Source organism: Ostrinia furnacalis, unplaced genomic scaffold, assembly GCF_004193835.3.
Source record: "Ostrinia furnacalis isolate ACB-3 unplaced genomic scaffold, ASM419383v2 OfSCF2887, whole genome shotgun sequence".
NCBI classification, from domain to species: Eukaryota; Metazoa; Arthropoda; class Insecta; order Lepidoptera; family Crambidae; genus Ostrinia; species Ostrinia furnacalis.
In genome coordinates, this window is record NW_021133126.1 from 1 (window position 1) to 72089 (window position 72089).

At 37.8% G+C, this 72089-nt stretch overlaps 2 protein-coding genes and 1 long non-coding RNA gene across 3 annotated transcripts; 1 reads left to right on the plus strand and 2 right to left on the minus strand.

Moving 5' to 3' along the window:
• Window positions 1-5436: 5436 nt before the first annotated feature.
• On the plus strand, window positions 5437-6893 carry LOC114356749 (uncharacterized). Its single transcript, XR_003656246.1, has 2 exons — window positions 5437-5512; window positions 6793-6893. It is a non-coding gene; the product is annotated as an uncharacterized LOC114356749 (long non-coding RNA).
• Window positions 6894-9507: 2614 nt separating this feature from the next.
• LOC114356743 (uncharacterized) lies at window positions 9508-16615 on the minus strand. Its single transcript, XM_028310086.1, has 2 exons — window positions 16516-16615; window positions 9508-11859 (listed from the first exon to the last, which is right to left on the minus strand). The coding sequence occupies exon 2, from the start codon at window positions 11839-11841 to the stop codon at window positions 9508-9510; it is 2334 nt and encodes a 777-aa protein (XP_028165887.1). The 5' UTR covers window positions 11842-11859; window positions 16516-16615.
• Window positions 11852-15053, minus strand: LOC114356748 (uncharacterized). Its single transcript, XM_028310097.1, has 3 exons — window positions 13598-15053; window positions 12203-13339; window positions 11852-11859 (listed from the first exon to the last, which is right to left on the minus strand). Exons 1-3 carry the CDS (start codon window positions 15051-15053, stop codon window positions 11852-11854), a joined length of 2601 nt encoding a protein of 866 aa, XP_028165898.1.
• Window positions 16616-72089: the final 55474 nt, after the last annotated feature.

Genomic DNA, 72089 nt, shown 5'->3' on the forward strand with positions numbered 1-72089 from the left:
ACTTGACCACAAACGGTGTTAATAGGACCATAGGCATCGAATTTAGACATTAAAATGCTACACAATAAAGTTAAACGTAGAAGCCTCTGTCTAAGCCTAGGCGCGGACCACCGACTTTTAGTTGGCCAATAGTAGGGTCGGGCTGTTAATCAGTATGGTGATGTTTGAAAGTGCGCACATTACACCGATTTGGTATCGGCTGATTCTTCATACAAATTAGAATCGGAAATGATTAAAAAATTGATGGAGAAGTTGGTGAACATGCAGAATAGAAATTTGATTTGAAAGCAATTTCTACCTTTTAAGAGTAGGCGCACACCTTTGATTTTTAGTTGGCCGATAGTTGTGCCCGATTTTAATTTGTATGAAGAATCGGCCAAATCGAATCGGCGTAGTGTGCGCACTCCCATACATGCCCATACTGATCAGCTGCCCGACTAAACTATCGGCCGATAAAAAATCAACGGTGTGCGCCTACTCTCTTAAACTAACTACTGAGAACCTCTGTCCTGAGGTGACAGCTTTGATAGGAAATTGTAGAGAGCCTACTGTCTGATTCTATATTATTCCACCTATAGGATTATTAATTCTAAATATTGAGACTATTTAGATATTATAATAAGAGAAAAGATTTGACTGTTTGTTTATAATGGTTCTGGAACTACTGGAACGATTGATCCTACAATATACAGTACGACGAAGTTTGCCTTGTGTTTTACAAATAAATAATCCAGCGTTCAGAAAATAACCTTTTAAAACAGTTCGCTGCTTTAAAAGCATGAACCCACCGCGAAAGCATTTTAATCTTTTATTTATTAAGTACTTTTTAGCCGTCGCCTTATCTCCTGTCAGTGACAACGTAGCGCTGAAAGAAAGCGCCGAATGCAATCTCCACATTTCAAGCATTAGCTTTGAAAGCGTCCATTAGGTGTTTTCATAGACAAACTAGAGCCATAGAGTTAGCAAGCTGAAGGGGCAACCCACCACCACCCATGGCCATACCAACCTTGCGGTTATACTGGCCGAATCGCGGGAGGTGTGCGCGGAATTGCGGCTGCCTAGGGCAGATTGCACTCCACCGCAGAGCAATGCACAAACTGAAGGGGCAATGGGCATATATGTGTACGGGCATAAAATGGCACATAGTACGCAGAACTGACGGCCGATGGGGCAGCAAGGTTCTGGAGTGGACGCCACGTACTGGAAAGCGCAGTATAGGACGTCCACCCACAAGGTGGACAACCTCGTAAAGGTAGCAGGAAGGCGCTGGATGCAGGCCGCTACCAAACGGCCATTGTGGAAATCATTGGGGGAGGCCTGTGTTCAGCTGTGGACGTCCTAGGGCTGAAATGGTGATGATGATGAAGATGAGATAGAGTATGACAGTCTTCCAACAGGGAGAGATAGCGGGAGATCGTGTGGAGAACTGTATCCGCCTCTACAACCGACGTGAACGCTACGCGTAACCCAGGACCGCTCTGCTAATAGTGAAGCGACTAAGAAGAAGTAGGTACTAGCCAAAGTTTAAAGACAGCAAATAAAATTAGGACTTGGCGAAGTTCTCAGGATGTTTGCCATTAGTGGAAAGTGTGGAAACACATATGAAATCTTTATGAGAAAATAAACCTATCCTATTTCATATAAATGAAGACTGGGAATACGAGAAAAAAGTTTAAGTCTGAAGTGTTGTTGGTCTCGGTTTAGAAAAGTAGCTCTAGGGCAGACTTCGCTATAGATCCATCCCTAAAATACGCGATTTTGTCCATTAGAGTATATTTTAAGGGCGTAGCACATTTATCAACCCGGAAAGGGATCGTAACGTAACCGTATCAACTCGAAGCAGTCAGTATTCTTTGTATGAAACTCTACACGCACATTTATCCACACCGTAACGTAAACGCCTCGCCTCGCGGTTGACAGCGTGTGAAAGGCGTTGACAGCTCGCGAAAAGCGATAAGGTGTTGGTCCCTTTCCGAGTTGATAAGTCTTTAGATGTTTTTTGATACTGTCTTGTAAAAATTTACCACACGGAGTCTATACCTTAGTGGTCTGTATTCGATTCCATCGAATGTTTTCGCGGGAAACCTTAAAAACACATCAATTCTGGCGCAAAGACCCAGTTTAGATTCGATTCTGATAAAATTAGTTTCGCTAGAGTTGCTAGTTTGACAGTTATAAAATGTTTGTGGCTTTCCAGAAAGTTTCCAAATGAATTTTAATTTTGGAGAGAATATTTCCGAGAACGTAAAAAAACAAACCTCAATTTACTTCGGAGCCAATATTGGCTTTACTATTATTGGTTCGAGCCAATAACATAGAAGTAATATAATCCGTGTAGTTTTTGGCAATTTTGTTACATTACGTATTATGTATCTCAAGTATGTATCTTTGTTGGCCGATAGTTGGGTACCTAGGGCTGTTAATCAGTAAATGGAGATGTATGAAAGTGCGCACATTACACCAATTTGGTATCGGCCGATTCTTCATACAATTTAAAATCGGGCCCAACTATCGGCCAACTAAAAGTCAGTGGTCTGCCCGTAGGCAAATCAATCCTTTTTGTTTGATCATCTATGGAAAACACCCTGTATATTGCACCCTCTTCATTAATTTCCATTGTAAACGTAACCTAACATGATAGCGTCACCTTTATTCCAAATATTTGGAGCTGACCAGCAACACCGTGTCTCTCTAAAATATCTTCTAATCCCTATAAATAAAGTCTAAAGTCCGATATCAATATGACAATGACAGTTCTCGTGATATGTCACATAATTGAAATGGGTTCGGTAGGTTCATTTTCTCTAGAATAGTTTTCTAATGAGTTGCCCTAATAATATGATATGGTCTTAATAAATACCTTGCTTAAAGAAATAGAGTCTATTTTTCAACAAAAATGTGCTGACGTCACTGGACTGCCTAGATCAGTGGTTCTTAACCGGTGGTTCGCGGACCATTTGTGGTCCCTGGAGGAATTACAAGTGATCCACGAAGTGCACTTGCACACCTTGGTCAAAATCACATTTATCTTTCAAAGTGAGGTTACTGCTTTTATTTCTACTATGTATCAAAGGACGATTTTGCGCGCGTTTTGAATGTCAATTCAAAGTTCTATTGTCTATAAAAGCGATGCGCGTGAGCAATACAACAAGCGAAAGTGACCGAAAATGAAGGTGATTACACGTTTGTGATTTGTGGCTGTGTGAATTTAAAGTTATTTTTGGATGTGCTAGTTTTGGGACTACTGAGTTTGATTGGAATTGTGGCAATTTTGGGAAAATTTTTCATTTGTGTTTTTTTGCTTTGGAATTGGGGCTAAAATTGTGTTTTATTAATTTTAAGGGTTTCATCTACTTATTATTCACGATTTGGAAACTACGCATCTTTTAAAATATTCAGCTACCCATATTAAAATTTGGACTCTACATGTCTGAATTCGTGTGGGCTTAAAGTCGGATGAACTTTTATAATTCCAATTCAAATTGTTTATTTGCATACTTAAATAATTTATTCACATAATTTCAAATGAATGCCAAAACAAATTAACAATTTTCTATGCCCTTTTGGATCAAAATAATAATGTAGTTTCAACACAAATAACTTTGTAATGTAAGCCAGTGGACCTTTATTTATACTTTAACCAGGGTCAATTTACTAATGCCCAATGAAAATATCATTGGTTTTCAAACGTATGTACCGATGTGGGATACATAATATTATTATTTCCGCGGCTTGTCATAGCTTAAGGCCATCAAGGCAGTCTTTGTTAGACAATTAGGTAAATTTTGATGTCTGATAATACAATTGTTGACCCTGGTCTCTCCCCAGGAACTGTTGGCTGTGATACCTCTCCTGCTGAGCGCAGTGTGGGCGGAGGCGCCTGCTCCCTACCCTCCCAGCGGGTTCAGACCTGCTGGTCCGGCTTTTGAGCTCCCTCAAAAGGTTAGTATTATGGACATTGTCTCCCTTTCTGTTATCTAATCATCATCCATTTTGTGTAAGAAGTCACTGTGCTAATCAAAGTGTGCCAATCAAAGTGAGCCAGTCAAAGTGCGCCAGTCAAAAAGAGCCAGTCAAAGGGCGCCAGTCAAAGGGCGCCAGTCAAAGGGCGCCAGTCAAAGGGCGCCAGTCAAAGTGCACTCTAGTCAAAGTACGCCAGTCACACTCTATAGAAAAACACTGACTGAGCAAATAATTACCAAGTTTTATATCCACGTTAAAGAACTATCAAGATGTAATTCATTTTCTTTTAATTGAGTAAACCAATCAATTCACAGGCAGAATTTGATGTAGTTTTATAAACTGCGAAATAAGATTTCTATCTTCGAAATCATTAAATGCCAATGATTTATCGAAAAACCGACACCACATTTCATATTTACCAGACACAATTGAAAGATCTTGTCTTCCAGAACATCCAGAAACAACAGCAAGAGTACCTACCACCAGTGGAACCCCGAAGGCCCCAACCTCCCAGCACATCCTACGGCATCCCCGAAGAAGATGTCTCAGTCCAGGGTCTGCCTACCTTGGAACAGCAGCCAATCTTCCAGGTATCCCCGATCAATGGTCAGGAGTACGTTGGACAGAACTTCAACACCGATATTAGGAACTTAGACGACAGTTACAAGCAAGCGCAGGTCGGTTTCATGATTAAAACAACAACATTTTCTTTCCCTTGGCATTTACACTACCTAAATAAGTAAATGATAGTATTGAGCAGAAACTAGATGCAACAAGCCGAAGTTAGGGCAAAATGGCGTGTAGATGAGGCCTATGTCCAAAATGGGCTGGTATAAGTTGATAATGATGAAATAGATTATACAGCANGCCATAACAACAATGTTCACAGCATTATTGTGTTCCGGCAGTAAGAGGTAAGATAGCCAGTTCCTCCGTGGTTGAGGATTCCGGGTGAAGCTCGCTTCCACCTTCGGCCTGATCGTCACTTACCATCAGGTGAGATACAGGCCAAGAGCTTCCTCGTTGTGGATAAAAAAAAAAAAAAAAAAAAATGTACGGGACTATTCCCAACTCTCGTTCCCACCGCTGCAACCCCTGTGTAGCCAGGATCTACAGCTTGACCGCCAATAAAAACCCAACTCATGATTGAAACCGTTTGATTTGTCTTGACTTGCAATTTTCATACAATTTAAACTAAGCCTTCGTGTTCTACGTTTTAGAAGTCATATTTCATTCAAAGATTAAGATTGGGCACCTGCTTTAAAGTTTTGGCATGCAAGATAGTCTAGCATCAAACTGTGATATCTTCCCAATAGCAAAGCCGTTGGAAATTCCCACTAAGCACACGTCTTAAGTTGTATGGTCAGTTTGGTTACACAATAAATAAAGTTTTCCACTTGTTACCATTATATGAAAAACTGAAGATATTATCTTTGATGTAGGAACCTAATTAAAATAAATATTTATCTTTTTAGCAATCCGAAGATAATGGTTCCGTCGCAGTGGCTAACGCGTTTGCATCTGGCAGAAGAAAAAGTGCTAAATTGAGGTAAGAAAAAAATATTATGACCTAATTAAAAAAATATAACTTTGTGTGGGGTACTTATAGATACTGTAGTTAGTGTAATCTACCTAAAATCATAAGATTGTATTTACATACAGGCTGACTATTAATATTATTAAGATCGTCCTTAAATAGAATTTATTAGTCAATCAATTTATCAATTTTATTCAAAAGAACATGCAAAATAGGTCAAATTCATTTTTTTTTAATTCAAATTCATAACGTGTATTTGCTAAAAACACAGTAATACAGGGTGACAATATTAAAGTAGGATCATGCGTTTAATCTGCTCGCAGACGTGCAAAAGTTCAATATACCTATATAAATGTCAAATAATAATAATTAAGAAAATGTCAATGTATTCTTTATTATTATTTAGCACGTAAGATGCCGTAGTGTTTAGCTTTATTTTTTGTTTGTTCAATTAAAAAAGCCGGTCTTGAAAAATAATTTTTCCTCTCCAAACCAAGCTTTGAAAAACCGCAGTGCAAGCGAATAACGAATTTATTTTCGTTGCGGGAAAAAGCTAATATTTTACATCCGGAAAATTCCTTTGGGCGATTTAAATATTGAAGTAAGCTTCCAAGTTAGTGGGCAGAAGCTCGAAGCTCACACGCGGCCAAAAAGCTCTCTTCGATCGTTAACTTCTGTCTGTGTATACTGGTTGTGGAAGTAATTTTATAAACTTACTAGCTTTCCGTCCGTGGCTTCGCCCTGCGTTTTCCCGGAAATCATTCGATTATTTCTCGCCGTAAAAACCATCCTTGGATTTCAACGAGCATTTAAAAAAGAATTGGCAAAATTTTGGTCCCTGATAGACTCAATATTACTTACCTAACACCCTGTATATAAATGGAGGTTAGCAATCTAAAATTGCAGAATATTTTTCCGAAATATTTTTATCGATGTAATAGTGCAGCGGTTCCCGAATGGTGGTCCGCGGAACTCTGGGGTTCCGTGGAAAGGCCGCAAGGGTTCCGTAAAAAATATTATCCCACGTTTCGTGACCGACGTTGTTCGCTCGCACCGACTTGTTTACGCACAAGGGAGGGGCAGGGCGTTCGGGCGGATTAGTACGGGGGTTCCGCTAGGAAAAGTATAATAAATTAGGGTTCCTTGGCAAAAAAAAATTACCCTGTCATAGTGATGCAAGACTCATCGCAATTTCATCTAATTTCACAGAATAACAAGGAAATTGAATATTTTGATAATTTAGGTAGTCTGTTTATCAGTTTTTAACTAACAGTATAATATTTTCGTTTCAGGAGCCGTAGAGTTCGGCCTCTCTTTACATTGGACCGCTCTGGACACCTTGTACTAGCTCAAGAACAAAACTAAACTACACCTCGTTCTAGCCTAAGAACAATGGTAAAAGTCACAAATAATAATGAAATGAACTGAGTCTGATACTCTCTCTGCTATTATTATGTATTTAAAATAACGTATTTATTTATCTTATTAATGAGTGTTTTAAACTTCATTAAACTTCAGTTGCCTTATTTAACTTTTTTGTTTCGTTTCGGACCCAATTTCTTTACTTGCTTGCTTTCAATAACGTATTTATTAATTTATTGTTAAAGTCTGAAATATTATCTCAAAACGATGAAAATAAATATTACTTAAGAAAAACTGTGGTATGTCATTTCGTAATTCCTTAAAATTATCTTCTTCTATATACAATGTTACGGTCAAAGTGATAAATGTGAAAATTATGAATAATCGCCGGTTATTATGAATAATTACCGCATGATTTGGTAAATGTGATTAATATGAGGTCATTTATGTGTGTATAAAACTAAATAGGCGGCTTAGGGGTGGCCCTTGGGCGACCCCGCCGCACCTTAACCTATTTTTCACTTTAAATCCAAACATTAGCAAGAAACATTCCAAACTTATTATGCCAAATTATAAATATATGATATCAAAACGTTCAAAAGTTTGGCTGTACACGAGCACGTACATAAGATGTTGTTCTCTTTTATGAAATTTGTTAGTACTGTTTTAAATGTGATTAATTTATCACTTTTACCGCGACTGTCGGTAATTATTCATAATAACCGGTTATTATTAATAATTTTCAATTTATCACATTAACCGTATAACATTATATAAAAGAAAGTCGTGTTAGTTACACCACTTATAACTCAAGAACGGCTGAACCGATTTAGCTGAAAATTGTCAGGGAGGTAGTTTAGAGCCAGGAGAAGGACATAGGATACTTTTTATCCCGTTCGAAATAAAAAAAAAGTCTGCTTATTTATTGCCATTAAGGCGGAACAAAGTTCGCCGGGTCAGCTAGTTTATGATAAAATGAAATCCTTCATGGCGTAGGTCACATAAAGGACAATGACCAAAAATGTATGGAGTGTGGTCCAAATGTCCACCACTAACGAGACCTATGTAGTAAAATAGTCTGCTAAATACTGATTCATTATAACCAAACTGCAATCAAAAATATGCTGTCAGTAAAAAGTTATGAAGCAGCAAGGTTCTGGAATGGAGGCCACGTACCGGAAAACGCAGCGTGGGACGTCCACCCACAAGGTGGACCGATGACCTGATAAAGGTAGCGGGAAGGCGCTGGATGCAGGCCGCTACCAACCGTGCGATGTGGAAGTCATTGGGGGAGGCCTATGTTCAGCAGTGGACGTCCTGTGGCTGAAATGATGATGATGATGAAAAAGTTATGATTGAATGAAAAGTCTGTTTTTTACCTTTTCATCCGAAAAATGTTCTTGATATCATTCTATCCATTGCACATTTTGGACTAATCTACGCATATTATGTCATGTCGCATGTGGCGCGTGGTTATAGATGAATTTTATTAAATATTATACTAGCTGTGCCTACGACTTTGTACGCGTGAAAATAGTTTGAATAATATTTCCCATTTTTACAACATTTGTCTTTACTGCTCCGCCCCTATTGGTTGTAGGGTGATGTTATTTATCCTAAAACCATCCTTGATAAATGGGCTATCCATAACAAATATAATTTTTCAAATCGGACCAGTAGTTCCTGTGATTAGCGCGTAAACTACTACAATTTTTCAAACAGTCGTAACTTTTTACTGACAGTTTATTTTTTTTTCGTCCCATACTGAAAGTTAATCTCTATTTAATGGACTAAAAGCCCATATAGGTGAATTATGAGAGCAGCGCGGGAGGGGTGATTTTGATATTATCAGAGTAAATACAAATGAGGACTTCTTGGCGGGAATCTGAAGCGTCATGTTAGCGGTTTTGTTTTATTTCCTCAAATTCGTGTTTGGGCGACTATTAATGTGTAATAATGGTGGATTATTAACCATTAAGTGTTCGTGAACGTGCATGAGTGTGGGCAAGTAAAGCAAAACAGTGCATCGTGATTCTTCTGGTTCTGTCAAGTTGTCCATAGGAGGTCTCAGTAAAGCACCACAACTTTACTGAGACTCATGGGGTGGGAAGGGGTATCATCTATCATCCTTCATTAAATCATTACTTGATCTCATTTTGCAACTCGTAATCACATAAATACTTGAAAATGGCACAAATCAAGTCGACCTCGACGTGTATTGCCAACATCATCAAAAAGAAATACAAATGAGTAGGTCATCTTCATAGAAACGTATTTGTATTTCCTCTGATATTATCATCAGTTGACAGAGCCTAGAAATCTGATGTCTCACTGACATTTGACGTAAACAACACCCTCCTGCCCCCCTAGACAAAACGCACTTTTTGATCGAATCGAAAATCGAATCCGTCAAAACTCCATACAAAAAAGGGGCTTTTCGACCACTTTTCGACTGGTTTGCGATTAAAATTTGCACTTTGTCTAGACCCACTGTGCCGCTCCCATACCTCATGCACTAATTGAGTTACGTGCTAGACCTATAGTTTAATTTGTATCTAGCTCTACGAAACCTGTAGCTATTACACTACTAGTAGGGAACGAACAAGATAGGAATAAAAATAAAACAAATTACTTACAGTAAAAGTTCACCAAGGCTTCATTACCAAAAAAATAAGACCATAAAAACATAACAGAACGACAAAGAACGCGGGCACACTGGTTATCACCAACATGTTCTCTCTAACGAACGTCAGGGGACCAGAAAGAAACGACTTCACTCGATTAAAAGACTGCACTTCTTCTATCTCACTGGGGGTAGTTGTAGAAACGGTGACCGTATCACCTTTCATTCCTTCTACGACAGCGCTCTCAACGACAGGGGGTTTCAAAACTTCGAAATAGTCTCTAAAAATCTTAGGCCTTTTAATTTTTATAAACGACTTACTTGTAGTCCCAGGAATAGTCGTTTTCGGCCCTTCGACGCTTAGTTTCATCATGATATTATCTATGACTTGATTGCCAACCAAATCACATTGAAGGATTTCGTCCATTTCAGTTTTATTTTCTTCTTTACCAGATACTTCTACGTTCAATACCGTATCCCCTTTTTCTTTATCAACCTCGATTACATGAATTTCCTCTTTAGGTACTCGATTTGTATGCTCGAATGTCGTAAAAGACTTTCGCATTTCATTTATTATTTTTTCGGTCAGTGAGTTCTCCAGTCTTTTAACAGCAGAGTCTACAACCATGACTAGTCGATCCCAAAGCTCTGACATGTTTGATGGATAATTTCCAATTTCCCCGGAACAGTACTTATTGTCTACTTTATCATTGTCATTAATGATTGCTTTTATAGCAGACTCATTAGGTAGATCCAGGTTTTTTATTGCATTTAATTCAGGATCAGCATCAAAAGATTTCTTCAAAACATGTTTCGATGTTTCTTTTACGTTTTCTAAAGGTTGATCTCCCTTGAATTTAGGGTTCAGATATTTCCCAGTGTCTCCAGTTACAAATACGTTGTTTAAGTGATTAGTAAAATTAACAGCTGAGCTCGTTGATGCATTGATTTCGGGAAAAATTCCCATATTGATAACAGTATCCAGTAGACCCGGTCTGTTGATTAATTTTTCTTTATCAGATTTTTCAAAGAGTGGAAAATTAGGTCTTAAACTTTCAGCAAACATGAACGTCTCCGAATTCGGCGCTAAAGTTTCTTCAGAGCGCATACTTGAATCATCAGAGGAACCAACCACGTAAGTGTTTTCACTAGTTGCTATCGGTTTTAAGGTTCTATCGCTGTTTTGATTATTACCGTCTGAGTAAATATTCTCTGAAGTATCACTGGAAGCCGATTCTGATGTCAGCAAATGTGTCGCTTGTACCAATGTTTCCGTGCTCATCAAATCTTCGTTATACATTGAGCGATACGGTTCTGTTCTAGACGTTTTTATGACTAGATCTTTGCTCTTGGTTGGGTAAGAGGCAACTGCTACAGAAACATTGATGACTTCTGTTTTGTAAGGCAGTTTATTCTCAGAAGGTAATTTGATCACGGAGTTCACAGTATTGATGCTACCCATACCTTCGTTTCTTGAAGAAGACGTGCTTCCTTGTTGCCTCAAAGTGTCTTGGCTCGAGTAACTTATGAACGATTTCTTTGTGGTGGAAGGTGATGATTGTAGAGAACCGTTATTATTGTTTTCGTCATCAGACATGAGAATAGAGTCAGAAGTGTCAATAATATTCACCTTCGCAGGAACACTCTTCAAGAGTGAAGCTCGTGAAACTACTTTAGATACTGAATTCGAATAGAAAGTTTCCTTAATTTTAGCCGATCTTTTACAGACTTTCTCAGCTCTCTTCAGAGATTTCTTATACTTGAAATCTACATTTCTAATCCTGTATTGATTCTGGCGCTTTCTTTTCGATAATTTGCTGACGCATGTCTTTGGCTTTTTGATTGCCTCAAACTCATCATCATTTTCGGATTTATTAGAATCTGTTTTGTGTACAGGTTTAACCAAATCAATTTTATTGTTAGGTTCAACTAAGTTCACTATACTATCTTTGTTATTGATGTCATTCTCCTCTTCGTTATCAACTATCAAATAGTCTTTTATTTCAGGGAGTTCATTTTGGACATCATCTTCATTTTTGTCGTTCGTATCTTCATCGATAATGATTTTAGTTTCGTTTTTGTGTTCTGAATAGACAGCGTCAACTAACTTTTGTGTCGAATTCTGATCTATGGTTATAGTTTTTGAAGACAAAGCCGGGGAAACAGAACCTGCACTACTTTGGAGGCTTCGTTTGTTACAAATCATTTGTTGGGCTGTAGCAATGTCATCATAGGTCTCATGGACAGCAAAAGCTACGATATACGAAGGCATTTGTTTGGGAAAACGTGTGGAAGATTTTGGCCTTTTGTTAGTCTTTTTTTGGTTTTCATCGAATGTATCTTTCATAGCATGCATTTTGGTTGCTTTACTTTCCTGAAATAGATAATTGTCTTGAATGACTGTTCTTTATTCAATAACTATGAGTAATTTGTGTATTAATACTAGGTCCTTATTAATATAAAATAAAATTTTGGTGCTGTGTGTGTAATATGCATATCCTAACGTTTGATTAAAACAAAATAATATAAATAAAAAGCAGAGAATTGAATTTAAACTTTTATTTCACAATAAATTAACAATTACAAACTACAAAACAATCAAAAACCAAAATCAGACAGTTTCAATAAGAAACGTGAAGTTGTTTGATTCTGAACAAGCGGAATCGGGTTCGGATCCACAGCAAATGATTTACCTTTACCTGTACCAGTACCTGTACCTGTACCCTTTGCTGCAGCATTAGATGCTGGTTTGAACACGTCTTTAAGTACATAATCATAAAACAAGTAAATAATAACAACTAATGGAATCCATAGAAGTATACAGTAAAGGCATCCCTCCCAAAAAGGCAAGCCACTTCGTTTCTTTACTGTGATAGTAGGTCTGTCGATATCTACGTATGCTGATGAACAATATTGATGGTTACATCCAGGATAGCTGTCCTGCGACAATTTCACAGGGATAAATATTTTATTCTCACTTTCTGACTGCTTGCAATATTTCAGTTTACATGGTGAACCTTTTGGGGAAACTGAATTCCTAGATGTTCTGCTAAGATTGTAAATAATTTTGTCATTTCTTCGACATTCATCACAGAAGAATGCCAATAATCTTTGCTTATTCGCTTCTGTTGTTAGTTGTAGGAGAGATTTTGACTTCTTTAGCTTTGGCTGATTCGCTACTTTCGGGTTCATTTGACCTGACGTCATGTCTGTTACTTTGAGGACCGATTCACTGTCTATAACATGATAAGACGAACTCTTCTTCTTTAGCCTATTTGCAAATTCTTCCAATCTCTTTGGTTCTTTGGATAATTTTATACCAGAAACTAGCTGACCTTTTGCTACTGTATTTGAAAATTGTATGCCTTTTGATACATTAGAAAGTTTTATTTCATTTGCGTTATCGAGAAACTTTTTAGAATCAGTATGGGTTGAATTATTAGTATGTTCTTTCGGAGGTTTCTCTTCATTCTTTCTTTTTAGATGTTCGCTCACTATCATTTCGGCCGTCGCTGATAAATCTCTAATAGCAACTTTTAGTTCATTGAGTTCTTTAGATACCTCCAAACCAGTCATTGTTGTACCATGATCAACACTCTCAGCGTATTTTATTGTATCTTCAGATTTACTAGTAGAATTGTCACTTTTGAAGATATATTTTTCTTGACTAGCAGCGCCATCAAGTAAAGGTATAATTTCAGGACTAATATCGGTTTCTTTAATACTATGCTCTGATTTTTCTTCATATTCAATAGCGTTTTCTACTTTTTCAGTTTCCAAGTTACAAATAGTTGGATTTGTCATTTGAAGTTCGTTATCTTGAAACTCTTCATTACCGGCGTTAGATTTCTTTTCTTCAGGTTCGAAAAGCGGATAAACGTTACAATGAATTTCAAGTTTAATATTTCTATTTCCTTCATAGTTAGCAAAGTACTTGAATACATTTCGGAAATGATTCAATAATTCATTTTCTGATGTTAGATGTTTACTATTTATTTTTCTGTACAAGTATGTGAATTGTTTGTATTTTATATTTTCATACTTTACCCATGGTGTCATTTTGCGAAATACAAACTTTGATCGTCTCGAAATCTTTGAATTTATCTTATAACGTTTAGATTTAGCTGTTATATTGTCTGAATGTTTCGATGGTTTAGGAGCTGTGATGTTCGGAAATTCAAGACTATTGTTTATGTAATTTACATTTGAATGACTTTCATATCTCTTTTTCGTAATTTTAGGACCATTTACGTTTTGCTTACAACACTCATATTTAGCTTCATGAAATTGGACATTTGATACGCTATTGCCTACTTTTTCATTAGGTCGAGACATGTATGTATGTTCTGTCATGGTAAAATTGTCGTTTCTATTGTGCTGAGCGGTGATTTTATCTGTGCTTGTTACATTAGCGGGGTCATCAGCATAAATACTTTTGACAAGACTCGGCATTGTATCTAAATTAATTTCTTTCTTTCCCTCATTTTTGTTGCTATCTTCAACTTCAGTAGTTGACGTGTACTCTGTAGTGCTTTTGTAAATCATTTGCGGTACGAATACGACTCCTTTTCTTTTGCTTTGAGTTTTTTCGTGAGTCTTCGAACATCTGACTACACTCTTCTTAGATGTTGGCGAAGTATCGCAGCTGGATACGTTAATAACGACTTTCTTTTCTTTCTTGTTCTCAGACAGTAAAACATTCTTCTTTGGCGGCTTCTTAACTTTGTGAACCATATCTTTCCTTTTCATTTTCTCTTTTCTGTACAAATTCCTTGGGATGCTCAAAGTTGATATTATTCGCAAATGTTTGTACGGGAAGGGTATTGTAAATCGTGAGTATTTTCGAAAGAGTACGCTGCTACTTCTATGTGTTATCAGTGAAGTTTGCTTATGCTTACAATACTGGCAAGTGATGGAATTTGTTGCGGTTTTCTTGTTTCTCACTTTGTAGCCTTCGCCATTTCGTTCAACAATATACGTAGAGCACGAAGACCTAGTGCTGGATATCTTAGCTCCAAGAGAATGAAGTATCGAATCCAAAACGTCTATAAGCTTTTTCTTAGTTTCAGCATCTTCCAAAACATGTTTCCTAATCCAATCATTGAGCAAACTCTTCAAATTGTCAACCATCATTGCTGTTATGTCAATATTAGGGGGATTTATTTGATTGACAATTTCAAATTTGTTTCTACTGTCACCACAAGCGCTCGCGTCCGGCTTGAATTCATCGCCCGTGTCCATTTCTGTATCAGCCACAGTAGAACATTTAGATTTAGCGGTGGATGCTTGAACAGAGCACTTATCTTTCTTGTGTTTGCTCTTGTAATACCTCCTTAGTATACAGAATCCTGTTTCCACGCTCAAATCCCTCTTAACTTTATCTCCTTCTGTGTAATAGTCATTAGTTTTAGATAGCTTTTTCTTTATCTGCAAAACACCACTTCTGGCTACTTGAAAAGCATCAGAGCATGTCCTAGAATGAGTTTGGATTGTGATGTTGGATTTCTTGAACAAAACTTTAGTGTCTGTCTTGCTATTTTTGGTCCCATTGGCAGTTTGCTTGCCCATTCTGGTGTTCTGAATCTTCTAACTCCGATTCCGTGTCTTCTGTAATCAAAAATGTTATTCTCTATTCATCAGTTCAAATCTTGAGGTATTGAACACTTTATCACTGTGTTAAAAATAACGACTGCGGCACGGTAATACTATCTATACAGTATTCCAACTCGACCATATTTTTGAAATAAATGTCAACAGCCACGCGGAACGTCACGGTATGACAACATGCGATAGGGCTGCCTACTTAGAATTTCTATCTAGTTTTGTAAATGTATTTTGTGATTGTAATTTTTTATTTTATTTTGATAAAATACTTTGTGAATGAAATAGGATAAAAATGCATGTTGTTTTGTGATTAGTAGATTTAATTAAAAAAATATATTTGTGTTAAGATTTAGTAACAAATCTTATAAATTCGCGACCGTAAAATGTATGCGCCTCGACTGAGGCGTACAAAATGCTTAATTATTTATTATACAGGATGTTAGGTAATGGGTTTATAAGCCGACACTAGACCATGTTAACATGTGCATAATTATAAATGGTATGGTGTAGTCAGAAAATTGATATAATCATTTTAATAATTTTAATTTTCATACAAATCTTATTTTATAAATTTTATTTTGTATGAAAATAAAAAAAAATGATGATATGCACTGACTTCACCATAACATTTAATGTTAACATGGTCTAGTGTCGGCTTATAAACCCATTTACCTAACATCCTGTATAAATAAATGTACTTGTAATTATTTTTTATAAAAAAAAGAACGCTTACTGTTTAAAAAACAACACATCGTCCGTTTATTACTGTGGCACATTCGCGACACCCCCGACTTTTGCATGTCGAGCGCATACCGAGATTTGAATTTCGAAGGAAAGCTCGCGTTTCGTCCGTTTATATGAAGTTAAAATACTGTATGATATTATTACCGTGACTGCGGTATTTTTATCGGTAAACTTTATTTGGAATACGGTTTCGCGTTTTCGAATCCGAAAAACGAATGAATGCGGCGATTTTAATGGCTTTTTTGTGGTTTCTGTTCTATTGGCCAAATAAAACGGGCGATTTATTGGGTTTCTTTAATGGAAATGGTTATGAAATATTTTCATTTTTAACCCCTGTGTTAATATTGGCAAATCAAGAAGTGTTTTTGTTTTTCGTGGTATGTATAATTTGACATGATATAACTTTATCGCGCAAATTATTCCTATCAAATCTCAGTATTTAACGAAAGGGTAGTGATAAAATTCACATCGAGTTGGTAAGTAATAGGAGATAATAGGGTTTGCTACACTGGATACGTTCTGCGGTCAGTGGTTCTGCGGTCTGCCCTGACCGACAATGTTGTGGGCTGCGTTCACTTTGATCTGATCGTAGACCGCAGAATGAAACCAGTGTGACAAATTCTCATAAACTGTATCTTCGTGAATATGTGACTAATAAAGTAAAAATAAACTAGGTACTCACAAATTTGTGTTCCAATCAAGTCATTTTACAATAACAATTTAAAATTAACAATTTATTCGTAGCTTGCAAAAGTCATATCGAAATTTTTGTGAAAAATTTTGACAAGTTTTCATCTATTCTGTCATTTGACTTTTTTAAATGACGATGTTAGATTTACTATAGAGGATTTTAATGAAAGAAAAAGGAGGATTATAATCTACAGCTGAAAATATTTTAAATAATAAATAAATACAGTGCTCACAGTGCGCGTGAACGCACAGGGTCCCAAAAACTTATTCATAGACAATATTGAGAGGCGCAGTGACACATACGAACCAATCACAGAGCTCTATTCAACGCTGTGCGTTCGACTTCGTATAGCGTTGCTGCTTCACTTAATCAAGCATCGTTTGTGAATACGGCAATAGGTGCTTTACATTATGTTATTTATATCATCATCATCATTTCAGCCACAGGACGTCCACTGCTGTGTTATCTCCCTTGAGAATCAAATCTAGAACTTCCAAGTCGAGAGAGTCACTCAGGGCCGGACCGTGAGTTTAGCCCCCTAAACTGGCTTATTTATACTACTTAGGGGCCCACCTACTACACTATTTCGCATCATCGTCTATCTTTGACTTTGACTTGACATTAGCTGGGGGCCCTTGAATCCACGTATCAATAGTGACCGAGTTTCTTGCGCTGCTTCTTCTCAGCACTGGCCCATTTATTGTCCCGAAGCAGTGGTAGGGTTAATACTGGGACGTGTAAAAGTGCTTTTAAAAGCCTACTTGCATAAATCAATGAGTTTTATAAGTTTTTTACGCGGCCCTGGGCTGCAGCTCAAAAAGCCATATGGTAGATCCGGCCCTGGAGTAACTCTCTACACGGTGGCTCTACATGGGGGCATGACCATATTAAGATAGCAACAACGCTAGGTACTACTCGTTACCACAATTCATTTATTTTCCAACATACATCTTTCGCTGGAGATTTTTCTCTGGAATTTAATATGTGGCCAGCGAGCGGGTCCACGGAATATTTGTGTGGAACACTGGAATTTTCCATACTTGTTTTCTTATTGATTCCATTGTAAATTGAACGAGTAATTTGTGACCCTTGTCAGATTAAATGGTTTTCGTGATCGTGAATGTCATGACAATAGAATTAAAATGAGCTGTTGTGGCGAATAATAGACGAATACTTTATTTTCTAATTATTTAAAAATGATATCGTAGTTGAAGAAAGGTTAGTATGTAGGTACTCGTACTTATTTATTTATTGCCTGTTTAAGACAGCCAAAAAATTACTTTACTGGGCATTTTACGCTGTGCCATAAATAAGCAAAGTTGAAATGTTTCTTTACTTACCGCTTAGTGGTGGACGGTGGTATTAAAAGGCTGTTAGAGACGCAGAGGTCTGGTAAGAATCCCTGTGGAGGAAATTCGGCAATTAGAGATCTTTCTAACTGCTGGATTTTTTAGCCAGTTCCTCCGTGATTGAAGACGTCGGGTGAAGCTCGCTTCCACCCTCGGCCTGATTATCACTCTGACCAAGAACTATCCCCGTTAAAAACCTACGTAGGTAAGTACAAACAACTAGCTATAGATCTGTTGCATAAAATTTTCCTCTAAAACCAATTACTTTGTATGAAACAACGTATTAGATATTCTGCTGCAAATCCATACGTGTATCAACTAGCAATTTTATAAACACTTGTTCAGAAAATAGAGGGGGAAGTGGGGAGATGCTCTTAACCTAATTACTGGGATTTGTCTGCCATTTTATTTATGCCCTTTTCTATTATTGGATTGCCCATTCGATGCGATAGAGAGAAGCTATGTCTGTTTACATATTTAATATTGTCTTTTGAGAGGGAATAACAGAAAGAATTGCAGGGATTTGGCACGTATTTCACTATATTTTAATAGATTTACAAATTGCATGAAATCCTATCCAGCCTTCTATCCAACTTCGTATTTATATGCGTGGACTTTCATACTTTGTAAACCTCGTTTTACACCCAGTGTAGTTTCGTAAAATCTGTTTTTAGCGAAACACCCTATAAGGAATTAAGGAACCGACCTGCCAAATCAGAAGTTTGTAGGTGTTATATTTTCTGAGAAGTAATCCTTTCAGCTTCGGCCAAACCAACGCGTGCAGCTCGTGTGTCGGCGATATTATGGCGATCACTGCGCGTGCATAGATCGCCGCGACCAATGACGCGTTGATGTCATTGGTCGCGCCGATGATGTGAACTCATTGCTACAAATTCATACACGACCTCTGATTGCCATCGCCAGGCATTGACATGCTCGCAGGTTTCACGCGCTGATTTGGCTGAACCTTTACGACCGAAGCTAAGGGCAAGCACATTTTAAAATAATCATAATGTCGGTCCTCTTAGCATTTTATATACTGCTACACATATATCTAGTGGAGAATACATCAAAATGTCTTTTTTCCCTTCGCAATATATTTCGCTGGGACAGTAAAACTCGTAATATACGGCCGTCACCTGCCAGGGTGGTCATAAAAGAGAAGTGCGAGCATATACTAGGTATATACCACATATACATACTATGTTACAGTGTAGGGTGAAGGTAGGTGGGAAAATAACTGGCTAGGACGAATGAAAACCGTTCGTATTCGAACCGGGTTCGAATCCCACCGCCGCTCCACTATTGTGGTGAGCCCACTCGTAACACAAGCTTATTTAGCTTATCACGAGGGGCTAAAGGTATTATGAGTAATTTGTGAATACAAATTGCTAATAACCTTTAAAAAAACACTGAATTTGTCTTCACTGTAAGTAAATAAGTAAAACACCCAAAAACATGTTTTCTTTGTCCTGTAAACCTTGTGGTAAATACAGGGTGATTGGGATACTCGACCTGTTTGCTTACCATGAGTTTACGTTAGGTGTGCTCGCTAGCGACTGCGTAAAAAAATGTCATTTAAATGTATGACATATTGTGCAGCGCCCCTAGCGGCTACTTTCAAGAAATAAAATCTTCATAGAATTTTTTGACGTATTCGCTAGCGAGCTCACCTAACGTAAACTCATGGTAAGTACACTGTTCCTTGAAAGGGGTTATACTAGAGGTCATTACGAAAGTAAGGTCAGGTCAGAGGTCGAAACTGAATGGTTCGATTTATTTGAAAATTTTTAATTGTGATTAAACTAGGTACCTACTCCACCGTAAACATTGAATTGAAACTAAACTCTTCTGAAAGCTGAAAAACATTGTGATAATCTATCTATATAATAAAAATGAAACCCGTTTTCCGTTGTCACGACATAACATGAAAACGGCTTGACCGATTTGGCTGATTTTTTTTTGTAGTTTTCTAATACTCTGTACAAGGTTTTTACGGAAAAAAATATAAAGAAAATCTTTACGCTAAGGCGGTACGAAGTTCGCCGGGTCAGCTAGTTTAAAATAAAAGCGTTTGGCCAAATGTTACTTGTAGTAATAATCTCAGCAATAAAAAGTCTTAAGTAAAATGGATTTTTTATTTTCTGTAAGGTTCTTTTTATTTAATTTTTAATTTCACTGTGGTTTGAAAGGCTAAGTTTAAGGTATGTCTGTAAATAAACTTTCTAACTACTCTCATCTACAAAACATAGTTTTCTAGGTAGGCGCTGTTTGCCTATTTTCTACACGCCCTTGTAACAGCTGGAATAAGTTTTAACTCAAAAACAAGTCATACCTATCCTGAAAATAGGTTAACATCGTTTAAATTCCACCGCTCGCCACGTAAAACCCCAAAACTTTGAATTTTCCACGAAAACACGTAAAACGCATCCAAAAAATTGGGTTTAGATAGCAAAAAAACCACGTGGTTCGCCAATCCGGACGTGACCTGACAATGTACTGAAAACTGAAAAGCACTAATCCCACGTGAAAATGCCACTGAAATGTCAAGCGAGAGCCAACAACAAAAAGGGTTTAAAAACAAGATTGCGTTTTGTTTTTTAAACGCAGACGGGTTTGGTTAAATACATTGTGTGCTTTTGTTTTGATTTCAGTGCCTCTACCATGANAATTTGATTATTGATGAATAATAAAATAAATCCTACTAGCTCGATTGATGGTTTCATTTAATTTATTTAAACCAGGTTATCTTTAATAATATTTTTCGGTAATTTATGAAAATATCAAATTAGCCCGTAATCCTGAATCCTGATACATAAATTTAGCCTATTAATTTAACACATGTACGACTGTACTCAGTGTTGCACTATCAAATGCAATTGAAGCGCCTCTGTGCCAGGGTTTTTATGTTCCTGGTCAGGCTATAAGTTATTTGTATGAAACTTAATAAAAACTTTAGTCGCTATCGTATTCAATTAGATAGGTTTCTTACCTAACGATTTGAGATGAACTCATGGTAGTGTTTTTAGTTTTGCTGTGGTTCAGCTACTAACCGCTAGAGGCGCTGTACAATTTGCCATACATTTTTTTACGCCCTCGATAGCGAGATGCTCGGTAGTAAACTCATGGTAGAGGCACAGAAGGCTAGTATGATTTATCTATCATCATTTCAGCCACAGGACGTCCACTGCTGAACTTAGGCCTCCTCCAATGACTTCCACATCGCACGGTTGGTAGCGGCCTGCATCCAGCTCATTCCTGTTACCTTTACGATGTGGTCGGTCCACCTTGTGGGTGGACGTCTCACGGTGCATTTTCCGAAAAATAAATTACTTGATACTATTGCCGAGACCTCCCTTCCCACGTAAGATTTGGTGAGAATTTGCTAGAAGGTACATATTAGAGAATGTAGATTCTACATTCTCTCTACATTGTAGAGTTTCTCTATTTTTTAATAAAAATTGTATTTTTTTAAACGAGTGTAACCCATATCTAAGTGAAACTTATGAACTATCGGCGAAACCAATTCATTGGAAAGCTAAACAGATTCGATCGAGCCACAGTTTTCAATAATCGCGCGTTATGCAGACTAGTTCAACACTTTTGAGTCTACCCCAGTTTTACGTATATGAGTAAAGTTAGAACCTAATGTAGGGTGACCAAGGATTTTATTTTAGTAGGACAGAGTGAGACTTCCCACTTTTTACTGTGATTTCCCGCCGCTGAAAAATTGTCTGGGATCTACAGTTTGACCGCCAATTTAATACATCGATCAAGTAATGTAGTGTATTTAATAGGCATCAGTCATTCATGTTCTAAAATCACGTAAGTTATGGACTATTTGAAATAAAATTGAGAGTCACATCGATCGAGACAATAGACGAAAGAATCGTCCAAATGAAACTCAGAAATTGAGCACCAGAAAATAGTATGGTAGAGTACATGTACGATTGTTTTCTAGTATCATGCTCTCCTGAAAATTAGCTATTTATGATTTAAGTATGTGGTGTGAGAACTAATTAAGCAATTTAAATAAGTTTATTTTTATATTGAGTGCAATACTGTGATTACCTTTTTAGTTAATGACAAAAGAAGTAATATTCTACCAAAGTATGTAGGTCCTGCAGTAGATGTCTGCACTGAAACGAACGAACAAGCTAAAGTACGACTGTGCTAATGATGTCTCTGTCCTACAAAATTAATAATATTTGTTCACCCTACTGAAAAACCGCGATGGATATTGCCTCGGCTTTTAAACTTTGCCAGGGACCCGCTGTCCAGACTGTTTTTAGTTGAACACAAGATTATGCTGGTCATATTAGCTGGTCTGTGCAGAATATAAACCGAAACTTTGGGTAATATGCAAAAACTTATTTTAATTAAAGCAAAAACATACTGTTCTCAACAAACTTAATTAAAACTAAATGGATAAAACAATTTGTAACAAAGTAGAGAGGTCACAATTTTGTATGTTTCATTTTTGAAAGCTTATGTTTAATTGTTTCTGAAATAGCATTTTCTCTGTGACAATGTAGACTACTTTATATAAAAACGACAATAATCCAATGAAATAATGTAAGAATCACTGAAACCTGCAAAAAATACTATCAAAATACCATTTTTGGTACCCACGATCTGGTGAAGGTCGCGGGAAGTACCTACCTGGATGCAGTCAGCGCAGGACCGGTGTGTTGAAATCTTTCTATCAATCTTGTATTGTGCAGCAGTGGACGTTTTTGGCTGAAACGAACGAACCATTTTTTAAAACAAAGGTTTTTTTTTCAATTTTTTCAACCGACTTCAAAAAAAGGAGGAGGTTCTCAATTCGACCCGTATGTTTTTTTTTTTTTTTTTTNTTCCATACAACGAAAATGGAAAATATTTTTTTCCAGTCAAACTATTGGTTTTAGAGAAAAACTTGTGAAGCATTTATTCATCAGAATAACGTAACCTATCGATAGGTATTTTTTTCAAATAGAAATTGTGAAAAAAATCGCTATGTCCATAAATCTCAATTTCGCTCCATAGTGCGCCCCCCATTTTTGTAGTCAAGAGTCGAGCTCAGTCGATGTCTAAGAGTCATCCTCGTAGATGACGCCTCCCAAGCCTCTACACAACGTCCTGATTTTTTTTCTGGGTCTCTTACCGCCCCCCTTTAAGCCTGCAGCGCCCACAAGGGGGCGTTATCGCCCACTTTGGGAAAGACTGCTCTACACGGTGACTCTACATGGGGGCATGGCCATATTAAGATAGCAACAACGCTAGATACTACTCGTTACCACAATTCATTTATTTTCCAACATACATCTTTCGCTGGAGATTTTCTCTGGAATTTAATATGTGGCCAGCGAGCGGGTCCACGGAATATTTGTGTGGAACACTGGAATTTTCCATACTTGTTTTCTTATTGATTCCATTGTAAATTGAACGAGTAATTTGTGACCCTTGTCAGAATAAATGGTTTTCGTGAATGTCATGACAATAGAATTAAACTGAGCTGTTGTGGCGAATAATAGACGAATACTTTATTTTATAATGATTTTAAAATGATATCGCAGTTGAAATAAGTATTCATTGGCACCATGTATAACGTAAAGGTAGTTTAATTTATTACCTCTTTAAAAGACAGTTAAAATAATGGACGTTTTTCACTGTCCTAAAAGCTAACTAATAAAAGTTTGTAGATTTTGAAATATTCCTTCTGTGGTTTAGTGGTAAGACCACATATCTCCGACACAGAGGTCCCGAGTTCGATTCCCAGTGGACGAAAATATTTCGGCAGTTAGAGGTAAGATAATGTTAAGGGTTCCGCGGGTGAAGCTCGCTTCCACCTTCGGCCTGATCATCATTTAACATCAGGTGAGATGCAGGCCAAGACCTACCCCGTTAAAGTAAAACTACTACGTAGTTTACAAGAACAGTCACCCGTCAATTGAATGGTCAAGGGTTCGACTCCCGCCTTAGGCAGTTCGATATTTTCAAGTTAATAAACAATTATATCTACGGGTATTGCATAAAATATGTATCAATTCATGACTCCCCTAAAACCAATTACTTTGTATGAAACAACGTATTAGATATTCTGCTGCAAATCCATACGTGGATCAACTAGCAATTTTATAACACTTGTTCAGAAAATAGAGGGGGGAGGGATGCTCTTAACCTAATTACTAGGATTTGTCCGCCATTTTATTTATGCCCTTTTCTATTATTGGATTGCCCATTCGACGCGATAGAGAGAAGCTATGTCTGTTTACATATTTAATATTGTCTTTTGAGAGGGAATAACAGAAAGAATTGCAGGGATTTGGCACGTATTTCACTATATTTTAATAGATTTACAAATTGCATGAAATCCTATCCAGCCTTCTATCCAACTTTGTATTTATATGCGTGGACTTTCATACTTTGTAAACCCCGTTTTACCCCTTTAGGGGTGGAGTTTCGTAAAATCCGTTGTTACAAGATATCTAAGCCCTGAAAATTATGGAACCTACCTGCCAAATCAGAAGTTTGTAGGTGTTATATTTTCTGAGAAGTAATCCTTTCAGCTTCGGCCAAACCAGCTCGTGTGTTGGCGATATTATGGCGATCACTGCGCGTGCATAGATCGCCGCGACCAATGACGCGTTGATGTCATTGGTCGTGGCGATGATGTGAACTCATAGCTACAATTCAAAACAAAACATTCATACACGACCTCTGATTGCCATCGCCAGGCATTGACATGCTCGCAGGTTTCACGCGTTGATTTGGCTGAACCTTTACGACCGAAGCTGAGGGCAAGCACATTTTAAAATAATCATAATGTCGGTCCGCTTAGCAATTTATATACTGCTTCACATATATCTAGTGGAGAATACATCAAAATGTCTTTTTGCCCTTCGCAATATATTTCGCTGGGACAGTAAAACTCGTAATATACGGCCGTCACCTGCCAGGGTGGTCATAAAAGAGAAGTGCGAGCATATAGTAGGTATATACCACATATACATACATACTATGTTACAGTGTAGGGTGAAGGTAGGTGGGAAAAGAACTGGCTAGAACGAACACTGAAACTGGCGTCAAGTTACTGTAAATACACATATAAAACACCAAAAAACATGATTTTTTAGTTTTTTAGGCTCGTGTTACGCATTATTTATGTCCTAGATAAAATACCTACATAAAATGTCATATGATGTACATAATAAATATACGAGTATTACAACGGTTCTAATGGTATGCATACGTTTTATACCGAGGTAGGCAATAGGGTATTTAATCGAAGTAAGAGTACACCTAAGTGTATGTAGTATGTGTAGGTAAGGTACCTTTTAGTTGATAAACCCTAAGTTTACGGTACGTAAATTCGTTTACATGAACCTACCTGTAAATAAACTTTTTAAATATTCTCATCTACAAAACATAGTTTTCTAGGTAGGCGCTGTTTGCCTATTTTCTACACGCCCTTGTAACAGCTGGAATAAGTTTTAACTCAAAAACAAGTCATACCTATCCTGAAAATAGGTTAACATCGTTTAAATTCCACCGCTCGCCACGTAAAACCGCAAAACTTTGAATTTTCCACGAAAACACGTAAAACGCATCCAAAAAATTGGGTTAAGATAGCAAAAAAACCACGTGGTTCGCCAATCCGGACGTGACCTGACAATGTACTGAAAACTGAAAAGCACTAATCCCTCGTGAAAATGCCACTGAAATGTCAAGCGAGAGCCAACAACAAAAAGGGTTTAAAAACAAGATTGCGTTTTGCTTTTTAAACGCAGACGGGTTTTGTTAAATACATTGTGTGCTTTTGTTTTGATTTCAGAAGGCTAGTATGATTCATCATCATCCATCATCATTTCAGCCACAGGACGTCCACTGCTGAACATAGGCCTCCCCCAATGACTTCCACATCGCACGGTTGGTAGCGGCCTGCATCCAGCTCCTTCCTGCTACCTTTACGATGTGGTCGGTCCACCTTGTGGGTGGACGTCTCACGGTACATTTTCCGAAAAATAAATTACTTGATACTATTGGCGGGACCTCCCTTCCAACGTAAGATTTGGTGAGAATTTATAGAGAAGGTACATATTTATAGAGTAGACTACATTCTCTCTACATTGTAGAGAGTTTACTCTATTTGAATAAAAACTGTATTAAACGAGTGTAACCCACATCTAACTGAAACTTATGAACTATCGGCGAAACCAATTCATTGGAAAGCTAAACAGATTCGATCGAGCCACAGTTTTCAATAATCGCTCGTTATGCAGACTAGTTCAACACTTTTGAGTCTACCCCAGTTTTACGTATATGAGTAAAGTTAGAACCTAATGTAGGGCGACCATGGGATATTTATTTTAGTAGGATAGCGTGGGAATTCCCACTTTTTATTACATCTTCCCACCGCTGCAAATGTGTTTGGGATCTACAGTTTGACCGCCAATTGAATACATCGATCAAGTAATGTAGTGTGAAATGAAACTCAGAAATTGAGCACCAGTAATTTCATAATTTGTAGTATGTAGAGTACCTACTAATGTACGACTAAGTTTTCAATGATAATAACTTTATTTTTATATTGAGTGCAATACTGTGATTCCTTTTTTGGTTCAAAAATTATGTATAAACATAATGACAGACGAAGTAATATTCTTCCAAAGTATGAAAGTCCTGCAGTGGACGTCTGCACTGAAACGAACGAACAAGCTACGACTGTGCTAATGATGTCTGTCTTACAAAATTAATAATACTTGGTCACCCTACTCAAAAACCGCGATGGATATTGCCTCGGCTTTTAAACTTTGCCAGGGACCCGCTGTCCAGACTGTTTTTAGTTGAACACAAGATTATGCTGGTCATATTAGCTGGTCTCTGCAGAATATAAACCAAAACTTTGGGTAATATGCAAAAACTTGTTTTAATTAAAGCAAAATCATACTGTTTTCAACAAACTTAATTAAAACAAAATGGATAAAACAATTTGTAACAAAGTAGAGAGGTCACACTTTTGTATGTTTCATATTTGAAAGCTTATGTTTAATTGTTTCTGAAAGTAGCATTTTCTCTGTGACAATGTAGACTACTTTATATAAAAACGACAATAACCCAATGAAATAATGTAAGAATCACTGAAACCTGCAAAAAATACTATCAAAATACCATTTTTGGTACCCACGATCTGGTGAAGGTCGCGGGAAGTACCTGGATGCAGGAAATCTTTCTATCAATCTTTGTGCAGCAGTGGATGTTTTTGGCTGAAACGAACGAACCATTTTTTAAAACAAAGGATTTTTTTTTTCAATTTTTTTAAGGAATTAAAATCCTCTGTGTGTGCTCAACAAACAACTAAATTCTCAGAAAACAAACTGTAACCGACACTTGTATAGGGATGTTATGGATAGCCGTAACCGTAACCGAAACTATCGGATATCCGAAATAAAAAATATCCGTAACCGTAACCGATTAAAAAGTTCCCGATAGTTTTGGATAGATAGAGTCCTAAATCTTAATATTTTTAATATTTGTTACTTGTCTGGCATTCCCTGGCACCATTTATTATCCCCGCCTGTTTTACCTTTATCATAGGTGTCGTCATAGTACATAAAATGGCTATGTGGGTCGCGCAGCATCCTGCTATTTGAATTTTACATTTTTAAAATTATAACATCCGTAGGTAACCGAAATTATCCGAAACTTTCGGATAATCCGAAATGATTTCATATCCGTAACCGCAACCGAAACCGGTATAATATTATTCTAATATCCGTAACCGAAACTTCATATCCTTAACATCCCTGCTCGTAACACAAATACGGCAAAACTGGCAGAAATCCCAAAGATCCCCCGTTTTCCGTTTAAAATACGTCATCGCACAAAAAGTGTTTGTCGAACAAAAATGGCGGGTATCGTGTGTTCAGGAAATGTCAGTTCGGTAGCCGTTTATTTGAAAATGGAAGTGGTATTCCCGCTCGCAGGAAGTGACGCTCAAAGGACGCTGCGACTTCCGGCGATGTTTCAAATATGAGTGCCATTTTGTATTTTATGAGCTGGTGTTAGTGAATATTATTATGGCTGATATGTAATAAAGGTAGAGAAATATTTACTATTAGCGGCCGCCCGCGACTTCGTACGCGTGGATGCCGTTTTACCTACAATCTACAATCTTACGCAGTTTAGATTTTTTCGTACAAATGTTTTTTCCCGCTAACTCCCGTTCCCGTGGGAATTTTGCAATATCCTGTTGTAACTAAGCTTTTAGTTTACTAAGGTACCTGCATGCCAAATTTCAAGCGTCTAACTTAAGCGGTTTAGATTTTTCATACAAAAGGATTTTCCCGCTTATTCCCGTTTCCGTGGGAATTCCTAAGTAGACTATAACCTGCCCAGGAGTATGGAGAATAATTGTACCAAGTTTCGTTATAATCCGTCGAGTAGTTTTTGTTTCTATAAGGAACATACAGACGGACAGACAGACAGACAGACAGACAGACAGACAGACGGACAAAAATTTTACTGATTGCATTTTTGGCATCAGTATCGATCACTAATCACCCCCTGATAGTTATTTTGAAAATATATTTCATGTACAGAATTGACCTCTCTACAGATTTATTATAAGTATAGATATAGATGATAACAAATACTACTGTTCCCTGAGCACGAATAACTCTCGTATAGCCTGACCAGGAACATAAAAANGTTAATAAGATTACTTTTTTTTGGGTTGACAGAAGCGACTTATTTTATTTTGTTTTTTTTTTGTTGATTCGATTTAAGAAAATACAAATTTATTTCATTTTTCGTAATACATTGTTTCATTTGATTACCTACCCTTAAATTTTAATGATTTATTTTTTTCGCTACTAGAATAGTGTTCCGTCAAATATTTATTTCATAAGATCATTTTTTATATTTAAATGTGGGCTCATAATACGCTGTTCATAACAGTATTTTTCAAAGTAGTTTTTGCATTCGAAACACTTCATTAAAGTTAAAAATACCGCTCAGTATAAAAAAAGCATTTGCCAAATATTGAAAAAAAAAATGCAGGACCTAACGTTGACACTCAATCAAATATTAGGTCGCTCAAATATTATGAAGCTTCTCATTTTGTATTTTAAGGAACTCAATTTTTTTTGTATGTTGCTGTTCTTTTGATTTTTCGTCACTCGCACTCAGTCGCTCACTTAGTAATTCTTTAGCCCACATTAATCATTTTTGATACTTACAACATAAATTTACAGTCACTCGTTTAAATACTACCCTTACCAAAATCCTGTCAATTACAATGCAATTACCTATTTCTAAACTTTTCCCTTTCACAGGCAAACAAACGCTTTTCACAGAATAATCCTATTTACTTCAAATCTTTCATAATTTCCTTCAATGTTTTGGATTTTGCAACAGAAGCGCGCTTTGTTTTGTAGAGTATTCAGTCACAACAATCAAATTTTTTCATCATTTTTGGACCTTAACAGAAGCTAATAAGGTTCAAAATATGGTGGGAACTATATTCCCACTGCCTTATTATGGATTAAAACAACGTTTCTAACGTTTGTCAAGTAGGCATTGACTATAATTTACATTATAACTACAGAAGTTAATAAGATCCACGAAATTGCCCATGTAAAAATATTTATAGCCTGACCANAATTAATATTTATGTAGGTATACCATGATTGATACTTCTGGAGTCGGTGCCAAGATTATGAAACATGTAAAGTTTGCCTGCACCGACTCCAAAAGTATCAATCATGGTATACCTACATAAATATTAATTCGTCCTAATAAATAAGTAGGTTATTAGTAATTATTTTTCTACTTTTTAATGTAGGTTTTTTGGAGTCGGTTTTTTTTTTTAAGGAATAAAAATCCTTTGTGCGTGCTCAACAATCAACTAAATTCTCAGAAAACAAACTGTAACCGACACTTGTATAGGGATGTTATGGATAGCCGTAACCGTAACCGAACTATCGGATATCCGAAATAAAAAAATATGTATCCGTAACCGTAACCGATTAAAAAGTTCCCGATAGTTTTGGATAGATAGAGTCCTAAATCTTAATATTTTTAATATTTGTTACTTGTCTGGCATTCCCTGGCACCATTTATTATCCCCGCCTGTTTTACCTATCATAGGTGTCGTCATAGTTACATAAAGTGCCTATGTGGGTCGCGCAGCATCTTACTATTTGAATTTTACATTTTTAAAATTCTAACGTTTCTAACATCCGTAACCGAAATTATCCGAAACTTTCGGATAATCCGAAATTATTTCATATCCGTAACCGTAACCGAAACCGGTATAATATTATTCTAATATCCGTAACCGAAACTTCATATCCTTAACATCCCTGATTGTAACACAAATACGGCAAAACTGGCAGAAATCCCAAAGATCCTCCGTTTTCCGTTTAAAATACGTCATCGCACAAAAAGTGTTTGTCGAACAAAAATGGCGGGTATCGTGTGTTCAGGAAATGTCAGTTCGGTAGCCGTTTATTTGAAAATGGAAGTGGTATTCCCGCTCGCAGGAAGTGACGCTCAAAGGACGCTGCGACTTCCGGCGATGTTTCAAATATGAGCGCCATTTTGTATTTTATGAGCCCCAGCTCACTAACCCCAGTTAGTGAATATTATTATGGCCGATATGTAATAAAGGTAGAGAAATATTTACTACTAGCGGCCGCCCGCGACTTCGTACGCGTGGATCCCGTTTTACCCCCTTCATCAATCTTACGCGGTTTAGATTTTTCATACAAAAGGATTTTCCCCCTAATTTCCGTTCCCGTGGGAATTTCGGGAATCACTTGTTGTAACTAAGCTTTAAGTTTACTAAGGTACCTGCATGCCAAATTTCAAGCGTCTAACTTAAGCGGTTTAGATTTTTCATACAAAAGGATTTTCCCGCTAATTCCTGTTCCCGTGGGAATTCCTAAGTAGACTATAACCTGCCCAGGAGTATGGAGAATAATTGTACCAAGTTTCGTTATAATCCGTCGAGTAGTTTTTGTTTCTATAAGGAACATACAGACGGACAGACAGACAGACAGACGGACAAAAATTTTACTGATTGCATTTTTGGCATCAGTATCGAACACTAATCACCCCCTGATAGTTATTTTGAAAATATATTTCATGTACAGAATTGACCTCTCTACAGATTTATTATAAGTATAGATAATAACAAATACTACTGTTCCCTGAGCACGAATAACTCCTTTAATCGTATTCCTTAAACAACCGTAGCGACGCTGTTAGTTTTTCATACAAAAGAAAAACGATTACCATAGCCGTAACGAAAACGATATTTTTTCGTGCTCAGGGCTCTGTAATACTCGCAAGCTGTTTATTTAGAATACCCTTTCTTAATCAACGAAAGTTGCATTTTAAAGTTTTGCCAAAGTTAGGTTTTCGAAAAAAAGAGACTGAGTTTGGTTTACAGAAAGATAGGTAAGTAAATACGTAAACTTAGGTTAGCAAAAGGTTAGGTTTTTGAATAGTGCGTTTTTAGAAGAGTTATGCCTGTTTTCACCATCAATCCCTAATTTTTATGTGACTCCTATGTAAAAAAAGTTCCTGTTAATTTTTACCATAGGAGTCACTTAATAATTAGGGATTGATGGTGAAAACGGGCATTAGGTTTGCAAAAAGTTAGGTTAGAACGGTTCGTTTTGTAGTTAGGTTTCCGAAGAGGCATGGCTTCACTATTGCGTGAATCTATAAGCCTATAAGGTCATAACCGTTCAAAAACGTCAAACTGAGAATTGTATTCGATAGTTAAAATCATTTGGCTCAACTTATTTGCATTAAAAATGACTCCTAGTCTTTGCTTGTGACCGCGCTTATTTTCTCCTGTTGGCTGTTCTTGCTAGAAACTTTAAATAAATTACATAGGTATTTTTATGTACACGTACCAATGACTATACATTTTTATCGTAACTACATAAGACGGCACAGTGTTTACCTTGATGCCTTAGTTTGCACGTCGGTTTAGATATAGGTGGCGCTGTACGATGCCTTGCCGTCGTGAACGACACACTTGGCCTGTTTTGCACAACTTAACCGTGTGGCGTAAGTTTATGTGAAAAATCTATGAATAAATAAAACTAGTATTTTCCTGCAGCTCATCATCCTTCTCAACAATCATCCATTCTCAAAACTTTCACTCTTTCTGTCAATAGGATGTCGTTTGGTTCCGGAACCGGGGTTTCTTTTTGGGTATACATGACTTGTCCTTCTGACTTGGTGAGCACTAGATAACCTACTCTATCCATGCAGGTTAGGTATGCAAATTAATGCGTTTTTCCCCGAAAAAAGAAATAATTCGTTCATTTCAGCCAAAATATTATGTCTACTGCTGAATCAAGGCCTTCCCCAAGAAAAAGAAAGAGCACCCTCACGGTGGTTCTATTGTAGGTACTTTACTTTTTTTGTATCTTTCCGTGGAAGTTGTCAAAGGCGACTAAGGGAACATCAGATCTTCTGAACCAGCCTGGCCTGCGTGGGACCCCCTACATCCATAGGTCAAATCCTTTATTCGTCTCTAGTACATTAGAGTGGGTCGTGCTCCTGCCATGAAGACTAAACTATGACACAATGATTTTAAAGTCAACGAATGCAGAAACTTTTTATCAAGGAAAGCTTCTAAGCAACCCTTAATCTAATCATATTCTTGCTCCAAATTGAAAATCCTCGTCTACCGCCAACTCCTACAACTTATACTTGCCCAATCCAAAGACGGGTGCCAAGATTTTATTTCAGAACTACTTACGGGTGGCCTGTCACAAAATACACTTTTTACTTCCTTATACTTTAGTCCTTTATTTCTCCAGTCATATTGGATTTTACTATTGGGTCGACTTTTGGGATGGGTTCCCGTTAATTTGGAAATTGGAAGAATCTTGGCCCAATATTGATTCGAGGATGGTGTATAGTTTACAATGTAAACTATCTATAGATACTAATATTATAAATGCGTAAGTAACTCTGTCTGTCTCGCTTGCACGCCTAAACCACTCAACCGATTTTGATGAAATTTGACATAGAGATAGTTTGAGTCCCGGGAAAGGATATAGGATAGTTTTTATCCCGGTTTTTGAAACAGGGACGCGCGCGATAAAGTTTTTCTGTGACAGACAAAATTACACGCGGGCGAAGCAGCGGGCGGAAAGCTAGTATTATTATACAGGGTGTCTTTGCAAACAGTATAAAATTTTTTTAATAACCTCTTTAGAACTATTCAAAAAACTAACTATGTACAAATTATTGAGCTTAAAACAGCTCTACAATGAGATTATTAACTACTTTGAAATAAATTGCGAAAAAATGGCGATAATATCCAATTGAGTAACACTTTTGGCGATACATTTTTATTTATGTAGCTGTCGTATTGCCAAACCGTTTAACCACAATTAAAATTCATTTGACAAAAGCCTCGTGGTGAAATAACGCATGTCGGTATTGCCCATAATACGGTCAAACGCCATAAGCGGTCTTTCTTTGGTATGCGGTTCTGCGACGCGACCTTGACTTGACGGTGGGTGGTCGAAATAAATTAAAATGTAGTTTAGTTAGCTCTATGCTAATACAAAGGTTTCTACAGAAGCCATACTTCTGTCATCATCATCATCATCATAATTTCAGCCACAGGACGTCCACTGCTGAACATAGGCCTCGACCAATGACTTCCACATCGCACGGTTGGTAGCGGTCTGCATCCAGCGCCTTCCTGCTACCTTTATCAGGTCGTCGGTCCACCTTGTGGGTGGACGTCTCGGTACGTGGTGCACTTCTTAAGTGGTATATACTTCTGTAATATATTGCAAAAACATGATTACCTCAACATAAAACTAAAACAATTTGGCATAGGTAACTANTCTAATTTACAATCTAACCTACAAATTTTTTTTACGAAACCTCGAAACTGTTTTTCAGAATCATTAATCCCACTCTTCTGTTTTCGATGTTGTTGTACAGGGTGTAAAAATCCTGAACACACAATACTGGTAATCTCAACAAATACTGGTCCGATTTGAAAAAATATTTTTGTGTTGGATAGCCCATTTACTGAGGTAGGCTACAGGCTACATAACATCACCCTACAGCCAATAAGGGCAGAGCAGTAAAGAAAAATGTTGCAAAAATGGGAAATATTATTCAAACTATTTTCACGCGTCACGTCGCAGGCACAGTCATACGGCGATAGCTACGCCCCTGCGTGAAATATCTAATTATTTTAATGCAGTTTGAATTTGTTTTACAATCGCAGTAACACCGAATCGGTAATGCCCATACCGCGGGTTGCCAAGTCAAGCTCTTTATTGCTATTCGGAGGCGATGCGTCTTCAGCAATGCGACCGTGACTCCGATTGTCGGTCCAAGGCATAAGAAAATGTAATGTTACGAGTGTATGTTACCAACATAAAATATATTTTCATATCAATACTATTTCTTTGCTTTTGATTCGTGTTTCTTTCTAATCGCTTTGTTTAAAGTCAAGTTGTTTGTGAAGATGCTCGGAAATTGTGTGGTAAACAACTAATTTGTTAGGTACCTACATGCAAACACTTATTTTACTATGTGAAAAGTTGATCAAGCGTCCTGTGCGCTATACATTCATACATTTTCTTTCTGTTGAAACTATCGTCCATACAATGTGCTTTAACAACAAAAAAAAAATGCGATGCGTGAATACGAAATCTTAATTGCAAAGAGTAAATTTTTTATGAACATTTTCATTAGGGGGTCAGTCGATCGAGAATAGGTCTATAAGCAACACAAAGTACACATGTAACTTTTATTGTAACCACAAGAACAAAAGGCTCTCTCTCATAACCTAGACCACACTTTGGCTACGTGATGTCCACGCCAAAGTGGACAAAATATACAGAGAGGAAAAAGTACTAAAAAACAACACTCAAAAATATAGAAAATAAATCGTTTCTTTGTACAGGAGTTGATTCCGAATGAACTGAATCTGTTAAAATAAAGTAACAAAGAAAGACATAGTGATCTATCAACGCACAGCCCAAACCACTGGACGGATCGGGCTGAAATTTGGCATGCAGGTAGATGTTATGATGTAGGCATCCGTTAAGAGAGGATTTTACGAAACTCCACCCCTAAGGGGGTAAAACGGGATTCACGCGTACGAAGTCGCGGGTGGCCGCTACTGTTACATAATTTGCTCTCCCAATCCGTCCGGCCAGCGTGTCCAAAATCCTCTATTTGCCTCTGGTACCTGAATAAGATAGAGTAGTCGTTTCCTGCAGTGGAGACCAAATGATCCCATCAAAAACAATACTTGTCAAAAAAACCAAGTCTCGCAACTCAGTTGTTCTACGGTAAAAAGTTGTGAGATCCATGTAATACCAAGTCCAGGCCAGGAAATCTTTAACGTTTTACATAAATATATTGACTTGGCCATCGCACTAAATAATTTAATTTACACGTGTTTTCATGCGATGGCCAAGTCAATATATTTATGTAAAACGTTANTTTCCTCGTTGTGGTTAAAAAAATAGGAAAAGAGGCCTAACCTTTGAAAACAAAACCAATAATAACCAGAGAGCTGCATCTCGATTGGAACGGAGTGATGGATAATTTCCGAGTTGCTTTTTAGCAGTCTGGGATCAACTAAAGTATCCACTACTCCACAGTGACAAAGTATGAGTACCTCTAGCACGAAAAACTTTCGACTTCGAATCGTTTGCGTATTCGAATCGCCATCAAAAGATTTACTAAACTAAAATAGCACCCTTGTGAACGTGTCGTAAAGTGAACTTAGCTAGTATATGAAATGGTTGCACGAAATTTATTTTGACAATCAAAATTGTCACGTTATCGTTTAATTCTAAGGCTGAGTATCGAATTTTGTCGAATACTACTAAGGTTCATGCTAGAGGTACAATCCCAAAAAATCTAGAGCACAGTTCTTGGCACTCGCAAAAACTCTGAAGTCAAGAACTTCGCTAAAGTTTTACTGTGAAGTTTAACTCGTGAATTTTGCTATCGAGGAAAAAAGGTTGCTTACTGGCACTTTTGTTCCAGTTTCATAATTATGTTTTGGTAGTGCGAAGAGTTGTTAATAAATGAAAATAATTATCCTTTGGCCTTTTCAACAGCGCCATCTGGTTCCAAACTAAGCAATTATTCTATGGAACTTGTCAAGGTCGCGGGAAACACCTGGATGCGAGCAGCGCAAGACCGATCGTTGTGAAAAATATAGAGAGATTCCTCTGGTTGAAACGAAATACGTAAAAAAATACTTATACAGTCGAACATGGAACCTCCTCCTTTTTTGAAGTGGTTAAAAATCAATACCATGTAGAGAGAATATTCCGACTTTTCGTTCCCTCTCCTACATATAGGGGTCTTATCCTGGACTTATCAAGTAAGCTGTTTTTCGCAAAATAGCTCAGAAGCTCTTAGCTCTTTTTTCTTGCAGAAATAGCAAATTGAATGCATTTTTTTTTACAACAAAATAGTTCCTATCACAGCTATCTTATTATAGGTTATACCACAGAATAATTATAAGTAGGTACTGTTATACTGGACTAGCGGCCGCCCGCGACTTCGTACCTACAGTTTTTAGTGAGCCGTGGGTGCTCACAAGGATCCATCCCCATGCAAAATTTGATACTCTTAGCTCTTTAGTTTCTGAGATTTCGTGATGAGTGAGTGAGTCAATCAGTCAGTCAATCAGTAACCTTTCGCTTTTATAAATATAGATCAAATTTCCTATGAATTGAAAAAGTACCTACCCTCAATAACTTGCTGTCCCTTTCCAGCCACGTCCAGTCAACCGAGACCTAAGCACTTATTTCCAACGAAAACTCCACTGTTGTCTTTGAAACTCGTTAGCAACTTAAACCGAACAATCCGGCTCCATATTGTTTTAAAATGGCCGCTCGGTTCCATAAATAAAACGATGGCTTCCAAACTTTTCGCCATAGACAATAAATTAAGTTAATTCAACAGAGATTGGTGAACGGAAAGCGTAGAAGTGGTTGGAGTTATCAAATAAAAATCGTAAAAAAAATGTCATTAAATGTATGACGGATTGTACAGCGTCCCTAGCGGATACTTTCAAGAACTAAAATCATCATAGACTTTTTTCACGCACTCGATATCGAATACATTTGATGTAAACTCACACTACGCCCCCTGTTCTCTGTCAGAGCAGTCGCCCGGCAAGCAAAAGGACGTGGGTTTTAAATACTACTTTGACTACATTTAGTTTTATGTGATGTTCTGCTTAGTCGGGCACTCTTGTCAGAGTGGTCATGGTTGAGCTGGCCTCAAGGTGGTACATCCCGAGGGTAGCTCTCCTGGCGATGTGATGTGATACTGATAATCCTCACCATGTTTTATCTGACTTAAATTGTTACTTCTAAACATTTTGCTTTCACAGTCAAACAAACGCTTTTCACAGAATAATCCTATTTACTTCAAATCTTTCATAATTTCCTTCAATGTTTTGGATTTTGCAACAGAAGCGTAGCTTAGTTTTGTAGAGTGTTCACAGTCACAACAATCAAATTTTTTCATTGTCATTGGACCTTAAGACAAGCGAATAAGGTTTAAAATATGGTGGGAAGTATATGCCCACTGCCTTATTATGGATTAAAACAACGTTTCTATCGTTTGTCAAGTAGGAACTGCCTTAGCATTTACTTTACTAAGTAGGTCTACTACAGAAGGTAAAATCCATGAAATGTTCCATGTAAAAATATTTATAAGAATTTGTACGCCTATAAAGTTGTAATAAGTACGTAGAATTTCCTCGGTCCTTCAATAAAATTCACACCTTTAACTTTCCGGTCTAACTTTAACTGGAAAGTTTATTTCAGAACGTGGACGGACTTTTTTCTGAGCCTTTTTTACATTTGGACGTTGAATATTCTATTTGGTTAAGTAAGGAACAAGTGATAAGGACCACAAATACGTTAACTTGTCAAATTCGAATTCCTTATTGTAAGCCCTTTTTAGGGCACTTATACACGTTTCGATACATAGCTCGTAGAGCTGATGGCCGCTGTGGCAGGAAAGTTCTTGAGTGGCGACCACGAGCCGGAAGACGTAGCGTGGGCATGTACTAGGTGAACCGACGATCTGGTGAAGGTCGCGGGAGGTGCCTAGATGCGAGCGGCGCAGGTCCGGTCCATATGGAAATCCTTAGGGGAGGCCTTTGTCCAGCAGTGGACGTCTTTCGGCTGAAACGAACGAACGAACGAACAATACACTGTTGCGAACTTTTTGGTTACTTTGGGCGTCACGAACTATTTTGTTGACTGTACTTAGTTTACAGAGCTGAAGCATAAAGATAATTCAAAAACTTGCCGCCATAGCAGACCTAATTATACTATTTGTCGAAAACAACTCCCAGCTCAGTTCGGGAACAGATTTGGCACAAACATTGGTATAATAAGCACATATTACGAGCTGTATTTGGATCAGCTAGTGTGAAAAACCAATGAATATAGCTTACGTACTTAAGGACTGCATATTTCTTTAAATAAAAATGTTGTGTTGAACTTTTTCCAATTTCTTTTATAGTAGGTATCTAGCTGTGCCTCGCGGTGTTACCCGCGGTAAAACGTAGCCACCAATACCATGTACCAAATACTAAAACGCTCCAGCCATTTAGACGTGAAGAAGTAACAAACATACACACTCACAAACTTTCGCCTTTGGAATATTACGCCCGTAGGTATTCACAAACATTATTACTATGAAAGAAAGAAAAACCGTTGCGAAAATGCGCACAGCGTTGATTTTTAGTTGGCCGATAGTTGTGCCCGATTTTAAATTGTATGAAGAATCGGCCAAATCGAATCGGCGTAGTGTGCGCACTCCCATACATGCCCATACTGATCAACTGCCCGACTAAACTATCGGCCGACGAAAAATCAACGGTGTGCGCCTACTCTTAGTGTGATTAGTGTGAAGTGTAATAAGTATTCAGTTGTTCAACCGTGTAGCAGAGTAGGGTAGGACTACTCTACATTTCCCATGGATGTCTCGTATAAGGCCGAACATCTCAGGCCTCCTCCCCAACTAAGAGTGATTTGACATTAAGCTATATCTTGATGCACTGATGCAAAGGCTAGTGTTTTGTACAACCACATTGTGCATCGACTATACCTAAGACGCGTTCAATCAACGCCTCTAGGCTTAGAGTAGAGTCTCCACAGGTCGAGAACTAAGCCAGGACTTTGAGGACAGAAAAGCATGATCAGTTATTTGATGCAGGCGCAATTTCAGTGGATTCTAAATGCGTAACACAGTCGAGTTAATTTAGAAAAGTTTTGATTCCTTTTTTACTTCAATATCGACCGAGAAAAACATTTTGACATTGGTATTATTCAGCATAAGTACATAGGACCGGAAGACAGGCCTCCAACTAGGTGGACCCACGTTTTGGTGAAGGTCGCGGGAAGTAGGTACCTGGATCTCCAAGACTTGGATGCAGGCAGCGTAGTACTGGTTATCGTGGAAATACAAACTCGCAATTAAACACAGTATAAACTGCAAAAATCTTTTTCTTTGTATTTTTATGTATGACTGAAAAATAGTCAACTAACTTGAAAACTCTAAGGCTGAGTTGCACTCACCTAACTTTGACCATAACTATTACGATAACAGGCGTTTTTTATATGGAATTGGACAGATTCTTGACGTTCGTTATAGTCAAAGTAAGATGGTGCAACCCTGCCTAAGGCTGATTGACTGTAATTATAACGGTAATCGGTGTTTTTGTATGGAGTTTGACAGATTTTTGACGTTTGTTAAAGTCAAAGTAAGATGGTGCAAGGATTCCGTGGAGGGTAGTTGAACGGGAAGCATGGTCGATCTGTTTTAATGGTTTCAATTTATTATTTAATGGACTTTAGTGTACAAATTTGGTGTTATTTTGTGTTCTAAAGTGCAGTGAAGTGATAAATTATAAAAAACATTGAAATACTTCGAATTTGAGCGCGCATCGAGTGTCGAGTGGGTTGTCGTATGAACAACCCGCTTTGGACCCGGTGGCGTCTCGAAACCTGCTTACGGGCATACTTAACTCCACGGAATCCATGAAAAATCAATAGAACTGAAACACCCACGTTCTATTGATAACTATGTCAATATTTTTCACTCGACATTGGCAGAAATAAACCTCCCAGAGAGGTTTGGTTGCCATTAAAAAAAAAAAAAGATGGTGCAAGCAATCCAGTCTTAAACCCTATTAATTTAACTGTCACGTGAGCCATCTATTACAGATTTTAGTCTGTAAAATGCCTCATGTAATCATTTTTACGTCATCTTATCCCACAACTTCAGTATCTATTGGCCACCCTAAATGTTGTTTTAGTCCGGACGCCGAGCAATAATTGCGACAAGGCCGGCAAGCCAATCGTACCGACTGTTTGCTCTGACTCTAGAGTACTAGGGTACTAGTAATAAACGAGCTTTGTGGTGTGAATAAACCATACGGGTTAACGTTAACACGTTGAATGCCGAATGCGAGATAATTCGAAGGAATTCAAAGTCATCTTCTAGGAAAATGGAGCTTTAAATGATTTTCAGACCTATTTAATTATATCCACTTCAGAGTAAAAGGCACTCACTGAAAATCAGTGTCTTGGCAGTTACACTGTCAAGATGGTACTGCTGAGTGTGTGACCTTTTTGGCCACTTTATCGTTGCATTTTTTTAAATTAATTTATAGGTATGTCTTTTGTTGCCAAATAAAACTATTTTCATTCTTTTTCTCATAGTATATTAAGTACACTTTCACAATATGGCGCCTGGTAGTTGCTATATTGAATTTAGGCTGGGATAAACAAAAACCGCCGCTTATGGTTAAAGTTACGGTTAAAGTAAGGTGGTGCAACTCAGACATACATAAGCTCTTAGAAACATAAACCCTCCTTTCCTCAGTCGGGTAAAAGTTTTGGTAAACATCGACAGCCAAATTGCTGGAAAGTTTATCAAATTGATATTTTCTTTGTTTAATATTCCGCGAAGTACTCTTAATTACAGTAAAATCATTTATCAACAAACAAAATGTATTTACATCTCAAATTATCACACCTTTCCACCTCGAAAGGCCCGGCAATGAATAAAACTCGATTAATGTTGCCAGCTGAAAATATTCCGAACTACCCTAATGACATTTCTACGTATTTCCAGTTGGATGCATAATCAGATTCTTTGTTCCTTCGTGAGTTTCAGTTAAAACATTGTATTTATATTTACACTGGATTTATTTATACCATTTATATCCCTTTTATACCAATTATTAATTTGATAATTTTCATAAAATATGTATTATCCAGGGTATTATCGCCCGTATTCACTAACATTACTATGAGGCCTCACAGTGCGCGTAGACGCACAGGGACACACACACTAACCAAATATAGAGCTCTATTCAACGCTGTGCGTTCGATTTGCTGCTTCACTTAAGCAAGTATCGTTTGTGAATACGGGTATTTGCGCGGCATACTTACCTACAGGTAAAGTAAATAGTGGCTACCTGAAAACAAAGTTAAATTTATGAAAATCAGGGGTTTGAAATTAGTTAGGTAAGTCTTTATAGTTCTATTAACTTACTTCCAAATAAAACTAACCACTAGGAATGCCTTAACATTCCTTATCATTCGATAGAAAAAAAATCCTTTCAATGTTAAATGACGCATAGGGTACGAGTAGTTTTTGCTTCTTCTATTTTATAAGTTTAGGTGTTCTTGTCATATAAGACTGTATTTTTTTATGATAAATAAATAAAACCTTAGGCTGAGTTGCACCATCTTACTTTAACTTTAACAAACGTCAAAAGTCTGTCAAACTCCATACAAAATACGCCGGTTATCGTTATAGTTAGGCCCAAAACAGACGGTGAAACGCAACTGCAACGAAACTGCAACTGCTAGTTACTTTTGAGTTGCATCTAAGTTTCTGCCATAGCGTCCGTTGAGAGACCACACATGACGCGACCAGTTTGAAACTTTCAGTTTCAGTTTCATTCATCAGAATCATCAGAAAGTTGCAGTTTCGTTGCAGTTGCGTTTCACCGTCTGTTCTGGGCCTTACGTTCAAAGTTATTAGGTGGTGTAACTCAGCCTTAATCTCGCTCTCGTACTGACGAATTTATTATTAGTAATGAATGAGCGTATTGCTTTTTTATGATCATTTAATGCACTATTTTACTAGAATTTTACAGTTCACATTATTATCGTAAAAGCTTTCTGAACTCGAATGCCGAATCGTTAGTTCAGTTTATTTTAAACTCCCGGTTTATTGCATATAAAACTTTTGCTTTCCGTGTGCTATTTTCCGGCGATAAAAACGTAATTTCTCAAGAAAACACATTCCCAACAAGTTTCCCCGTTTCGTTCTTATCAGAATGCTATTACAGTGTTTTGTCTATCTATAATCCACTTTGTTTGGAGGCACGCCGGAAGTTCCGCTGCTACCGGAAGTTGTCGCGATCGTCACGCCGGAAGCGGCTGTGTCGCGGTCCGCTGAAGGTATTAACGGCTTACCAGATGGATATGATAGCCTGGGGTTAACGTAGTTGGTTATAGTCTTAGATCCTTAATATAATCATAGTCTTTTATTAAATACTAGCAGCCACCCGCGACTTCGTACGCGTGGATCCCGTTTTACCCCCTTAGGGGTGGAGTTTCGTAAAATCCGTTCTTAGGGGATGTCTACACATAATAAGAGAGGGAGGGGAAAAAGAAAATCGGTGGTATAGTTTCTGAGATTTCGTGATGAGTGAGTCAGTCAGTGACATGATTAGGCTTTTAAAGAGCGCTTTTACAGGTCCCATTTAAACCCTGTGACTGCTTCAGGAGAATGGGTAGTGCTGAGAATAAGCTACGAGACACAGTCACTTTGTAAGTTTTATGTTTTTATGAATCAGTTCATTTAGTCTCTACTAGGAGCACGAACCTCTAATTTGCTAGAGGCAAATGGAGGACTTCGCCTACACTCTCCACGCTGGCCAGTGTACCTACCATGAGTTTACGTTAGGTGTGCTCGCTAGCGAGTACGTCAAAAATATCTATGAAGATTTTGTTTCTTAAAAGTAGCCACTAGGGGCGCTGCACAATATGTCATACAATTAATGTCATTTTTTTACGCAGTCGCTAGCGAGCACACCTAACGTAAACTCATGGTAAGCGCACAGAAGTGTTGGGGAAACCTGATGTTCGCATGTTTGTCTTGTAGTCGCTTTTTGAAGACGTCACCATACTTAAATATTTACAAAAAAAATTAATCATGAAAAATGACAGTCTCTGTGAGAAAAATAGAGAAAGAGAGCCGAATAGAGATTAGAAACTAATATTTAATTAATTATCCTTCCGCATTCTCGCTAGCGAAAGTTCAAACTTCCATCCCACATGAATCCCGTTTTCTATATAGGAATTTTCTTCCAAGAAACCTTACAAGTGAAGACTTTACTTAGTACAGTCAGCGTCATATAATTGTAGTTCGTAACACCCAAAGTAGGCAATAAGTTCTCAGCCTCAACAGTTCAACACGTTTTTGTGTTGTCAACTTTTTGCAACTTTGGGTGTCGAACGAACTATTTGAGGCTGACTGTACCTACAGTTAATAACTTGGTGTTTAATAACGAAACATTTAAAGTACTAAGCGACGAGACTTTCCTCCAAAATAGTGGGTAGGGGAGACCGAGGGGAGTTGTAACGGAGGAGAGTTGTGACCATAGAGATATAGAGAGCTGCCAACTAATGCGCTGAATTTGAAATTCAGTGTAGCATTAGAAATTGAAACACGCAAAGTAATCAAAATATGTGCTCATTATCCACTACTGTATGATGTATCAGTCTAAACATTCGAATAACCTTTGGTACTACGCAAGCAATGTAAACTGTTTACATTATGAAGTCGCTGCAGTCATCATTGCTGTCGCGAGTAATGTGTTCCGTTTTTGGGCATATTGCTGCGACACTGGCCCCGCCCCCTTTTCACATCTCCCTTTAGTTTCTGTGATCTGTGGTTATGACATTGTCGATTTTCAGAAACCTATACTTTCAGCGAGCTCGCAACAGCCCGCATTTGGTAGCTCGAGAATTGAACTAAAACGTCCACTGTAACGAGCTCGCTAGTTGTTAATAAGTTCTAAAAAATCTTCAATGTCACAACTCTCCTTTGTTACGATTCTCCTCGGTATCCCCTAACGTTAAGGAATTGTATGAAGTTGTGGAACTGTACGGAACTTCGTTGAGGTTTAAATTGGTGTGCCATGAGACTTGGCTAGGCCAGGAGACTGATTTAGTAATTAACTAAATAAAGACTGACCAAGCGTGAGTGGGACTCGCACACGAATGCTTTTTTTTGGAAGAAATACGTTCGTAAGTCAAACATAAACAATAAACGATAATAAAAGAAAGATCAATGAAAAAAAAAACTTTAAAATATCAACCCATCAACTGTTTATCAAATGATTAACAAAGCCCAGTTATCGGTTCAAATATTCATATGTTCTGTTATAAGACGGTTGTTTTGGGTTCGATTTGTACAAAAATAAGAGAAAAAAGAACACCAAAACATGTAAAAAAATAAACACGTTAATTTATTTACATATTTTATAAGGAAAAACCATGATTGATGTTTTTGGAGTCGATGAAAGCGTATAAAGAAATTATAAAATTTTCCGGTTTCCAAAAGGAAATTCGACGTAACTTAAATTAACCGGACTTAAAAATAAGTCAGACCCTTTTAGACTCGTCCTTTTTACAGCCTGAACCATAAATGACTGTAAATGCTCTTTATGTTGATTTGTACTTATTGTTTTTTACTTTTGGTACCGAATATTTTTTTTTCTTTTTAACAAAACTTACTTGTAACAAAATAAGTTCCATATTATGTCCCCAAGCCTAAACTTTGTAATAAGGCGTTTCTCGCCATATCTCTCTCACTATCGCCAGTTTACTCGCGATCTACGAAATAACGACAATTCCAGGCCATTTAAAAGCAAATTGCTTTTGGTTTCCTTTTTCAGCTATTCGTGAAGTTTTTCAGCGATTTAGTTCTACATTTCTATTCGGGAGGTTGACTTTTCGGGAATTTTTATCATGTTGACTTAAGGTTGATTTTAATATCCTTAACGTAGGGTCATTTCGCCTTTCACGTCCAATTGTGTTTATTTTATATTATTTAAAACTAGCGCCGCCCGCGACTTAGGAGACCCCCTTAGGAGTTGAATTTTGCAAAATCCCGTCTTAGTGAGCACCTACATTCTAAAAGGAACCACCATGCACAATTTGAGACTCCTAGCACTTGTAGTTTCTGAGATTTCGTGATGAGTGAGTGAGTCAGTCAGTCAGTGACCTTACGCTTTTATAGACTTAGACAGGTCACTGTTCATTACTTACTGTTTAAACGAATCACTCTTTTGATTGGGTCATTAAAGTTAGCAATCATAATTACAGTAAGTGCTGAAATCGAAGCCTATTTTCAATGAAAAATAGTAGACACCTCGACTGTAAAATTTAGAAAGTATCTACCATTTTTCACTCAAAATTAATTTAATAAAGCTGCTGTATTTACTGAATGGATAACACTTGTAGCTTGGCAACTTGAAAGAGCTTAATCATTTTAAATGGCACGCATTAATTTTATGTATTAAAAGGCTAAAAATAAAATCTATCAGCAATATTAGAAGCAAAGGCTTTAGCTTAGTTGATGTGAGCGTACAAATTGAAATACTTCTCGCGAGAAAATATCCATTAAGCACTAAGCTTTATTTCAGGGGTGCTAAATATTTTCCTAAATCACTTTTACTTTAAAGCACGATGTTGTTTTATGCAATTTGTGCTTGCATTGCATGCATAAATTAACTCAGTTATCCTTCACAAAGATTTAACAGTTTCAGTGATTATTGGATTGCAATTAGGTAAACATAGGTTTAAGTACATTTACAAGGAAAAAAATAATATAAGTTTCTTTACAATGAAAGAATGACATTGATAAGTGGAAAACCTTATAAGTAGGCCCCGTCTCCATTTTAGTAACATTTTATGTTCATATGCTGACTTCAATTAGACGTTATATTCATCTTACCAAATAGTCACTTTAGCAATAAAAACTCCGCAAAAAAGGTAAAGTCTGATGGGCTAGTAACTGTACCTACCTACCTACTATAAAAATATACCTACATAGTTAAACTGCTAAAACCATAAAACCATAACCCTTCTTTTTGGCTTCGCTGACGGCGAATCGCCTCCGGATTTAGAATTTTCAAAATGTAAGAACCTTTTTTAAACAAAAACCAATATGTTTCGCACCCCTGCCTTTATCGTGTACGCGATCCCATTTGTGAATAACGGTTTTTATTAGAAATTCCTGCGAGACATAGGATACCGTTCGATATTAGATGCCCCATCGTGTGTATTGCATTGGTTGGGCATACCACATTCAAATGGTTTGTCTTATAAATAAATCAGCTGTTATTTGCCCGTTTAACATATAATGGAAATTTAATTAGTTATTTTCTCGGCAACCGTAGAATATAACTCACTTGTTCGATGACTGACCACTATTGGAAAATGGCTAGCAAGCGACGGAATAAAGTTGGTGAAGACACCCTAATTAGGTATGTATTATTATTATTAGTATTATTATTAGATAGGTATTTTAAAAAACCTTATACATTGTGTGAAAACTTCAACAGTTCAATTCACAATACTTACAGTCCACTGACAGCCAGACAGCTTGACTTATGGTCCTATGTCCCCTAGATGGGGCAGAGGGCGTCCACAACAGTCCTCCATCTCGTTCGGTCTTGAGCTTCTCGCTTGATCTCGCTCGGTCTTGCCGATCTTCTTCGCCTCGTCCGCTACAGTGCGCCGCCAAGTTTGCCTGGGTCGACCACGTTTGCGTTTTCCTTGGGGATTCCAATCCAGAGNTTAAACACAAAAATGAATCTAATGAAATGAAAATAATTCCTACAAAAGTTTTTTGTTTCTTACTACTGCTGGTTTTGCTCCCAGATTGCATAAATAGCGTCAAACATGCATAGTTTAGTATAATAATTAGCTTGTGAAACTTTTTTCGTTGACTGTACTTAGTGCAAAAGCCGAAAAAAATATGATATTAAATTTATTTAAATCGGGGGCGTCCAAACGGGTGCGTCAAATACTGGGGGACTCGGCCACGGACCCCAAAATTGCACCTGTTACAACTGTTTATGATGGTGAAATGGTGTTGTGTCTTGTGTTATCTTTACAGTCAACCTGCCACAAAGTAACTACTTCATTTCCAACTAACGTACTCGTAAATCTTTAGAAAAAGATTCAAAATGCAACTACCTTAACCCACTGGGAGGCCTGATATTACCAAAAGAGGAATTATAAAACGAGCGACTAAAAAAAAACTTTGCGACTGATGATGGGCATACTGTTTTAATACCTTGAGCGGTATGAATTTGAGTAAGCGAAAAATTAACCAAACTAACGACGAATATTGATCAATAATAAAATCCAGAACGAGCTTNCTTTAAAATAGGTAGTTGAAACAAACCACAGCTAATTTTTCATAGCGGACTGTACTACACGATAAACATATCAGTCAATTTGACAACCTTTGTCGGAAACATTATTCAATGAAAATATTGTCCGAACCCTTAATATTTCTCTTCGACAAATACTACGACTAATACACATTGTGAACCACTTTTCTTTCACGACTATAAAAAGATTTTAGCAATTTAATTCACAAAATCAATTGCAAACATTTAAAATAAAGTTTGTTTACACTTTGACAGCAATAGACTGACATGCAAGGTGACATGTCAATGAAGTTTTCAGTTATTGTTGCCATTAAAAGAAATTAGTACCATTAGATTTCCGCAACATGGCGAGGGTTTTTATGTTCCTGGTCGGGCTATACTTCAAATCTTTCATAATTTCCTTCAATGTTTTGGATTTTGCAACAGAAGCGCGACTTAGTTTTGTAGAGTTTTCACAGTCCCAACAATCAAATTTTTTCATTGTTATTGGACCTTAACACAAGCGAATAAGGTTTAAAATATGGTGGGAAGTATATTCCCACTGCCTTATCTATATATATAAAAGAAAGTCGTGTTAGTTACTCCACTTATAACTCAAGAACGGCTGAACCGATTTAGCTGAAAATTGTCAGGGAGGTAGTTTAGAGCCAGGAGAAGGACATAGGATACTTTTTATCCCGTTCGAAATTAAAAAAAAAGTCTGCTTATTTATTACCTTTAAGGCGGAACAAAGTTCGCCGGGTCAGCTAGTTATGGATTAAAACAACGTTTCTATCGTTTGTCAAGTAGGAACTGCCTTAGCATTTACTTTACTAACAGAAGGTAAAATCCATGAAATTGCCCATGTAAAAATATTTATAAGAATTTGTACGCCTATAAAGTTGTAATAAGTACGTAGAATTTCCTCGGTCCTTCAATAAAATTCACACCTTTAACTTTCCGGTCTAACTTTAACTGGAAAGTTTATTTCAGGACGTGGACGGACTTTTTTCTGAGCCTTTGTTACATTTAGACGTTGAATATTCTATTTGGTTAAGTAAGGAACAAGTGATAAGGACCACAAACATTTTATCTTGTCAAATTCGAATTCCTTATTGTAAGCCCTTTTTAGGGCACTTATACACGGTTCGATACATAGCTCGTACTCGGCGACCACGAGCCGGAAGACGTAGCGTGGGCATATACTAGGTGAACCGACGATCTGGTGAAGGTCGCGGGAGGTGCCTGGATGCGAGCGGCGCAGGACCGGTCTTTGTGGAAATCCTTGGGGGAGGCCTTTCTCCAGCAGTGGACGTCTTTCGGCTGAAACGAACGAACGAACGATACGCTGTTGCGAACTTTTTGGTTACTTTGGGCNCAGGGTGTTAGGTAAATGGGTATATGAGCCGACACTAGTCCATGTTAACATGGGCATATAAATGGTATGGTGAAGTCAGAAAATTGATATCATCAATTACATTTTTTAAATTTTCATACAAAATAAATTTTATAAAATCCGATTTGTATGAAAATTAAAATAATTTAATTTAAGATATCAATTTTCTGACTTCACTATACCATTTATATGCCCATGTTAACATGGGCTTGTGTCGGCTCATATACCCATTTACCAAACACCCTGTATATGAATTTTCTTCCAAGAAACCTTACAAGTGAAGACTTTACTTAGTACAGTCAGCGTCATATTATAATTGTAGTTCGTAACACCCAAAGTAGGCAATAAGTTCTCAGCCTCAACAGTTCAACACGTTTTTGTGTTGTCAACTGTTTGCAACTTTGGGTGTCGAACGAACTATTTGAGGCTGACTGTACCTACAGTTAATAACTTGGTGTTTAATAACGAAACATTTAAAGTACTAAGCGACGAGACTTTCCTCCAAAATAGTGGGTAGGGGAGATCGAGGGGAGTTGTAACGGAGGAGAGTTGTGACCATAGAGATATAGAGAGATAATGACAACTAATGAACTGAGTTCGAAACCCAGAGTTGCATTAGAATACACACACACAAAGTACATAATCAAAATAAACACAATACGTCGCGAAGAGTTTGTGTGCACACATTGCATTGAGTGCGACTACGTAAGACTGAATATAATTAAGTTACTTTGAATATGCACAAGTGGCAGTGGGCGGGGCACATAGCTCGAAGAGCTGATGGCCGCTGGGGCAGGAAAGTTCTTGAGTGGCGACCACGAGCTGGAAGACGTAGCGTGGGCAGGCCTCCCACTAGGTGGACCGACGATCTGGTGAAGGTCACCTGGATGCAAGCGGCGCAGGACCGGTCTTTGTGGAAATCCTTGGGGGAGGCCTTTGTCCAGCAGTGGACGTCTTTCGGCTGAAACGACGACGACGACGAATATGCACATTATCCACTGCGGTATCAGTATTCAACGATTGAATAACCTTTAGTACTACGCAAGCAATGTAAACTGTTTACATTATGAAGTCGCTGCAGTCATCATTGCTGTCGCGAGTAATGTGTTCCGTTTTTGGGCATATTGCTGCGACACTGGCCCCGCCCCCTTTTCACATCTCCCTTTAGTTTCTGTGATCTGTGGTTATGACATTGTCGATTTTCAGAAACCTATACTTTCAGCGAGCTCGCAACAGCCCGCATTTGGTAGCTCGAGAATTGAACTAAAACGTCCACTGTTACGAGGTCGCTAGTAGTTAAATAAGTTACAAAAAATCATCAATGTCACAACTCTCCTCTGTTAAACTCTCCTCGGTCTCCCCTAACGTTAAGGAATTGTATGAAGTTGTGAAACTGTACGGAACTTCGTTGAGGTTTAAATTGGTGTGCCATGAGACTTGGCTAGGCCAGGAGACTGATCTGGTAATTAACGAAATAAAGACTGTCCAAGTGTGAGTGGGACTCGCACACGAATGCTTTTTTTTTGGAAGAAATACGTTCGTAAGTCAAACAGAAACAATGAACGCTAAAAAAGTAAAGGTATCTATGAAAAAAACTTTAAATAAAATCAACTTATACGATTCAAAAGATTCAGCCTAGCCGAATTTGGGTTCAAATATTCGAATCAAGAATCAAGAATAATTTATTTGCATTGATTATCAAGAATTAATTTATTGTACATTCAGGATCTTAGGTTAATTACAGTTTCACATATCCAGCCATATAATTATTAATAGCATGCTTTAGAACATAGGTTAACTCATTATTTTTAAAAATTCTATTTCCGAAAAAATACGAACAACAAAAGATACCACAAAAATGCTAAAATATAAAACGTTAATTTATTTATAAGGAAAAATCATGATTGATATTTTTGGAGTCGATGAAAGCTTATAAAGAAATTATACAATTTTCCGGTTTCCAAAAGGAAATTGGACGTAACTTAAATTAACCGGACTTAAAAATAAGTCAGACCCTTTTAGACTCGTCCTTTTTACAGCCTGAATCATAAATGACTGTAAATGCTCTTTAAGTTGATTTGTACTTATTGTTTTTTATTTTTGGTACCGAATCGGTACTACCGATACAAAATAAGTTCCATATATGTCCCCAAGCCTATACTTTGTAATAAGGCGTTTCTCGCCATATCTCTCTCACTATCGCCAGTTTACTCGCGATCTACGAAATAACGACAATTCCAGGCCATTTAAAAGCAAATTGCTTTTGGTTTCCTTTTTCAGCTATTCGTGAAGTTTTTCAACGATTTAGTTCTACATTTCTATTCGGGTGTGTATTCATGTTTACTTACGGTTGACTTTAATGCTTAGGACGTAGGGTCAATTCGCCTGTTCACATCCAACGACGTACATATTTGTGTTTATTTTATATTTAAAACTAGCGGCCGCCCGCGACTTCGTACGCGCGGATCTCGTTTTAGCCCCATAGGAGTTGAATTTTGCAAAATCTTGTCTTAGTGAGCACCTACGTTCTAAAAGGAAAATTGGAGGCTCCTAGCACTTGTAGTTTCTGGTATTTCGTGATGAGTGAGTGAGTCAGTCAATCAGTGACCATTCGCTTTTATAGATAACTAGCTGACCCGGCGAACTTTGTTCCGCCTTAATGGCAATAAATAACGGGATCAAAAGTATCCTATGTCCTTCTCCTGGCTCTAAACTACCTCCCTGACAATTTTCAGCTAAATCGGTTCAGCCGTTCTTGAGTGGAGTAACTAACACGACTTTCTTTTATATATATAGATAGATCACTGTCCATTACTGTTTAAACGAATCACTCTTTTGAATGGGTCATTACAGTCAGCAATCATAATACAGTAGGTAAATGCTGAAATCGAAGCCTATTTTAAAATGTAGAAAGAATGTACAATTTTTCACTCAAAAGTAATTTAATAAAGCTGCTGTATTTATTTAATGGATAACACTTGTAGCTTGGCAACTTGAAAGAGCTTAACCATTTTAAATGGCACGCATTAATTTTATGTATTAAAAGGCTAAAAATAAAAATCTATCAGCAATATTAGAAGCAAAGGTTTTAGCTTAGTTGATGTGAGCGTACAAATTGAAATACTTCTCGCGAGAAAATATCCATTAAGCGCTAAGCTTTATTTCAGGGGTGCTAAATATTTTCCTAAGTCACTTTTACTTTAAAGCACGATGTTGTTTTATGCGATTTGTACTTGCATTGCATGCATAAATTAACTCAGTTATCTTTCACAAAGATTTAACAGTTTCAGTGATTATTAGATTGCAATTAAACATAGGTTTAAGTACTTATGCATTTACAGGGAAAGAAAAGAATAGTTTCTTTACAATGAAACAATGACATCGATAAAAAAGTGGAAAACATTTTAATCAGGCCCCGTCTCTATTTTAATAATATTTTATGTTCACATGCTGACTTCAATTTATGTATGTATTGATCGTACCTAATAGTCACTTAGCAATAAAAAATCCGCAAAAAAGTAAAGTCTGGGCTAGTACTGTACCTACCCTACCTACAATAATAAAAATACCTACATATTTAAACTGATAAAACCATAACCCTTTTTAATTGGCTTCGCCGACGGCGAATCGCCTCCGGTTTTTTAGAGTTTTCAATATGTAAGAATATTTTTAAACGAAAACCAGTATGTTTCGCACCCCTGCCTTTATCGTGTACGCGATCCCATTTGTGAATAACGGTTTTTATTAGAAATTCCTGCGAGACATAGGATACCGTTCGATATTAGATGCCCCATCGCGATTGTATTGCATTGGTTGGGCATACCACATTCAAATGGTTTGTCTTATAAATAAATCAGCTGTTATTTGCCTATTTAACATATAATAGAAATTTAATTAGTTATTTTTTCGGCAAACGTAGCATAAAACTCACCTGTTCGATGGACTGACGACCATAGGAAAATGACTGGCTGTTTAAAAAATAGGAAAAGTTCCTAGGAAGAGGTCAGCCATAAGGTATAATAATACCTACCTAATGAATATGTGTCAGTCAAGCATTGTTGAAAGCGACAAAAAAACATACATACTGTGTACAATTAGCATCTACAGTTAGGTACCTACGTTAAACCAATGTCAAAACCCAAGTCTGCCAAAAAGGGCACCGAAAGTTGGTGAAGAAACCCTAATTACTAAAATTTTGAAATCTTCAACAGTTCAATCACAACTATCCTTACAGTCCACTGATAGTCAGTCAGCGAAGGCAAATTAATATCGTATCCTTTAGGGATCCCTAAAAATTAAATTATAATATTTTTTAATATCAACGACGGTTCATACAAGAAACGTGAATATGAAAGAACTCGAAGGAAATTGTTGTTCAACTTTAAGCCATCCATCATCTCACGGGAGAACATACATTTGAAACAAACTTAGGAAAGCTCTGAAAGCTCTTGCCAGTGAATTTTGAGTCGTAACACTTTGGTAGTAAAGAATACGGGATATTTTAAATGGGTGTAAGGAATGGTAATAACTTCACATTTCAACAAAATTAGAGATTGAGACAGTAATGACCCCTAATTCTTGTAGAATTGAAGATTGAAGAGTCTTAGTTATTGTTGGCTTGTTATTTATGTCTACACAGTGGTTAAAGAAGTCCACCCACAAGGTGAACCGACGACTCGTAAAGGTAGCAGGAAGGCGCTGGACGCAGGCCGCTACCAACCGGGCAACATGGAAAGCATTGGGGGAGGCCTATGTTCAGCAGTGGACGTCCTATGGCTGAAATGATGATAAGTGGTTGAAGGAGAAAGCTCAGTAATAAAAATAAATTGCCCTAGTTCGTTTGTTTCAGTCAAATGACGTCCACTGCTGGACAAAGGCCTTCCCAAAGGATTTTCATAACGACCGGCCCTGCGCTAATCATAATTATTATTTTAAGTATACATTTTTTATTCAGAATAGAAAGAAAGAAAGAAAGATACATTTATTACAAAAGCTGGTATTTGACTGCAATCACTCCTGATGTTGAATGAGATGTAGTCTAGGATGGTACATATCTGCCCTGTAAGTTAATGTCTGCTTGATCGAATCAGAAATGAGGAGATCCGTAGGAGAACCAAAGTGCCTGACATAGCCCACAGAATCGCTAAAATCAAGTGGCAGTGGGCGGGGCACATAGCTCGCAGAGCTGATGGCCACTGGGGCAGAAAAGTTTTTGAGTGGCGACCACGAGCCGGAAGAAGTAGCGTGGGCAGACCTCCCACTAGGTGGACCGACGATCTGGTGAAGGTCGTGGGAGACGCCTGGATGCGAGCGGCGCAGAACCAGTCTTTGTGGAAATCCTTGGGGAAGGCCTTTGTCCAGCAGTGGACGTCTTTCGGCTGAAACGAACGAACGAACGAAGTTAATATAAGTGCCTATTCACTTTCGCCTTGAAGATAAGGAAAGACAGCAGCAGACAGCGAATTCCAGTCCCTAGCTGTTCGCTGCTGACCTACTGAACAAAGTCTCTACTGTGGTACACAGCCTCGCCAAATATCGAGAGGCAATCTAAACTTTTTCCGTTTCTAAGAGTAAATCTTATTTATGCTGTTATTAAGATTATTCGCGATTTCAAAAGCTAACGCTCAAATTACCGACTTTATAAAAGTTGTAATCGAATAAGTAGGCTTAAGAAATCGGTAACGGGAAAGGAAAGAGGCAAATGTTTTTATAATTAATCTAAAATAAGACTATACTCGAATATACCGCAGATTGGGTATTATTTTTCGAGTAATGTTTTTAAACTTAAATTCCATCAATCACAAGAAAAACCTCAATATATAAGATCAAATCGAATTGCTTACCTAGTTTAAATTCCATTCTAGGTGTAGGCAATTTGGATGAAATCTATACTAATATTATAAATGCGAAACTAACTCTGTCTGTCTGTCTGTCTCTCTTTCACGCCTAAACCACTGAACCGATTTTGATGAAATTTGGCATAGAGATAGTTTGAGTCCCGGGAAAGGACATAAGATAGTTTTTATCCCGGTTTTTGAAACAAGGACGCGCGCGATAAATTTTTTTTGTGACAGACAAAATTCCACGCGGGCGAAGCCGCGGGCGGAAAGCTAGTACTACATAACTTAGTCAGTCCCTGAGGTATAGGAGCGGCATGGGAGTGTGCTTTGTATTACGTGACGTGTTTGCTATGTATGTTAATGAGGGCTATCGTTTTAGCGCTCACCAGTTAGCGCCACTGTAGAGTAAGGTCCTGTCACTTGCTAGTCGCGAAGACAGTGGCACCAACTGGTGAGCGCTAAAGTGGTAGGAGGACTATCGCATTTGCACTCATCAAGATGGCGCCACTGTAGAGTAAGGTCCTGTCACTTGCTAGTCGCGAAGACAGTGGCACCAACTTGTGAGCGCTAAAGTGGTAGGAGGACTATCGCATTTGCACTCAAGATGGCCCCACTGTAGAGTAAGATCCTGTCAATCGCCAGGGGTTCCAACTTTTAAGTATAAAAACGATAGCCCTCATTATGTCAAAATCACCACTCCCGTGTCGCTCCCACACCCAAGACACTGACTAAATTACGCACAAGACATATAGGTATTCTACTTTTCCTGAACACCCTGTATGTTACATCAGAACTCAGTCAAAAGGCGCGATACATTTTAATTTTCCGCGGCTTAAAACACCATCAATCGCCTTTATAGCCAGAGTGCCATTAAACTAGGGCTGCGAGGAATTCTGTCAATTTGCGATAAAACGTCAGATGGTGACGTGAGCCTGCTGTAATTAATTATTGTTAGACTTTGACTCATTATTAAGTGGGCTACGCCTCAATACTAGTGCCCCAAATGCCCTGGTGCAAAAAACTAGAGCCTTGCTAAATTGATTGGCTTTTTTTAAGTTTAATCATCATCATCATCATATCAATCGCAAAGTGACTGACATAGGCCGCAAAATCGCTAAAATCAAGTTGATGGCCGCTGGTACAAAAAAAGGTCTCGAGTGGCGACCACGAGCCGGAAGACGTAGTGTGGGCAAACAATTTTTAATGTTAAAATAAAGACAAATGTTACATTAATGTATCGTGTATCGCGTAAACGGTACCACAGAGAGTCATTAAGTAGGGTTGTCCAAAATATTCATTTCTGCAAGCGGTTTAATTAAAAGTTTATACCGACAATTTGTTCGGAGCTTTTTTGTACAGCGCCTACCGTTTCAATGGAGGCAAATACATCACCGGGACTTTACCGTGAAATATTTTGGAGGCGCTTTAAATTTTTATTCAGTTAGGTTTTTAATTTCATCAATAAAGTGTTGTTGATTGAAACAGTTTGGGTAATATTGGACTAAATAAAAGTACAAATAAAAAATAGTAAGCTAAAAAATGATTCTCAAAAATTTTTACACATTGAAGGGCATATTTGCTACAGATTCAACTCCTGGGAGAAATAAAATTAATTAATGTTAGTAAGATAATATTTTCAGAACAGTATCTTGCTTGATACAATTGACAACCCTGATTTAAGGGCCATCATCAAAATTAACTTGCAATTGCAACTCCCCAAGTAGTGCTGCTTTATTGATTTAAATTACACGTCTGGAAGCCGCCGGGCTACGAAGAGCTAGCGCAAAGAGAACAGCTGTTACATAAACTTCTTGTATTTAGACACAGAACCTACCTAACTAATTGGTGGTAGCTGTTTAAATGAGTAACATCTCAGTTAATCCATTCAGGTAAGCTATTTATTGTTTCTTTGTCCGCTAGAAAATTGGGACAAACTTGACCTTCATTGGGTTTTTTTTTATTTTTTTATCTACAACGAGGAAGCTCTTGGCCTGTATCTCACCTGATGGTAAGTGACGATCAGGCCGAAGGTGGAAGCGAGCTTCACCCAGAATCCTTAACCACGGAGGAACTGGCTATCTTACCTCTAACTGCCGGAACACAACAATGCTGTTACATTGTTGTTATGGCGACAGACTTAAGTAAGATGGTGGTAGCTAGCCAGGCGGACTTAGAACAAGCCCTAGCACCACCCAAACCGAACAGAAAAATCTGCCCCCACTGGGAATCGAACCCGGGACCTCTGCGTCTCAAACAGGTGGTCTTACCACTAGACCACAGAGGCGGTTTGAAACAAATTTTTATTGGCGGTCAATCTGTAGATCCCGGTCACACAGGAGTTGCAGCGGTATGTTAAAACGAGAGATGGGAATAGTAACGTCCCTGTCCCCTAGACAAACAAAATTCGTGACAGATAATTTCGTGACAGGAATTAGCGACCTCTCGAATCGTCAGTTTGAAGCAAAACCTCAGCTAATGCTAGGGGAGTTCCAAATAATTTCCTAAAATCGATTTTAAGATAGGTATAAAGTCGTTCTTGGGTTTTGCTCTAGACCTAAACTTTTTGATGGACTATCCCGTATACATTATTCTAAGACTTGAGTGGCGGTTCTTTTTGTACTAGTCAGTGTTACCAGTAATCGACAGGGCAGTCAATTTACCCCGATTTGCTTGTAAATGTATGATAATTTTACGATTTGCGCAAGGAATAAGGAACCGTGTTATTTTCAAGATGTGGTTATAATAATACTGTATTAGTGTAATTAAAGCGCATAATGATTCTGTGAAGTGTGGCTGTAAGTGAATTTAATGATCTTTTTGGAGTAACAAGGCTTGAAGATGTGATAAGTTTCTGAGAAAGAATTTCTTACATTTTCTATGGGTTCATCTCTCAGACATGGAATTCAGTGACATAGACAACTTGTCTAAAGCAAGGACCCCAAAAAGTACCCTTCTTTCTTTGAGCAAGTTCTAAACTAAAGCTTAAAGCGTTTAATCTAAGCAAGGAAGCTAAAGTCTACAAATTACTAAGAATACTGGGAATAAATACGAGTACATTAACTTAATCAGAACCGCGCTTAATATAACAATATGATTATATTTCACGCATTACCTATTATATCTATAAAAGCGAAAGGTGACTGACTGACTCACTCACTCATCACGAAATCTCAGAAACTACAGTGCTAGGAGTCTCAAATTTTGCATGGGGGTTCCTTTTAGAATTTAGGTGCTCACTAAGACGGGATTTTACGAAACTCCATCCCTAATGGGGTAAAACGGGATCCACGCGTACGAAGTCGCGGGCGGCCGCTAGTTGGTTCATAAAAACAGTTGTCAGTGATTTGTGTTGATGCCGGAGAGCAATGAATGTATATAGGTAGATACATCATCATCATCAACCGGTCATTTAGTGCAGAGCACGATTCTCTTAGGGTATAGGGTTGTTACATCCACGGGAAGAGTGGGAAAATAATAGATAAAGCTATATCTAACTAAAAGTCATTGCTAAGACACTTTTATAGAAAGAAATCTATCTAGATTTGTTCCTCCTTATTTTAAACCAGACAAGTTTCTAGGTTTAGAACTGAAGCAGCGTTCTTGTAAGCCACCAAGCAAACTATGCAATACTTATTCGCGTCTGCAAACACCAAGTATCTGAACTCTCGTATTGTGGAGTCGGGAGCCAATTTTTTTCATCGCACTGCTGTCTAACTGTAGAAGTACGATTTACACGATACGATACAAATAAAGATACTCAAAATTACTCAATGCTGTTGCAGTGAATACTGAATATTTATTTTATTAAGTTAGAAAACTATGGATTCGCATGACAAATTGACGATCGTTTTTTGGCATACAGCTACAGCAGTATCATAAAAAAGCAAAAGCATGGAAATAGTGTGTAGTCTTTTAAAACTTTTTATTTGAAAAACCGATACAATAATTTTAAACTCTACATAGTTATAAACACTCGAGAAAGTAATAGAAATAAGTGTTTACTAACTAAATTGTAGATGACTATTCGCTTGTCTTAACCATTTCTGAAGGTCGCGGAAAGGATTTGGATGCGGATCGGTCGTTATAGAAATCCTTGGGGGAAGTCTTTGCAGTGAACGTCATTTGGCTGAAACGATAACCATTTCTCAGTATTTTTTACGATATTTCACGATGTTCTTTCCAAATCGTGTTAGAATTTTCTTTATCCCAAAATCGTGCAGTGTAAACGCACCGTCTCAAGAACAAAAAGTCCGCGACTAGTGTAGTATTGGCTCAGTAACTTATATTGCAACGCCGCCGGCTTTTTGCCGACGCTTATAGATTTTGTCACGACGCGACGCGACACTAATATCTGAGGGTAGAAGGATTTTAGTTTGTTTTGAGTTTGTTCCGGCGTTTCTTCTCAGCACTTGCCATATGTTTGTCTCGAAGCGCTGGTAGGGCCCAAAAGATAAGGAGACGTGTAAAGTGCCCCATAAGGGCTACCTTTTCTTTTTTTATTATTTTCTATTGACGTTCATAAGTGCCACTTGTGGTCTAAACTGAATAAATATTTTTGATTTTGATTTTGATTTTGATTTTAATATCTACATCTTCAGCTCTAGTTTGGAGTTTTAGGTTTTAAAATTTTTATATTTAAGTCTGTGCTAATAGAAGCTGTAAAGAAGACTACGGATTTATCAAGGCCTTAAAGCTACAACCACACCAAAGCGTGCAGATTGCCATCGCCAGCGCGATCAAAGGCCAATGACAGAACGCGCGACCCATGACAGTTCACGCGACCTGTCATTTCCCTATGATCGCGCCGTGATCGCGCCGGCGATGGCGATAAGGTTTCGGCCAAACTAACGCGATCACACCGCGATCAGCCGACGTGCAGCGATGGCGACCAGACTTAAATGCATTGATCGCCATCGCTGCACGCCGGCTGATCGCGTGTGATCGCGTTGGTTTGGCTGAACCCTTAGTGTGGTTGAAGCATAACTAAGAAATCCACACCTCTGTGGCATCAAGTACATAGTATTAATCCAGCACTGTGCATTGTCCATCTATGTAGTGTATCTTTGTTGTTAGAGCTATTTTATTATTTTATCAGAAAAGTTTAGGAATATAACTTACTTTGGGAATGTGAAATGTCCAAGATTATTAATATTTATTACTAGCGGCCGCCCGCGACTTCGTACGCGTGAATCCCGTTTTACCCCCTTAGGTACCCCTAAGGCGGTAAAACGTTTTACCAAACGGGATTCTTATTCGTAAAATCCTTTCTTCGCGGATGCCTACCTCATAACATCTACTTACCTGCATGCCAAATTTCAGCCCGATCCTTCCAGTGGTTTGGGCTGTCAGTCATCTTTGAGTTATTTAGATCAGAAAAGTTTAGGAATATAACTTAAATGTCCAAGAATAACCTTTATTATTATTTCTTTATTTTAAATGTCAAGTATCTGACCGTAACATTTTTCCATCAAAGCCGGCAGTTAAAAACTCTCTTTCCTTTCAAATTAGTTACGCTATAAGTAATGCCGGCGGTTTTCCCTGTTGTAATGGCCGCCGCACTTGTTACATCGACGGTTTCATTAATTTCTGACGCGCCATAGAGCCACAGAGCGAGTATAGGCTAGGGGACAAGGTCCCGGAACTATTCTAATCTTTCGTTCCCACCGCTGCAACTCCTGTGTAGCCAGGATTTACAGCTTGACCGCCAATAAAAACCCAACCATTGAAAGTTAAGTTTATCCTGGAGGAAAGTTAAACTGTTATTGGACCCGCAACGAAAAAAAAACGAAGTCCCGTAAGCAAAAATAACTTGGGTCTTTATGACCGCCTCTGGTCTACTGGTAAGACCAGCTAACTCAGACCTAGAGGTCCCGGGTTTGATTCCTATCGGAGATTTTTTCTGTTCGGTTTGGTTGGTGATACGGATAGTTCTAAAGTCTGCCTGGCTAGCCAAAACAATTAGTCTAAGTCTCAAGGAAACCATAAATAATTATGTCCAATTTTCTTGCATGAACTAACGCTTGTTCACAGAAATAAATTAAATCTTTTTCCCGCGACTTCACCCGGGTGGATTTCGGTTTGTCTCTAAAATCTCAATACCGTTATATTATATTATTTAAACTGTTGTATAATATAAACAATAATACTGTAGTTAGTATGTCGTCTGAGGTATTTCTGAATCTTTCAAGAAGAGAGTGTAGGTACTTAGGTATACCTTAAAATTCGGCAGGCGCGGATCCAGCCCTCGAAAAAGGTTGTGGGCACAGCCGCCAAAAATGAGCAGAGTGAGAGTTGGATCACTACATGCCCGGACATACATACATGCCAATCGATCAAGAGAATGTCTCCAACTTCCTCATTGGCCCTAGAGCAATTCCAAGTATACCATCAATAAAAGCCTAATTAGAGTCATCAAACCTCTCAGTCATTCAATTAGAGCCATTAGAACTTCATAACTATGAGTTGTTTTCTATGTGTAAGCTGAGGACACGTGTCTCCAGCTGACACATCTGTATCTTCGTAAATATTTATGCTACGATAATGTATTATATCTCAAAAATTACAGTCGAATCCAAATAGTAGGCTTTCCACTTTTCAAGACTTTAGCTCAAATACTGTTAAAACCACGATCAAAAAACNCCGCTCCCACACCCAAGACACTGACTAAATTACGCACAAGACATATAGGTATTCTACTTTTCCTGAACACCCTGTATGTTACACCAGAACTCAGTCAAAAGGCGCGATACGTTTTAATTTTCCGCGGCTTAATTCACCATCAATCGCCTTTATAGCCAGAGTGCCATTAAACTAGGGCTGCGAGGAATTCTGTCAATTTGCGATAAAACGTCAGATGGTGACGTGAGCCCAGTGTAATTAATTATTGTTAGACTTTGACTCATTATTAAGTGGGCTACGCTTCAATACTAGTGCCCCAAATGACCTGGTGCAAAAAACTAGAGCCTTGTTATATTTATTGGCTTTTTTTTTAGTTTAATCATCATCATCATCATCATTATATCAAAGTGACTGACATAGGCCGCAAAATCGCTAAAATCGAGTGGCAGTGCGCAGAAACGTGGTCGATCCAGGCAAACTTGGCGGCGCACTGTAGCGGACGAGGCGAAGAAGATCGGCAAGACCTGGAGCGAGATCAAGCGAGAAGCTCAAGACTGAACGAGATGGAGGACTGTTGTGGACGCCCTCTGCCCCATCTAGGCGACATAGGACCATAAGTCAAGTAAGTCAAGTGGCAGTGCCCCGCCCGGAGCACATAGCTTGCAGAGCTGATGGCCGCTGGTACAGAAAAGTTCTCGAGTGGCGACCACGAGCCGGAAGACGTAGTGTGCAGGTGGAAAGACGATCTGGTGGCCAGGAGGTGCCTGGATGCGGCCGGCGCAGGTCTTTGTGGAAAACCTTGGGGGAGGCCTTTGTCCAGCAGTGGACGTCTTTTGGCTGAAACGAACGAACGAACGAACACTTATTATATGTATAACCCGCAAAGTGATCAACACCGTATCGCCGCTGCGTAGCGAGGCGTTTACATGGAACTAGTAATTATTATTTTGAAAATAAGTCATTTTTTTAGCTTAACTTATTCATTTTGTAATCTTTCTGTGTGTTGTGCGTTTTTTTTACAAAACCTTGTTTTACAAAATTTTTTGGGACACCATTTTTTATGTTAAAATAACGACAAATGTTACATTAATGTATCGTGTATCGCGTAAACGGTACCACAGAGAATCATTAAGTAGGGTTATCCAAAATATTCATTTCTGCAAGCGGTTTAATTAAAAGTTTATACCGACAATTTGTTCGGAGCTTTTTTTGTACAGCGCCTACCGTTTCAATGGAGGCAAATACATCACCGGGACTTTGCCGTGAAATATTTTGGAGGCGCGTTAAATTTTTATTCTGTTTAGTTTTTGGTTTTTAATTTCATCAATAAAGTGTTGTTGATTGAAACAGTTTGGGTAATATTGGACTAAATAAAAGTACAAATAAAAAATAGTAAGCTAAAAAATTTTTTTTTTAAATTTTTACACATTAAGGAGCATGGCTACAGAATTACAGATTCAACTACTGAGAGAAATAAAATTTAATGTTAGTAAGATGTTATTGTCAGAACAGTATCTTGATACAGTTGACAACCCTGATTTAAGGGCCATCATCAAAATTAACTTGCAATTGCAACTCCCCAAGTAGTGCTCCTTTATTGATTTAAATTACACGTCTGGAAGCCGCCGGGTACGAAGACCTAGCCTGGAGAGAACAGCAACTACATATGTATTAGAAACTTCTATAATACTAGGAGTTCTAATTTAGTTTGGTTTAGTTACTGAGTTTGTTGCGCCGCTTCTTCTCAGTACTTGCCAAATGTTGGTTAAGCGCTTGTAGGGTAAAAAGATTATGAGACATGAAGAGGCTCCTTAAGAGCAAAATATTTGACCATTTGTAAGTCCTACTTTAAATAGTTTATACAAATAAAGACATTTTGACTTTGACTTTGAGTTATATTTAAACACATTTGCAAACCAACACGCAAGAACCCTTTTGTGGTAGGTTTTATACGTATAAAATTACAATGGATAGGAACATCAATGGAGAAGGGACATCTCGAACTTGCAGTACGATGCCATATAACCTAGGCTAGTTCAAAATAATATGACCATGACCAGTATTAATAGTGTATGCCAAATCCTCAATTTCATCATCATCATTTTAAGCCATAGGACGTCCACTGCTGAACATAGGCCTCACCCAATGATATCCACAATGGCCGGTTGGTGGCGGCCTCCATCCAGCGCCTTCCCGCTACCTTTATGAGGTCGTCGGTCCACCTTGTGGGTGGACGTTCTACGCTGCGCTTTCCGGTACGAGGCATCCATTCCAGAACCTTGCTACCCCATCGGCATCGGCAAACCTCAATTTATATCTGTTAAATTAGTCACCTTCTTGCAAAGGAGAATAATGACCCTGATGATGTTGAAGCTCGTTCCAAATAATTTTATATCAACTTTGTTCAGTTATTCAATTTGTCTCCAGACCTTAGGGCTTCTGTATAGACTTTTTTATGGACTATCCCGTATAGGTACATATTATACTTACTTATGCTTCAACCACACCTTCATAAGCAAATGACAGGTCGCGTGAACTGTCATGGGTCGCGCGACCTGTCATTGGCCTTTGATCGCGCCGGCGATGGCGATCTGCACGCGTTGGTGTGGTTGAAGCTTTAGGCTGGTTTGCACCATCTTACTTTGACTTTGACAAACGTCAAAAATGTGTCAAAATCCATACAAAAAGCACCGGTTATAGTCAAAGTTACGGTCAAAGTGGGGTGGTGCAACCCAGCCTTAGACTTGAGGGGCGGTTCTTTTTGTACTAGTCAGTGTTACCAGTAATCGACAGGGCAGTCAATTTACCCCGATTTGCTTGTAAATGTATGATAATTTTACGATTTGCGCAAGGAATAAGGAACCGTGTTATTTTCAAGATGTGGTTATAATAATACCGTATTAGTGTAATTAGAGCGTATAATGATTCTGTGAAGTGTGGCTGTAAGTGAATTTAATAATCTGCAATAACAAGGCTTGAAGATGTGATAAGTTCTGAGAAAGATTTTTAAATTCTATCGTTGGGCCATCATGTCAGTGTCGGGCTTTTTAGATTTTCCATTGTTGGGTGTTTGATGTCAAATTCGGGCATTACAAGGGTTTGACACGGGAATCAGTCAGAGAACTTGTCGTCCAAAACTAGAAATCTTATGTATTTCTTTCTGCACATTCAGCTTGCTTAAAGCCCACGTTTTACCGACCACCTAGGCACAAATAGAACATACGTCTACCTGAAAGCCATTGCTAAGTGAAAGTCAAAGCTTTTATTTAGTACTTAGGTCCATTCCAGGGCGTTTACACACGTCCCAAATAATATAGCTTGCACTACTACCTCTTTGGGACAACATATTAAGGGCTAGTTCTGAAAAGAAGTGGCGGAAGAAACTTCTTCCTAAAGAAATCTATCTGGAACTTGTTTTTCCTTATTTTAAACCAGACAAGTTTCTAGGTTTAGAACTGAAGCAGCGTTCCTGTAAGCCACAAAGCAAACTATGCAATACTTATTCGCGTCTGCAAACACCAAGTATTGTGGAGTCGGGAGCCAATTTTTTTCCATCGTCTTTATTTGTATCGTATCGTGTAAATCGTACTTCTACTGCTGTCTAACTGTAGAAGTACGATTTACACGATACGATACAAATAAAGACTCAAAATTACTCAATGCTGTTGCTGTGAATGTGAATACTGAATATTTATTTTATTAAGTTAGAAAACTATGGATTCGAATGACAAATGTACGATCGTTTTTTTGGCATACAGCTACAGCAGTATCATAAAAAAGCAAAAGCATGGAAATAGTGTGTAGTCTTTTAAAACTTTTTATTTGAAAAACCGATACAATAATTTTAAACTCTACATAGTTATAAACACTCGAGAAAGTAATAGAAATAAGTGTTTACTAACTAAATTGTAGATGACTATTCGCTTGTCTTAACCATTTCTGAAGGTCGCGGAAAGGATTTGGATGCGGATCGGTCGTTATAGAAATCCTTGGGGGAAGTCTTTGCAGTGAACGTCATTTGGCTGAAACGATAACCATTTCTCAGTATTTTTTACGATATTTCACGATGTTCTTTCCAAATCGTGTTAGAATTTTCTTTATCCCAAAATCGTGCAGTGTAAACGCACCGTCTCAAGAACAAAAAGTCCGCGACTAGTGTAGTATTGGCTCAGTAACTTATATTGCAACGCCGCCGGCTTTTTGCCGACGCTTATAGATTTTGTCACGACGCGACGCGACACTAATATCTGAGGGTAGAAGGATTTTAGTTTGTTTNTATCCACATCTTCAGCTCTAGATTTGAGCTTTAGGTTTTAATTTTTTTATATTTAAGTCTGTGTTAATAGAAGCTGTAAAGAAGACTACGGATTTATACTTCTTAAGGCCTTACAATAAGCAATCCACACTTCTGTGGCATCAAGTAGTATTAATCCAGCACTGTGCATTGTCCATCTATGTATGTAGTGTATCTTTGCTGCTAGAACTATTTTATTATTTTATCAGAAAAGTTTAGGAGTATAAGAACTTACTTTAGGAATGTCAAATGTCCAAGGTTTTATAATGTTTCTTTATTTTAACAGCCAAGTATCTGACCGTAACATTTTCCATCAAAGCCGGCAGTTAAAAACTCTCTTTCCTTTCAAATTAGTTACGCTATAAGTAATGCCGGCGGTTTTCCCTGTTGTAATGGCCGCCGCACTTGTTACATCGACGGTTTCATTAATTTCTGACGCGCCATAGAGCCACAGAGCGAGTATAGGCTAGGGGATAGGGTCCCGGAACTGGACTTATTCTATCTAACCTTTCGTTCCCACCGCTGCAACTCCTGTGTAGCCAGGATCTACAGCTTGACTGCCAATAAAAACCCAACTAGTGAAGGTCAAGGGTCCCGTAAGCAAAAAGAACCCGGGTCTCTATGACCACCTGTGTGGTCTACAGGTAAAGCTGACTCAGATCCAGAGATCACGGGTCTTAGAGGGGGATTTTTACTGATCGGTTTGGTTGGTGATACGGATAGTCCGTCTGGCTAGCCAACACAATTATTCTAAGTCTCAAGAAAACCATAAATGTCCAATTTTCTGGCATGAACTAACGCTTGTTCACAGACATAAATTAAATCTTTTTCCTGCGACTTCACCCGGGATTCTGTAAATGGAGATAGCCTTTAAGTTAATCTTTTGTATCCAATAATACTGTAAAGTACCTATCATCTTTGTCCAGTATTTTTTTCTTGAAAGGGTATAATAATAGGTACTTACATACATCCTCACCAACTGTCACATTAATAAATTAGACGGATCCAACTTAAATTCTCTGGCCTACATATTTTATTACTTTGTCTGTTTAATCTCTACAACAAAAGTGATTGCTTGAGAGAGTCCTATTTGGCGAACATCCAAAATATTGAAGCGAACGAATGTGCAGATTGTAAAGATTGTGAATACGAGTTGCCGTTGAAATTCACGAAAGATTTCTAGTTTGTTTGTGTCTTTTCTGTGCACATGTGGTATACAAGATACAAGGTGTTAGGTTAAAGGTATATCCAGCTGACACTAGCCTATGTCAACATTATTTGTATGAAAATATTTTTTTCAAAAATGATGATACAAAATTTCATCAAATTTATTTTATTTATTTAAGGATAGGTAGTACACAGCACAATATCAATCTGTAATAACAATGTTTTTTAGTAGATTTTGTAGGCCAATTATGACTATCCAACATTAAACATTTCTACATATTATCATCATATCCACCATAGGACGTCAACTGCTGAACATAGGCCTCCCCCAAACGATTTCCATAATGATCGGTTTCGCCTTCCTGTTAAATGAGGTCGTCGGTTCACCTTGTGGGTGGACGTCCTACGCTGCACTTTCCGGTAAGTGGACTCCAATCTAGAACCTTGTTGCCCCATCGGTCGTCAGTTCTGCGTACTATGTGCCCTGCCCATCGCCACTTCAGCTTGCTAATCCGTCGGGCTATGTCAGCGGCTTTAGTTCGTCTCGTAGAGAAACACCGAGCATAGCAAACGCTGTGCAAGTTTGAGCTTATTTATAAGACCTATAATGAGAAGCCACGTTGTTATGTCAGCGATTAATTAATTAAGCACCCTGGCCCTCGACCTACACCGCTCGGCAAATCTGAGCGTAACAAATGACAGGCATTCGTATTATTCCTTCACAAATGGAGGCGTACAACATCCAGATATTTGGCCGCATTAATATTTCATGCAATATTTATATTCATTACGTATTTGTTATTGTTTATTAATGGAAATGAGGTTGTTAGAGGTTTTGCAGGTCGTAGAGGGTATAACGATACTAATTAATTAGTGTTAGTTAGAGTGTGGTTAGAGGCCGGTAGATCTATGCCCGTTTACACCATCAATCCCTAATTTTTATGTGACCCTTATGGTAACAAATAACAGGAATTTTGTTTACACAGGAGTCACTCAAAAATTAGGGATTGATGGTGAAAGTGGGCACTATTCTCATAAATAAAACACTGGACACTTAACTTTCACGCACATTCATTCATCACGCACAAAAGCGCGGGAGTCGTCCACTCGCGTCAGTCTAATCTGACGTTTCTATTGTGACATTGACATTACGTCAATGTCATTATGACAGCAGCTCATTTGCTTTAACGCTATTAGCAATAAATATTTTGAATTTGAATTTGAATTTGAAATGACATCCACTGCTGAACAAAGGCCTCCTCTAAGTATTTTCTGCGTTCCCCGCATCAAGAATGGTTTTTTATACTTAATTTAATTATATCTTTTTACCAGAAGTGAAACTAAGATAAATCTTTCATTGACAGCCAATTCTAAAAGACTCGAGTTTCTCCCTGGAGAGTTACAATAATAATAATGATAATTAGACTTTTTTTATATTTAGGTACTTAGCTAATCATCATAAATACTTATCTACCTAAATACCTATTTTGACTTGTTTTTATGTTAAGTATAATATAATTATTATGTTGTTTGTAAGTGAAGATACAATGGGGCTGACATATCCATGTGGATAAAAGCCCCAAATCAAATAAAGAATAAAAAAAAACTATCATTAGACCCACAAAAAATTAATCAAGACAAATAAAAAGGTCTATTTTCTAAGAAACGTTCTTGTGGAACATAGATAAGCTTTGTAACCTTGACTTGTTGTTAACAAAGCTACTTTGGAATATTAAATTAATCAGATTTACCAGCGGCAGAAATAGTTTTCCTTTCATTTTAAATATCAAATCTTCATTTTAACACAAAATATTGAAACATTTGCTTTCAAATAAGATATTAAACTTCTCTGGAATCTGGCTGGTATATCAACTTGATAACCCTACTAAAGTGCGTCATACAAAGGCTCTGACGTCATCAGTGACGTCACATCACCGTATAACATATTACATAAGTGCACTCGTTTTGTATGAAAAATTACATCCATCTTGTGTCACGAAAATACTTATCATGCGATGCGTCATGCGTAGAAATTGTAAGTGCTGACATATTTAATAAAGACATCAAATGCAGAGTGAGGGTAGATCGGAAATACTGAAGTAGGTAGAGAGTAGGGTAGAGACACACCTACCGTACTTTTGGTTTGCGTTACGAATCGCTTGGTATGCATTTAAAATGATAGACCAGTCAAATAAGCCAAAAAAGGTCAATTTCTTTTACAAGGTTTCTAGATTTATTAAGTAGATTGGAACCTGAAAAATGCCGGTGTTTGTAGCGTCCGCTATTCCATACACGTATACATTTATTAAATCTTGTAGTTTTAGATAGATTTTTGTTTTTAATATCTTTGGACATTCTCACACGGCGCCATCTAGCCCCAAAGTAAGCAATTAATATGCTTGTGTTATGGGTGCTAGCTTAACGGATATACTACTTATATACTTTTTTTTTAAATACATACATATTATACATAGTAACACCCAGACCCGTCACAGAAATTTAATTAATTAATTAATTATTAAAGATTAATTAATTACTATTTTAATATTTGAAATAATCTCATAAAATGTCATGTCACAAGAATCACTTTTTCTTCAAATGTCTCAAGTTAATTGTAGAGAATGTTTTTTAAACAAACTTTGTATGAAACATATTATTTTGTACAAGTAACTAAGTAACCATTTTTGCGCGAGAACGCTACAAAGTCAACTGACTGTGACCCAAAACTCATCAACTCAATTTTTTTTAAACTGCAATTTATTTTGTGTTATTTACATTATTTGCCTTAACTTTCCCTCTCTTATCATTTAATATACATCTCCAAGCTCACCAGAAAGTGAATAGATTACATATTCATACGTATATATTCGTATATATACGTCGGCGTTAGTCAACGTCGTGCGCACTGTGACGTGTGGACTCGCCCTAATTAATGGTGACTGTTCAGGCAGATAGCGTGTGTGCTGGCCTTTATCTTGTGTGTACAGAAGACAGCACATCAAGCTTATCACTGTGGCTTCTTATGTAATGCAATAGGGATGATTTTGCAATAAAAATCAGGAATTAAACTTTAATATAGATCATTTCATCCACGAAGACGCGCCCCACCATTCTTCCGCTAATGTTTGAGTGTTATCGGTACACGCTGAATTATCCATGAATGCACACGCACACTACAATAATGACGCTCGGATTCAAACTACCGCACAACGCGCGATCGAGACCTAAAATTGGTGGGGCGCGTCTTCGTGGATGAAACGATCTATACACTTGGCTCACACTGACTCTGCTGCGGCTCTTTAGTATTCAGAGGGCCTAAACTAAGTGCCTCGTACACATAAACACTATACGACGACGAATCGTGCTAAGAAAGAAATAAAAAAAGAAAGAAAGAAAGAAAAAACATTTATTTGGTACCAAATAATAAAACAATAAGTACAATCAACTTAAAAAGCAAAATACATTGTACCAAATTGGTCTCTGCTCAGTATGAGGTCATAATGTACCTGGAGAGCACGTTACGGCCACTGGTATTCTGCAGAAACCATGAAAGAGGGGTGCGTGGCCCACAGCGAACGTTACAACTCACTACAAAAATTGACAATATAGAAGAGAATAAGTAAATGTGCATTATTTTCTGCATCGTTTCACGATGAAACGTCGTATCGTGGAAATCTACAACGAACAAGTGACACGGTCAAGCATTTACGGTCTATATCTTATTAATAAACATAAAACAAACAAATGTATTAATGACCTTGTTCTAATAGTTCTTAGTCCAGATTAACATTCCGCATGTCGGCGAACACGGTATCTATCAGCTGGAATAATGGTCTACATCTGTCTTCTGGTGGTACAAGTTGAAGGATATAGAGAGCAATTGTTCATGCTCGGCATAGGCGTCCTCAGGAATCCGGCTCGAAGGACCAATATGTTAGTGATTAGTTAACGGTCATTCTCACGATTAGGCGTTCTCAGCCTAATTACCATATCATTTTTGAAATTTGGCTTAATTGACTTAAACGCATTTAAATATAAAACACCTGAAAAGTACGAATTTAACAATCGTAAAGGCGTCAAATTATTCAAAGTGGTTTCCGCGCAAATGAGACCCAAAAATTTTATGGTCACGGTAATTAGATAAGGCTAATACTTAATCTAACGGTAATTAGAAAAGATATGTAAAATAACAAAAAAGCAACATCTTGCATTGATAAATTTGTACACAAATATATAGCGTCATAAAAAACGCTGTAGGTACTCTTAATAACCCTTTTTAAAAAGAAAAACACTAATTTCTATTATTTATTGTATCAAGATATTTTCAGTATACTGCAAGAATCGAGGCTATAACAGGAACACTTAGTTTCAGCAAGAAGGGGCTACGTGTCACATTTTAAATGAGAGCATTTAGCTGAATCAGAATCTGAATCATCATTTATTTGCTTTAAATGTGGTACAAACGATGGATAGAGATAATGGATCTCAAATGGTATCACAAATTTTTCTTTTCGGATATGCGTATATCGAAAAATTAATTAATGATATTAGTGTTTTTTTCCTCTTTTTAATCTATCTGCGATCAGCCATCAGCCATTATCAGATTGGATTGAATTTGTAATAATGACAGTTCTACTAGCTCTGCACATCCCATGATTTGTCAACTCGATTCTTTTACAATACGAATTCTCAAATGTTATAGTGTCATGCNAATGTAATTGCAATAGGGATTATTTTGCAATAAAAAGCACGAATTAAGCTTTGGTATAGATCGTTTCATCCACGAAGACGCGCCCCACCATTCTTCCGCTAATGTTTGAGTGTTATCGGTACACGCTAAATTATCCATGAGTGCACACGCACTTCAATAATAACGCTCGGATTGCTCGGATCAAACTACCGCACAACGCGCGACCGAGACCTAAAATTGGTGGGGCGCGTCTTCGTGGATGAAACGATATATACACTTGGCTCACACTGACTCTGCTGCAGCTCTGTTTTATTCAGGGGACCTAAACTAAGTGGCTTGTACACATAAACACTATACGACGATGAATCGTGCTAAGAAAGAAAGAAAGAAAAAACATTTATTTGGTACCAAATAATAAAACAATAAGTACAATCAACTTAAAAAGCAAAATACATTGTACCAAATTGGTCTCTGCTCAGTATGAGGTCATAACGTACTGGAGAGCACGTTACGGCCACTGGTATTCTGCAGAAACCATGAAAGAGGGGTGCGTGGCCCACAGCGAACGTTACAACTTACTACAAAAATAGACAAAATAGAAGAGAATAAGTAAATGTGCATTATTTTCTGCATTGTTTCACGATGAAATGTCGTATCGTGGGAATCTACAACGAACAAGTGACACGGTCTAGCATATACGGTCTATAT

Bases quoted from the DNA above. Each gene is read 5' to 3' on its own strand.
- LOC114356743 (XM_028310086.1), bottom strand. From the start codon at position 11,841: ATGCATGCTATGAAAGATACATTCGATGAAAACCAAAAAAAGACTAAC.
- LOC114356748 (XM_028310097.1), bottom strand. From the start codon at position 15,053: ATGGGCAAGCAAACTGCCAATGGGACCAAAAATAGCAAGACAGACACT. The intron at 13,340-13,597 runs GTTATAAGATAA...TCGAACCTGAAG, and splicing joins TATAACAGCTAAATCTAAAC to AAAAGAAATCTAACGCCGGT.